The sequence below is a fragment of the Staurois parvus genome, unplaced genomic scaffold (assembly GCF_062004578.1).
Source record: "Staurois parvus isolate SC_StPar_1 unplaced genomic scaffold, SC_StPar_1.0 ptg000444l, whole genome shotgun sequence".
Lineage (NCBI taxonomy): Eukaryota > Metazoa > Chordata > Amphibia > Anura > Ranidae > Staurois > Staurois parvus.
Window position 1 is genome coordinate 2,211,462 of NW_028318240.1, and position 72,089 is coordinate 2,283,550.

Here is a 72,089-nt window from a genome sequence, read left to right on the forward strand (position 1 = left end):
TTCCATGTCAGGGTCACCAAAGTCACTCTTCCTTCCTTGTACACAGAGGGCCCAAAATTTAAGGAGACCCAGCTTTCTTCATGGAATCTCAGAGGCCAGCAATGGCAGCCACCTGCTCTCACACCAAAAATGTTTCTTCAAGGGAATTCAGAGTAATTTCACTTCGAGGAACTTTCATTAAACCTGGGCTAGCTGTCCTCCTCGCCTTCCCCATCTCCTGAGGACATTGTCCAAAGATACACTATTAAAATACAAAGAGCGCTTAATAACAGACCCTTCTGCTACCTTACTAAAGGATCAGTCCACCCATAAGTGATATATTAATCATTGGTGGAGAATGGCGGGCTGAGTCAGCCCCTGGTTTCTTATAGGTCTTTCGATACTCCATTAGTGAACTATCCCGTCATAATTTCCGGTTCTGTTGAAGTCCACCTTGAAATGTTGGGTGTTCCTGTCCACCTTTGTGTGTTCTGCAACCTCCTGTTACATTTTCTATACTATAAATTAAAAACAAACAAGTAGGGATGGTGGGAGACCCTCATAAAGGGCACAGCAGGTGTGCAAATCCCAGAAATTAGAGCAGGGAAGATGGGAGTCCCTCATAATGGGCATAGCAGGGGTGCAGACCCAGGAACTCAGTTCAGAGAAGATGGGAGACTGTCATAAAGGGCACAGCAGGTGTGAAGACCCCAGAAATCAGAGCAGGGAAGGTGGGAGACCCTCATATTAGGCATAACAGAGGTGCCAATCTGGGAACTCAGTTCAGAGAAGATGAGAGACCCTCATAAAGGGCACAGCAGGTATGAAGACCCCAGAAATCAGAGCAGGGAAGGTGGGAGACCCTCATAAATGGCACAGGAGGTGTGCAGATTCAGGAACTCAATGCAGGGATGGTGGGAACCCCTCATAAAGGGCACAGCAGGTATGCAGACCATGGAACTCAGGGTAGGGAAGGTGGGAGACCTTCATAATAGGCACAGCAGATGTGCAGATCTCGAACCTCAGGGTAGGGAATGTGGGAGACCCTCATAATAGGTACAGCAGATGTGCAGATCTCGAAACTCAGGGTGGGGAATGTGGGAGACCCTCATAATAGGCACAGCAGATGTGTAGATCTTGAAACTCAGGGTAGGGAATGTGGGAGACCCTCATAAAAGGCACAGCATATGTGCAGACCTCGAAACTCAGGGTAGGTAAGGTGGGAGACCCTCATAATAGGCACAGCGAATGTGCAGACCCTGGAACTCAGGGTAGGAAAGGTGGGAGACCCTCATAAAAGGCACCGTGGATGTGCAGACCCTGGAACTCAAGGTGGGGAAGGTGGGAGATGCACAGCATGGGCACAGTGGGTGTGTGGGAACTCAGGGTAGGGAACCTTCATAATGGGTACAACGGGAGTGCAGGTGTTCAAGAACTCAGCACAGAGATCTCACCAGTATCTGGTCTTAGAGAGTTGTATCTGAGTCTTAGGAAGATAGATATGACTGTCTAGCTTCTCCCAAACAATGAAATAATAGTTTTTGGTGGACTGATCCTTTAACCTACTAAGTGGACCATCACCTTTTTTTTTAATATATCACACTAGAATGCATGCCACATGGTTTGTGGTGTGCTCAGGGGCGGACTGACCATTTGGAAACTCAGGCACTGCCCGAGGGCCTGAGGTCAGTAGGGGGCCCCATGAGATGCCCCTGCTACCTTTTTCATAGGCTTTATTGATTTTGGGCAAGGGCACAGGGGCCCCATGATCCCCTATTGCCCAGGGTCCCCATGTGTTTTCAGTCTGCCCTTGGGTGTGCTGCTACTATGCACACTACTGTACTTACTACAATTAGTTGTGCTTTTCATGTCCTTGTGAGTTACTTATTTATTTCAGGTACTTCCATATTGCTGTCAATTTATTCAGTGCTTTACATATACATTGTACATTCACATCAGTCCCTAACCCTCAAGTCTAATGTCCCTAACTCACATTCACACATACACATACTAGGGACAATTTAGACAGGATCCAATTAACATACCAGCATGTCTTTATTGTGGGAGGAAATCAGAGTATCTGGAGGAAACCCATGCAGACCTAATACTGCTAGGCACAGGGAGAACATGCAAACTCAAGACAGGTGGTGCTGTGGTTGGGATTTGAACCAACAACCCTAATACTGCCAGGCAGAAATGCTAACCATTTAGCCACTGTGCTGCCCTACTTACAATGAACGCCGCAAGAGAATGAAAAACGCCAGTGATTGACCCTGTACAATCAATTTTATTCCACCACAACCGATTGGCCCATCCAGGGGCGGACTGACCATTTGGAAACTCGGGCACTGCCCGAGGGCCCGGGGTCAGTAGGGGGCCCCATGAGATGCCCCTGGTACCTTTTTTCATAGGCTTTTTTGAGTTTGGGCAAGGACACAGGGGCCCCATGATCCCCTATTGCCCGGGGACCGCATGAGTTGTCTGTCTGCCCCTGGGCCCATCCTTCACTATCTGTTGCTCATTGTCCCAGGCTATTTTTGTCTCGCTCACATGATGTCCGATTTGATCGACATGTCGAATCAGACATTGATCACTCAGTTTTAGCACAGCATGTATAGCGAACATTATCCTTCTGTAAGGACTCAGCCAGTCCAGTCATGGCCCCCCATTATGTCCGAGGTCCCACAACACATCAGAGACCCCTTTCACATCGGAGCCACCCTTTGGTATCAGAGTTGCAGTAAAGCATGCATTGCTACAAAGCGCTAACCTGCATTACAGGCATTGCAATTTATTTTAAACGGCACTCCAATGCACTAATGCGGGTCGAATTCCAAACGAATCTTCTTTAGAAAATCAAAAATTTTGTGCATTTTGTAACCCAATGGCGCCACTATTGATTTCGAAATTCAATCAACCAAGCCTTCGATTTCATCTCATGTTGCTATAGAAAAGAATTTCTGTGGCCAAGAATTTTCTTTTCTTTCCAGGTCACAGCTCATGCTTGTTTCTTTTTCCTTTGTATTTCCTGCACGATTCTCCCATCATTGATTCGAAATTCGTTCTTTTTTAAAAAAATTTCTAACATGCCCCATCACTGTTGTTAATAGCCTTGTACCATGTGATCTCTGTGATCATTCACAGATTTCACACATAGTAAGCAATGATGTCAGAAGTGACATCTTGCTTACACCTATTCATGTGATCACTGATTGGCCAATCAGTGATCACATGATCGGGACCTCACACAGAGGTCCCGTACAGTGATCGGTATTCGGGTACCGGATCGTGGTGCCGCGCAATCTCAGGGAGCGCACACAATCCAAAATGGTGGGCGCCATTTATGAACGGCAACCCGCCCCTGCACTGCCACCATCCTGCCATTTTTATATACAGTGGCCGGACGGGAAGTGGTTAATGGTGAGAAATTTTAACAAAAATTCTTAGAAAAGATTTTAGAAAGAAAATTCTTTAGGAAGTTGACCCGTGTATGGTCGGCTTAAGGCAATGCAGCTCCAATGTGTAGGTGTTGCAGCATAGCACAACTCATGGCAAGGTGCTACTGTGCATCGTGGAAGGCTGTGTTGCCTAAAATGACTGGTTTTGGATATTTTGGTGCCTTGCCAGCCTATTAATTTGAAAGTGCATTAAATCAAGGCAATGGGAACGTGTGCACCCAGCCTTGGAGAGCTGTCAGCCGACCATATACCCCAGTTGGAAGGCTTTCCCTCTATTCCTGATCTGGTGACAATTCAAAATTTTGGACTTTCCTTTAACTTTCAATTCAGGTGACAATGGTCACCAGGACAAATAGAGAGAATAAATCTCAGTAGTGGTTCATAGACAGCAATAAAATGGGTGCCAGGGGCTCTAACCCTTTGCCACTCTTTCCAAAACAGGTCCTCATCTCCCAGCAGAACAATGCTGTTCACCTAATGCCATCATGTGGTAGTCAGTGGTAATGCATCACCAGCATATCGAAAAATGCAGCTGTTGTCTAAGGCAGTGTTTCTCAACATTTTTTCAGTCAAGACACCCTTTAAAATTACGGACAGTCCCGAGGCACCCTTTAAAATCATGGACAGTCCCGAGACACCCTTTAAAGTCATGGACAGTCCTGAGACACCCTTTAAAATCATGGACAGTCCCGAGGCACCCTTTAAAATCATGGACAGTCCCGAGGCACCCTTTAAAATTATGGACAGTTCCGAGGCACTCTTTAAAATTATGAACAGTCCTGAGGCACCCTTTAAAATTATGGATTGTCCCGAGGCACCCTTTAAAGTCATGGACAGTCCCGTGGCACCCTTTAAAATTATGGACAGTCCCGAGGCACCCTTTAAAATTATGGACAGTCACGATGCACCCTTTAAAATTATGGACAGTCCCGAGGTACCCTTTAAAATCACAGACAGTCCCGAGGCACCCTTTAAAATTATGGACACTTCCGAGGCACCCTTTAAAATCATGGACAGTCCCGAGGCACCCTTTAAAATCATGGACAGTTCCGAGGCACCCTTTAAAATTATGGACAGTCCCGAGACACCCTTTAAAGTCATGGACAGTCCCGAGGCACCCTTTAAAATCATGGACAGTCCCGAGGCACCCTTTAAAATTATGAACAGTCCTGAGGCACCCCTTAAAATTATGGATTGTCCCGAGGCACCCTTTAAAATCATGGACAGTCCCAAGACACCCTTTAAAATTATGGACAGTCCCGAGGCACCCTTTAAAATCATGAACAGTCCCGAGGCACCCTTTAAAATCATGGACAGTCCCAAGGCACCCTTTAAAATTATGGACAGTCTTGAGGCACCCTTTAAAATTATGGACAGTCTTGAGGCACCTATTCTAAAATGTGAAAACTATTCTAATAGTTTTATATAACGCAGCAACATCCACACATGTAGGACCCCCAACATTAGAGGGGATTTATTCTTCCAAAGCAAATACACTTTTGCACACTGGTGCTGACTAGTATTCCAATGTTTCTCTTCTCCATCAGTTGTTCTCCATCACTGAGCTAATGTGACCCCAGCACTGATGGAGAGGGGCGGGGGAGGGTCAAACTAGGATGCTGTGCAGGCAGCTGACATCCTCCTTATCAACTGATGATGTCACTGGTAGTCAGGACAGCGGTGGCTAGAAGGTTGTAATGGTGCACAATGAAAACCTGTGGCTTTATATAACTAAAAGGCAGCCACTGGCTTCTATACAAGTTTTGGGCAGTTTTTAGACATTTTGCCAATGCACCCCTGAAGAAACCTCAAGGCACCCCAGGGTGCCTGGGCACCCCGGTTGAGAAAGACTGGTCTAAGGTGCATACGTTACTTGCATATACAGTATTCCCAGCTACACCTACTTATGGCTTATCCCCCGTGACATTTTTTGGTTGCACCCGCAGCAAATACCTTATATGGGAAAAAGGTTGTGCACACCTACTCATCACACCAGGGGCATAACTACAGATCATGGGGCCCCACAGCAAAATGTTGATTGGGCCCCGACTGACCTTCCTACTGTCATTGAAGTATGTCTCAATCAAGGACAGGTAGCAGGACGGCTGTCGACAGTCTACTATGGACCGGTACTATGGATAAAATTTGTCAGGGAAAAGGCAACAGAGCAGGGCATTAACTTTTTGGCCTTGTTCCCATGTGCTTTGGTCTCTAAATTGCGGTCTGCATTTGGATCACTCTTCAGAGAGCATTTAACAAGTGGTGAGCAGGCATTGTAGGCTCCACACCCCCTGCTTTAACCCCTTGGTCTCAGAACTAGTGCTCCACAGCCAGGTGCATTGATTGCGATTGCAGGGCACCCCATTCTCTTAAATATCAGTGGGTGGTAGCTCCCAATTAAATTATAATTCCTGCCCCAGTTGCAAAGCTAAGAATTGCGACAGAAGCAAGTGTACACCCCTGGCCGCCTCCTCCGAAAGGGGAGAGGTTGGGGGAACTAAAAACATATGGCTCAACTGCAGGATTTTACTGCCCCCCAACTGCTAGTGTGAACGAGCCCTTAAGATTAATTGTCCCGCTAACCCCCTTTAGATTCATTTTTCATTTACCTGCTCTGTCCTCAGATTCTTAGATCATAGGGCCTCATTATAAATTAGTAGCAATAATAATGACCATCACAATATTGTATATTATGATATAACTGTTAGTAATCCTGCATACAATTGCTCTATAACCTTGATACAATATTCTTTAAACTGTTGGTTTTTAATTACAGAGAAAATGTGTAATTTTACAGCCTGAGGAAGACCGAGTTAGACATACAGGATTAATTTCAGTGCTGGTCAGGATGGCCAGAGGGCAATGAACTCACACTAATAAAACAGGTAAAAAAGAGATTATTATTATTATACAGGATTTATATAGCGCCGACAGTTTGTTCAGCACTTTACATTATGGTGGGAGACAGTACAGTAACAATATGATTCAATACATGAGGAGTTCGAGGGCCCTGCTCCTTGGAGCTTACAATCTAGGAGGGAGGGGATAGTGGGACAGGAGGAAATAGCTGTGGGGGATGGAGTGGTAGGAGGAGTAGAGGAGTTCAATACATAGCTGAGGGCGGGGTAGGCTTCCCTGAAGAGATAGGTTTTCAGAGTGCGCCTAAAGGTGAGCAGAGTAGGAGATAGTCTGATGGATTGGGGTAAGGAGTTCCAGAGGATGGGGGCAGCCCTGGAGAAGTCCTGGAGATGAGCATGGGAGGAGGAGACCAGGGAGCTAGAGAGTAGGAGGTCTTGTGAGGAGCGGAGAGTACGTTTTGGGTGGTATTTGGATACCACATTGGTGATGTAGTTTGGGGCAGTATTATGAACAGCTTTGTACGTCAGTGTTAGCGTTTAAAATTTTATCCGTTGGGCAATCAGGAGCCAGCGGAGGGATTGGCAGAGAGGGGTGGCAGACACGGAGCCGTTAGTAAGGTGGATGAGTCTGGCCACAGCATTCAAGTAGACTGAAGCTGGGATAGCCTGCGGTGAGGTAAGCCGATGAGGAGGGAGTTACAGTAGTCGAGGCGTGATATAATGAGGGAGTGAATGAGTTTCTTAGTGGTTTCCGGGGTTAGGAACGGGCGTATCTTGGAGATGTTGCGGAGGGGAAGTCTACATGAGTTTGTCAGCGATTGGACCTGGGGCTGGAAGGACAGATTGGAGTCTAGGAGATCGCTTTACCGCACAGCCTACAATGACTATTTGTGACCAATGATTCTGAAGTCTTCTCCTGTCCTCTGACATCAACTCTTCTTGATTGGAAGCGTCACAGGTTTAATTTGCCTCAATGACCCCTTTAGTGGGTCCCCCTTCCACCCCCAGGCCCCATAGTAGTTATGTGCGCTGCTTTAGCTATTGTTATGCCTCTGCATCACATCTTTAGAAGCTCATTTAAGTTCCCATTCCAAAACCATGGGCATTAACATGGAGTTTCCTCCTCTATGTATATATAACAGGCTCCACTCCACTTGAGAAGGATTTTCACAAGATTTTTGAGATTTTCTGTGGGAATTTGTGCCCATTCATCCCAAAGAAAATTTGTGAGGTCAGGAGCTGATGTTGGATGAGAAGACCTGGCTCACAATCGGTGTTCCAATTCATCCAAAATGTGTTCAGTAGAGTTGCGCTCAGGGCTGTGTACAGATCACTCAAGTTCCTCCACCCCAAACTCATCAAGCTACGTCTTTATGGAATTACCCTCTGTGTGTCTGTTGGGATTTGTCCTTTTTCAGCCACTAGAGCCTTTGTGAGGTCAGGTACTCATGTTGGTTGAGAAGACTTAGCTAGCCATTGGTGTTCCAATTCATGCAAAAGCTGTTCAGTAGGGTTCAGTAGGGTTGAGGTCAGGGCTCTGTGTAGGCCACTTAAAGTGGAGCTCCACCCAAATGGTGAAGTTCTGCTCCCACTTCCACTGCAATCGCCTAGGCGATCGGAAACAAACATTGTCCTCCCCCCTCCCTCCCTGTAGTCTTCTGGGACATGTGACAGGTCCCAGAAGAGTACGGGACCATTCACAAGGTGCAGCGCTACTCGTGCATGTGCATTGGGCACACGGCTGTGAAGCTGCAAGCTGTCACAGCCAGATGCCCACACTTAAGATGCCGCCACTGGGGAGAGAGGACGGCCGGTGAAACTGGCTGTGGTGAGGACACCACTGGATCAAGGGACATGCGAGTGACTTTTTTTAAAAGTCAGCAGCTACAGTTTTTGTAGCCGCTAGCTTTTGCTTTCTTTACATTTTGACTGGAGCTCCGCTTTAAGTTCCTCTACACCAAAATCATAACACCATGTTTTTACGGAGCTGGCTTTGTGCACAGAGGCAGACTCTGACCATGTTTCATTTTACACCCTAAGAAATGAGTGCAACATGAAAGATTGTCAAAAAAATGGACTTCTCTTTTGGGCTCCCAATACGATACATCAGTAGGTAAGAGCTGTGTAAGTGTGATTGATTTTTACAGTGGTTGGTCACGGTTTAAAGGCATCAATGGGACAGAGCTTTGTTGATAGTAATGGATTTTTACACTAGCTGGTCAGAGAGTAAGAGGCAACAGTTGGATGATGTTGCTTCTCTCAAATGCTAGGTCCACTTTAAATTGGTAGCATATCATGCATGGTCAATCTCCTTATGCACCTCAGTGAAAAGATTTTCAAATTAAAGTTGAAGTTTAGGTATGGTATTATATTAGTATAGACCAGTACAAGTATGTATCTGCCATACCTGTGAGAATCTGGAGATCACTGTAAAAGACACCTCTACTCCAGTGACATCCACTAGCTTCCAGGTCAGGTACAGTGGTTGCCCTACTGCATTGTGAGCATAAGAGGTTGCCCGCATGGGCGCCATTCAAGGAACATTTTGCTGTTTTTCAATGGATACAAAGCATTCTCTGTTTGGATGAGGTAGAAATGAAGGGTGGTGATGTCGCAAACTCCCCCACACCTCACCTCACCTCACCTCCAATTACCAAACCTGAAACTCAACTTTAAGTAACTGATGGTAACCTCATGGTGGCCATATACAGGGCAATTTTCTATCAAACGCAACCTGACAGATGCAGAAAGTTAAAGGCAGAAAAGTAGGTTTAATACATGTCCCAATTATTGGTGAAGGAATTAAAAGCCCACACTCCCCATAGAAAACCAGCATATACTGTGTATAAGGCCACTCTAATTTTTATTGTTTTCCAGCAGCCTTGAAGTTATACCATGTTCCAAGAGGGTGAGACTGAGGAATGCTGGTATTGTCTGCTATGGCATGTTTAAATCTTTATTATAAGTACCCAGATAAGATGTTCTTATAGGTTCAAGTGAATGTTTTTTTGTCTTTTTATCATTTGTATATTGTTTGTTTCCTTACAAGACAAATTTGATAAGACATGTGGCCACCAGGGGCGGACTGACAACTCATGGGGCCCCTGGGCAATAGGGGATCATGGGGCCCCTGTGTCCTTGCCCAAACTCAAAAAAGCCTATGAAAAAGGTACCAGGGGCATCTCATGGGGCCCCCTACTGACTCCGGGCCCTTGGGCAGTGTCCGAGTTTCCAAATGGTCAGTCCGCCCCTGGTGGCCACATAACCTACTTATGTGCGATGGAGAACAGCTGGACTGGAAATGTTTTTCTGTCCTCTATTAGGTAACAGGGAAAAACACTAGAGGCATTCACAGGGCAGTTTAATAGATAACGGCATAGGAAATCATTGTAGGCCTCCAGTACACTTTGTGACCTTCACATCCCAACTACAGGGAAACCAGGATGCCGTGTCACATATAAGAAAAGTACTAAGGTCAACCTTAAGCAGCAAACACAGAAAGTCATACAAGAGAGGAGGAATGGCGAAGGAGGGGGGCAGAGAACACAGAAACGTACATGATCTATATTACAACTTTCCTAGGCATGCCGCAGCTCAGGACTTCAAGAAGGTGGAAACGCTAGTGGATGACAATTAGCTTTTTTTTTTCATGCACTGTATATCAACATCAACAATCGCTATTTTGACCCGTTAAATATACTTTTCACTTTTTATTCTATCGTTTAAAACTTACAAAACCCACAAATGGTCTACTAGTGGCTAAAAGCAATGGACACTATACTGTACTCCTACTCCCGGACCTATCTGCTGCCTTTGACACGGTGGACCACTCCTTCTTCCTCCTCAAAAAATCCCTTTGACTTCTTTGACTGTATTCTTTGCTGGTTCTCATCCTACCTATCCCACCCCACCTTCAGTGTCACAATTCTACTTCCTCTTCTCCTCTTGCTTTCTTCATCGGGGTCCCCCAAGGTTCTGTTCTTGGACCTCTCCTATCCTCACTCTATACTTCTTCCCTGGGTCATCTAATAGCCTCCCACAGCTTCCAATACCATTTCTACACTGATGACACCAAAATCTATCTACCCCTCAGATCACTCCATCAGTCTCCTCATGCATCACTAATATACTAATAGACATATCAGTCTGGATATCACATCACTTCCTCAAACTCAATCTACACAAAATCGAGCTCCTAGTATTTCCTCCCCAATGTGCTCCTTCACCTGACTTGTCAGGATCGACGGTTCAACTATCAACCTGTCCCCACAGGCCAGGGTGTTCGTTGTAATCTTGTACTCTGAACTATCCTTTCGGCCCCACATCCAACCAATGTCCAAAGCCTGCCACCTCAACATCTGCAACATCTCCAAAATATGCCCCTCCCTAACCAATGACACCACCAAGCTCCTAGTCCACTCCCTGGTTATCTCTCGCCTCAACTACTGCAACTCCCTCTTCATCAGATTACCTTTACATAGGCTATCCCCCCTCCAGTCCATCATGAATGCTGCTGCCAGACTCAGTGTCTGCTACCCCTCTCTGCCGATCCTTCTTCTGGCTTCCGCTCACCCAACAAATTCAATTCAAAATACTAACAACAACTTACAAAGCCATCCGCAACTTGGCCCCCAGCTGCATCCACTGGCACTAATGTTGGGGGTTATTAAACCACATGAATAAAAGCTGACTGTTTACAGAAGTCAATGGATAGGTGGTGTCAGTCATGCCACTGTCTTTTGTTTAGCTACTCAACCACTTCCACTCTTAAATCTACACAACATAAAGACTCTGTAGTCCAAGACTAGGAGGGTTCTTAGAGACAACACAGGACAGCTCTGAATCTCTGACACGATCAAGAGGTTTTTTTTGCACTTATCAAACAGATATAACATAATGCTTCCAATCGTATATTGACCACTTGCCAACCGCGCTACTGCCAAATGATGGCTACAGCTCGGTTGTCCAGTTCTGGAAGGGTGTCATATGAAGTCCTTCCAGAAAGCGTTCTCCTGCGCACCCCCAGTGGCGCGTAACCCAGCGATCTCCATTATCGCTGTGTCCTACGAACACAGCTGATCAGATATTGAGGTGAAAGGCCAATCACAGCGGCCTTTTACCACGTGATCTGCTGTGTCCAATCAAAACTAGTGTGCCCATTGGAAGATTTCCCCTCTTCTTGTTTTGGAGACAACCTAAAATTTGGGATTTTCTTTTACTTTCTCTCCTATAATGGCAAACAGAACAAATAGAGAGAGTGAATCACCCTAACGGGGACACAGACAACAATAAAAACGTGATAGGTGTTTTAATCCCTCTCCACTCCACCCAAAAAACAGTTTTGACTTTACTTATACTTTAAAGTGGAGGTTCATCCTAGAATTACTTTTTGAACAATAGATAGCCAAGTAACACATGTTCCTTGATAAATGCATAGCACCACGTCTGTCCACACTCCAGTCACCCAGCAATCAGAATTGGAAACTGCCGGCCATTTACCAGTGACATCATGCCACTCCTGGTTTCTCCCAGTCCCCCCAGTGCTGTGTTCATCTTGTAATTGTAAAAACATAGATAGCATGAAGGGAGCTGAGTGACACCATGGATTGCATGCATGACATCATTTGTAAATGGCCAGCAGTTTCTAGTTTCAACTGCTGGACAACCAGAGCATGGACAGATGGCAAACATTGTGTTATGCATTTATCAAGGTATATATGTTATTTATTTATTTATTTCAGGTACTTATACAGCGGCATCAATTTATGCAGCACTTTACATATATATTGTACATTCACATCAGTCCCTAACCCTCAAGGGGTGTACAATCTAAGGTTCCTAACTCACATTCATACATACACATACTAGGGACAATTTAGACAGGAGCCAATTCACCTACCAGCATGTCTTTGGAGTGTGGGAGGAAACCGGAGTACCCGAAGGAAACCCACACAGGCACAGGGAGAACATACAAACTCCAAGCAGCTGGTGCCGTGGTTGGGATTCAAACCAACAACCATAGTGCTCCCAGGCGGAACTGCTAACCATTTAGCCACTGTGCTGCTGTATATGGCTGTTTATTGTTCATAAAATATTTCCAGGATGAACCTCAATATATATATATATATATATACACAGTGGGGATCAAAAGTTTGGGCACCCCAGCTAAAAATTTGTATTAATGTGCATAAAGAAGCCAAGGAAAGATGGAAAAATCTCCAAAAGGCATCAAATTACAGATTAGACATTCTTATAATATGTCAACAAAAGTTAGATTTTATTTCCATCATTTACACTTTCAAAATAACAGAAAACAAAAAAATGGTGTTTGCAAAAGTTTGGGCACCCTGCAGAATTTATAGCATGCACTGCCCCCTTTGCCAAGCTGAGACCTGCCAGTGTCATGGATTGTTCTCAATCATCGTCTGGGAAGACCAGGTTTTGTCAATCTCAAAGGTTTTAAATGCCCAGACTCATCTGACCTTGCCCCAACAATCAGCACCATGGGTTCTTCTAAGCAGTTGTCTAGAAAACTGAAACTGAAAATAGTTGACGCTCACAAAGCTGGAGAAGGCTATAAGAAGATAGCAAAGCGTTTTCAGATGTCAATATCCTCTGTTCGGAATGTAATTAAGAAATGGCAGTCATCAGGAACAGTGGAAGTTAAAGCAACATCTGGAAGACCAAGAAAAATATCAGACAGAACAGCTCGCAGGATTGTGAGAAAAACAATTCAAAACCCACGTTTGACTGCACGATCCCTCCAGAAAGATCTGGCAGACACTGGAGTTGTGGTACACTATTCCACTATAAAGAGATACTTGTACAAATATGGTCTTCATGGAAGAGTCATCAGAAGAAAACCTCTTCTACGTCCTCACCACAAAAATCATCGTTTGAACTTTGCAAATGAACATATAGACAAGCCTGATGTATTTTGGAAACAAGTTCTGTGGACCGATGAGGTTAAAATTGAACTTTTTGGCCGGAATGAGCAAAGGTACATTTGGAGAAGAAGGGGCACAGAATTTAATGAAAAGAACCTCTGTCCAACTGTTAAGCATGGGGTTGGATCAATCATGCTTTGGGGTTGTGTTGCAGCCAGTGGCACAGGGAACATCTCACGAGTAGAAGGAAAAATGGATTCAATAAAATTTCAGCAAATTTTGGATGGTAACTTGATGCCATCTGTGAAAAAGCTGAAGTTAAAAAGAGGATGGCTTCTACAAATGGATAATGATCCTAAACACACCTCAAAATCCACGGGGGATTACATCAAGAGGCGTAAACTGAAGGTTTTGCCATGGCCTTCACAATCTCCTGACCTCAACATAATTGAAAATCTATGGATAGACCTTAAAAGAGCAGTGCGTGACAGACAGCCCAGAAATCTCAAAGAACTGGAAGACTTTTGTAAGGAAGAATGGGCAAAGATACCTCAAACAAGAATTGAAAGACTCTTGGCTGGCTACAAAAAGCGTTTACAAGCTGTGATACTTGCCAAAGGGGGCAGTACAAGATATTAACTCTGCAGGGTGCCCAAACTTTTGCAGACGCCATTTTTTTGTTTTCTGTTATTTTGAAAGTGTAAATGATGGAAATAAAATCTAACTTTTGTTGACATATTATAAGAATGTCTAATCTGTAATTTGATGCCTTTTGGAGATTTTTCCATCTTTCCTTGGCTTCTTTATGCACAATAATACAAATTTTTAGCTGGGGTGCCCAAACTTTCGATCCCCACTGTATATATAATTTTATATTTTTTTTTATTTTATTTTTTTTTAGATGTTTGAGAACATTTTTGAGGATCTGAAGAAAAACATTTCCTGCACACTTGTAGCCTAAAGAGGCTGATGGTAAAGAACAATAACGTTTTTATAGCAGATATAAAATGCAAATATCTTAGATTTTACTCAAATGTGGCAACTTTTACATGCACATATATAGATGCTTTCAGTAGTTCTTTTACATGAAGGCAACCTTATGTAAAAGGTCCAATTGAAGCTTCTCTATCCATTATTATAATGCAGTCAGGCTATGTATACAGTATTATAGCCTGGGTCGGCGGTGGTCTGACACTCTCCCTGCACACCGCTCCAATCAATATTTCATTCATTATCATTCTTATTCTTGAGTAGTGCTGTTGATTGAAGCAGTGCACAGGGGGAGTGTTGGACCACTAAGACCTGGGCCTCTGCATGCATACCGGAGCAGTAGACTGACTCTCCAGCATGCCGCTAGCACAGGGTATTTTAAAGCGTACTGCAGCATTTAATGTGAGTGTATTTATTACTACAGGCGTACCTCGATTTACGAATGCCTCTGTTACCATCATTTTTGGTTTACGAATGAAAATCCATTGAAAATAATGGCTCGGTTTACAAATTTTTTTCATAATACGAACAGATTAATTGGTTCTCAATGCATTTACAATTTTTTTTAATCATGTCCCTGTACAGTACTATGCCTTTAAAGTGAACTCTATAAAGAGTTTTGAACAGATAAAACTTTTTTTGCCTTTTTTCTGACCTCCGGACTGGATTAATTGGTTTTCAATGCATTTACAAAATTTTTTTTAATCATGTTCCTTTATGCCTTTAAAGTGCACTTTATAAAGAGTTTTGAACAGATAAAACTTTTTTTGACTTTTTCTGAGCTCTGGAATGGATTAATTGGTTTTCAATGCATTTACAAATTAATTCCTAATCATGTCCCTGTACTGGTATTGGTTTTCAATGCATTCCTATGGGAAACCACGTTTCGGTTTACGAATTTTTCACAATACAAAAAGTCCAGCACAACTTTCATGCTTTGCTGGTTTTTTTGCCTTCCTCTGGATCAACTGTGGGTATAGGATTATAACTTTTTTGTCTTTTTTCAGCCAGACTAACTATGTAACTATGTGATGAATTAAATTCGAAAACCGAGGTACGCCTGTATATATGCAGCCTGATTGCATTAAATAAATATAGAGGCTTCCACTGCATTTTAACAAACATTCCCAGAAAATGACTTATTGAGGTGCATTACAAACTTTTGTAACAAAATTACAATAAAATATTACATAACTATAAAATACACTGTTAGGGTTCATTTACACTTGTTTCAAAATGTGGCATGTGACATGTTTTTAAAGCGCTCTGAATGGCAGTCAAAGCACATTTCACTAAATAAAATGTTTACCTTACAGTCTTGTTCACACTGTTGCATTTGCCTTGCTTTAAAAATGATACCCCATGTTGCTTTCATGGTGCTTCAAAGTGTCACCAAAGCCTCCATAGAAGTCTATTGAAGTCTGGCTTTTGAGGGGCTTTTAATCAGTTAACTTTGGTTTGTTTTGGAGGTATTGCAGACAGGTGATATCCCAGGAGGCACTGGGAAACCAACAAGTGAACTGGAAAGACATTATCAGCTGTCACTTCTAGTTCATGTTTATATATTCTAGGAGTGTCTGGTGCAGACGTCACATCTGGTGTGCAGCGAGGAGCAGCAAGAAGGTGAGCGGGGTCCAGACTGCAGTGGAGCAATGAGCACACAGCACACATGGTGTGCAATGTGGGAATACTATAGTAGAAGGTGAGCATGGACCGGAGAGAGAGGACTGAATGGCAGAGGATCAACAGAGCTGCCAGACCAGAGCAACAGAAACTAGAAAATGTCACATATGGTGCGTAACATGGGAGCAATATAGCAGGAGGTGATGGTACCAGAGAGAGAGGAGGATCAGATAACCAGATGATCAGCAGAGTTGGAGATTACTACTGAGTGGGGGATCAGCAGAGTTGGGGCTTACCAATGAGCGGGGCATAAGCAGAGCTTGGGATACTACTGAGTGGGGGATCAGCAGAGCTGGGGGTTACTACTGAGCGGGGGATCAGCAGAGCTGGGGGTGACTATTGAGTGGGGGATCAGCAGAGCTGGGGGATACTACTGAGTGGGGGATCAGCAGAGCCGGGGGTTACTGTAGCAATCGTGCACACAGAGATGGATGTGAACCTCCATTTTGGCAAAGGCCTCCATCTTCTCTCATTTTCTACTCCCCAATCAGCTTCCTTCATCCCCCCTCCCTCTCTGTTGAGTGACACGTGGTCTCTGGATGCTGAGTTCAAAAAGGCATCAAGGCCCAGCGGGAGAGCTCATGGCTATAAACCCCAATTAGCCTGGCTCCCATATGTCTGCAAAACTCTTGCTTGGAAGGGGATCGTAAAACCATAAACCAGTCCCTCACTGAGCTTCAAAGACATTCCAGATAAACCATAAACCAGACCTCACATTCAACATCCATTTTTAAAAACCAGGCATATATTCAGACCGGTCAGTTTAATACAAGTCGTCTGATATATTACACCCCCTAGCTGACAGCTACAGGAGAGCAGAACATGATATCTCCTGAACCATCCAAGCAGGTATGTCATATTTCATATCTAAACATTCAGCAGATGCTTCTGCATATTAATCTACTAGTGGCTAGGCTGTTAAATGCACCGAGGGTAAGTTATGGGTCATGATATCAACTTGCGAGGGATTTTGGTTCTAGCTGGGGCCTCTGCCCACAACTCCCTCCCCAAATTTGGCGATTGGTTCTCTGCTTCAGGGAGACACCCTGCTGAGTTCCTAGAAAAAGCTGTTATGTTTAGAGCAGAAAGTTAAGCTATGCTGAGCTGAGTTGAGATAAGTTGAAGAATGCTCCCTTTTAACATCAGGAACCAACTTTGGGAGATAAGGCGCCCTTCTGCTCTGAAACTTGATCTGCTTAAACCAGGATGTTTGGCAAGTACATTACCTCCCTAAATTTCTTTCTGTTATCTCTTTGCTGTGTTATTGCTCTCTCTATATTTATACATATATATTGGCTACATCTTTTTCTGTAAATATTTTTATTTCATCCTTTTGACCTTTTAGTAATAAATCTTACTTTCTGAAAGTGTTGAACTGTTTCTAATGCAAACTAAGAACCCCTGTCTCTGAAGAGCACTACTGTGTGTGTTGAAGCCTCTCTATAACCTGCCTGCAGTGACAGTGTTATACAGACGATTATTCAACCATCATAGTGTTATTGCTGATATTGCCGAGTTTCCTCTTTCTCTGTACAAAAAGGAGGTGGTGGCAGTGTGAAGGGTTAATTGCGTAATTAACCTGACCCAGTAACAATCGCTCCCAGGCTGCCGGCACACATATCGTGGTCCATTAGCTAGAAAATCTTTGTGCAGGGTGCAGCTGGGCGTGGCATTGTTACGCACGTGACAGCGCAGTTTTAGATTGGCTAGTCCTTCGGTCACGAGTTTGGTGAGAAGGGCTGGGGTCTGAGGCCGTGATCGTCACAGTTACTACTGAGTGGGGGATCAGCAGAGCTGGGTACTACCACTGAGGGATCTACTGAATGAGGGTACTAATCCGCTGGGGATCTGCTAACAAGGGGTTACTAATTATCTGGGGACCTGCTGAACATAGGTATTACCGAGCTGGGGGTACTAATGAGCCAGGTTTCTACTGAGCCCCTTTAAAACAAACTGAAAATAAACACACACAGGGCATTTTCCAAGCTTCATTAAAGCTTCAAAAGAGCATCACAGAAGCCTGAAAAACACATCAAAAATGCATATTGAAGTGGTGGGCACTTTAATGTGTGTTAAAATCAAAGTAAGTGTAAATGAGCCCCTTGTGATAATTACGACATGTTTCAAGCTAAAAGAAAACCTTAAACATAAAATATTACATATATTAGAAGGTGGGTTAATAAAGAGTTTATTTTATACAAATGTTTGCCAAAACATAAGAGCACAAACTGTAGTGAGCTCAGCATTACAAATCCCGTTTATCTCCGTTACGTTAATTAAATAAGTGAGCTGTAGACACCAACAACTGGAGGCCACACAAAGTCCAAAGTTATTGTAAAAAGTTGTACAACCCCATCATGTGATCACCTGAAATGCCACCTGTTGCTGTCCCCTGTATATAATCCCCTTGTTTTACCTTTTTAAAAGAACAATGTGAAAACAATCTGCTTTAAAAATCAGCATTTTTGAGTGATTTCTCCAGTTATCTTTTGCCTTGTTGTAATAAACTACTTGAAGAAGTGTTGGTCTTGAACTTTTTGGTGCTTCTTCCTTTTCAGGTATGATCAAACCTAGGACCTATTGGTTTTAAGGCCATATACATTGTTTATACTGCTATCATACTGTATGGCTAGTGGCCTGTAGTTACATAGAGGATGTCCACCTAGACATGTTGTCCTTTTAGATAAATAACAGTTTAGAGTCTTTAAATGTCGCCTTGTCTTAAAAGTCTAGGACAGATTCAATTCTTTCGTTTCTAAAGTCTCAGCACTAGTGAAATCGAGGATAGATGTTGTCCCAGTCTCCATCTCCTTTGGCTGGTCTCTTTTTTTCCACTTTCCCAATTTGTTCTCTGTCTTTCCTGCCCCATATTCCTCGCCCACAGGGTTCCTTAGTCAGAAAGTATAGAAGAGCATTAAGAAAGGAGTTGGCACTTGCCAGAGGTCTGGTGACCTTGTAACAAACAGCCACCACCCCTAAGGCACGGCATCCACCTAGGGCAGCTCCTCTTGCCCGCATGGTCAAGAAAATTGTGCGGGTTATGTGGAAAGGAAGGAAGCAGAGGGCGAACAGTAGGGTGATGGTGACGATGGTTCGAATTGACTTGCGCCGTTGGGCTACGCCAGGAACGGGCCCTGGTACACCACCCCCACGTAAAGTTTGCCAGATGGTGCGTACCACTCTTGAGTAGCACCAGGCAGTTAATGAAAAGGGTAAGAAGAAGCCAGCTATGTGCAAAAAAAGTCCATAAGGCATGTAACGTTCAAGGTCCTCGTCAAGGGCGTCATCCCAGCAGGTTACTATGTTTGCATCCTCCAGTGGCCCCGTCCGAGCAAAGAGCAGTATTGGAAAGGTCATGGCAAATACCAAGGTCCACACAAGTAGACAGGTGGCTCTCACCCAACGCATAGCTTCCAACCTCATTGAACGCATAGGGTGGCAGATACCAAGGTAGCGATGGAAGGAGATGCAGGTTAAGAAGAAGATGCTGCAGTAGAGATTGAAGTAGAACAGGAAACGAACCAAGCGACACATGGGATCTCCAAAGAGCCAGCGGTCTTGGAATATATAGTTTGTGATGAGGAATGGCAGGGACAAGCTGTACATGAGGTCGCTCAGTGCCAAATTGAACATGTAGATCAGTGATGGGTTCCATGGTCGGCGTAGGCACCGAGAGAGAACAATGGAGTTTAGAGCGAGGCTCAGTAGGAAGGTGAGGATGTAGCAAGTTGGTAGGTATATATGCTTGTAGGACTCGTCCAGTTGGCACGACAAACCTGTTAAGGGTGAGGTGGGGATTGAGGAGTTAAGGCTAGGGGTAGGGGAAAAAGAAGGCATGCTGGAATGTGTGGGTTGATGAATTAAGGAAGGTCCTGCATCACAGGGTGGTAGAGATGGGAAAGGTCTGGAAGAGACAAAGTGGCTGGTATGAAAAGAGAAAAACAGAAAAAAGACAGATTAGTTTGGTGCTCAAAATAATCACATAATTATCATTACATTATAACAGAACGTTGCACCCAGATCACATATTTAAGCAGAAGATGGATAACTAAACCACCCATTGCTTTTTCAATATTTCTCAGGGGCTCTAGAGATTACCACACTTAAGTTCCTATGTCTTCACAGCCTCCAGCCCTCCATAGTGCTTCAGCCTTCAACAGTGTCCCACAGTGCCTCCAGTCCCCTTAAGAGACCCCAGCCTCCATAGTACCACCCAACCTCCTACAGTGCTGCCCCCAGCCTGTCACAGAACCTCCAGCCCTCCATAGTGTCCCAACCTCCAGCAGTGTCCTACAGTGCCCCCAGCCCCCTTGAGAGTCTCCAACCTCTCACAGTGCTGCCCAGCTTCTCACAGTGTCTCCCAGCTTGAGAAAGAGCCTCCAGCTCTCTATAGCACCCCCAACCTACAATAGTGTCCCATAGTGCTCACAGGCCCCTTGAGAACTCTCAGCCTCCACATTGCCCCCCAGCCTCCCACAGTGCTGCCCCCTAACCCACTGCATAGCCCAAAGTCCTCCATAGTGCCCCCCAACCTCCAACAGTGTCCCACAGTATCCTCCAGCTTACTCCAGAATGCTCATGTGCTAACAGGGCCACCAGGTCTGCTTACAGTAGATCTCCTAACCCACTCCACAACCCCATCTTCCCCACAGTGACACCCAGCCCCATCCACAGCCTTCTAGCATTTCAGCACATGTTTTTCATTACCATACTTTTATTGTGTAAGTATAAACGTCATTCTTTACTGTTGGGACATCCAAGTTTTTGAAATGAATTTACCAGGTCCTGTACTCAAAAAGGTTGAGAACCCCATGTTCTAGTATATTGCACATAATATGTTCTATTATATCCACTATAACCTCATGGTCTCATGTACTTAGAATGTACTTAGAAAATCTACATACAAAATTAAAGGAACACTTTTAAAACCCATCAGATCTCAATGGGGAAATATATCATGCTGGATATCTATAATGACATGGACGGGGTAATGAGTTAGGAACGTAAGGATGTCCCATATTTGATGGAAATGAAAATTATCAACCTACAGAGGACTGAATTCAAAGACACCCGAAAATCAGAGTGAAAAAATGATGCAGCAGGCGAGTCCATTTTGCTGACATTCATTGCAGCAACTCAGAATGGTCCTCAGTAGTTTGTATGGCCCCCACATGCTTGTATATATGCCTGACAATGTCGGGGGAGGCTCCTAATGAGACGACGGATGGTGTTTTGGGGTATTTTCTCCCAGATCTGGACCAGGGCATCACTGAGCTCCTGGACAGTCTGAGGTGCAACCTGCTGGCGTCAGATGGAACGAAACATGACATCCCAGAGGTGTTCTAATGGATTTAGGTCAGGCAAGCGTGGGGGCCATTCAATGGTATCAATTCCTTCATCCTCCAGGAACTGCCTGCATACTCTTGCCACGTGATGTCAGGCATTGAGGTGCACCAAGAGGAACCCAGGACCCATTGCCAGGGCCACCAATAATGGGGTAGCTCCAACCCTCCTGTAGGGGGCCTGGGTCCTTCTCTTTGCTAGGGGGGCCCAGCCAGCCCACAGCTTATAAAGCACTAGTAATAGGGCCTTTTTTTTGGCCAGAAACTTCTGCACTGGCCAGTTTCATTGCCGCTCACTACAGTCACTTATAAACACAGAAGCGCGACTTGTGTTTTTTTTATAAGTGACAGCAATCCTGGCGATACAATCAAGCTCTCCCTGCCGGGGGCGGAGTGGAACGAGAAGGGAGGGAGACGGGACTGTACTGAGTGGGGCACACAACTCTAGGCTCACACCCACAGCATCATCAGAAGCCTGTTCGTGACCTACTGTAAGTTTCAGTATATTATTTTCGGTGGAGGAGAGGAGCACTGTACTGAGACAGAGGAGAGGAAAGGTCTAGAAGAGGAGGAGAGGGGTGGGCAGGGAGGAGAGAAGAGCCCTGCACTGAAGGGGAAGGGGAAAGAAATTTGGGGGAGAGCTCTCTAATGGGGGGGGGGGGGATTGTAAAACAGCTCTGAGATATGCACACGATGCACACCTGCACTCTGTACATGCGCAATCTTCAACCCTGCATTCTGAATGTAACACACTCCTTACCCCTGCACTGTGTTTGCAGCGCACTCCTGAATCCTGCACTCTGAATGTAACGCACTCCTGAACACTGCACTCTGTATGTAACGCACTTCTGAACACTGCACTCTGTATGTAACGCACTTCTGAACGCTGCATTCTGTACGTAGCGCACTTCTGAACTCTGCACTCTGTATGTAGCGCATTCCTGAACACTGCACTCTGTATGTAGCGCATTCCTGAACTCTGCACTCTGTATGTAGCGCATTCCTGAACTCTGCACTCTGTATGTAGCGCATTCCTGAACACTGCACTCTGTATGTAGCGCACTCCTGAACTCTGCACTCTGTATGTAGCGCATTCCTGAACACTGCACTCTGTATGTAGCGCACTCCTGAACACTGCACTCTGTATGTAGCGCACTCCTGAACTCTGCACTCTGTATGTAGCGCATTCCTGAACACTGCACTCTGTATGTAACGCACTTCTGAACGCTGCATTCTGTACGTAGCGCACTTCTGAACTCTTCACTCTGAATGTAACTCACTCCTGAACTCTACACTCTGTATGTAGCGCACTCCTGAACTCTGCACTCTGTATGTAGCGCATTCCTGAACACTGCACTCTGTATGTAGCGCACTCCTGAACACTGCACTCTGTATGTAGCGCACTCCTGAACTCTGCACTCTGTATGTAGCGCATTCCTGAACACTGCACTCTGTATGTAACGCACTTCTGAACGCTGCATTCTGTACGTAGCGCACTTCTGAACTCTTCACTCTGAATGTAACTCACTCCTGAACTCTACACTCTGTATGTAGCGCATTCCTGAATACTGCACTCTGTATGTAGTGCACTTCTGAACTCTGCACTCTGAATGTAACTCACTCCTGAACTCTGCACTGTATATGTAGTGCACTCCTGAACCTTGCACTCTATGCATAGCGCACACCTGAATCCTGCACTCTGAATGTAACCATTCCTGAACCCTGCACTCTGTAGGTAGCACAATTCTGAACCCTGCACTGTGTATGCAGCGCACTCCTGAACCCTGCACTCTGCACACTGTGTAAAATGTACACAGCACACTCCTGAACCCTGCACTCTGTACACTGCACACTCTATACATAGCGCACTACTGAACTCTGCACTCTGTGCATAGTACACTGCTCAACCCTGTACATAGTATACTCCTCGACTCTGCACTCTGTACATAGCACACTAATGAACCCTGAACTCTGTACGTAGCACACTGCTGAATTCTGAAATTTGTATGTAGCACACTCCTCAACTCTGCACTCTGTTTGCAGAACACTGCTCACACCCTGCACTTCATCTATAACACACTTCTCAACTCTGCACTCTGTTCAAAGAGCACTGCTGAATTCTGAACTTTTCTGCGTAATACACTGCTGAACTCTGCATTCTGTATGTCACGCACTCCTGAACTCTGCATTCTGTATGTATCACTCTGGGGGGTGTTGTTGGTGATGTTGATGGTGGGCGTAATAGAGTTTCTGCCCCTATTTTCTTAGAAGAAAGCCCTGTAGCCTTAGGTCTTATTTACACTTATATTTGTAACTGCATTTGTAACTGCTCCCTCTTCTACTGGATGCACTTGAAGATAAAGTTGCATTTTGTTTGGCGATGGAGTCAGGGGAGGGACCAGGGGTGTGGTCAAGGGCAGGGCCAGGAGGGTCGAGGGTGGGGTCAAAGGGGGCACCATCAGGTAGGCTGTACAGGGCCCCATGATTTCTAACAGCGGCCCTGCCCACTACACCAGCGTAGAGTCTGACACGGGGTCCAAGGATTTCATCCTGATACATAATGGCAGTCAGGGTGCCATTGTCTAGCCTGTAGAGGTCTGTGTGTCCATCCGTGGATATGCCTCCCCAGACCATCACTGACCCACCACCAAAACGGTCTTGCTGAACGATATTACAGGTAGCATAACGTCCTCCAGACCCTGGCTTCTCCAGACCCTTTCCCATCTGTCACATGCGCTCAGGGTGAACCTGCTCTCATCTGTGAAAAGCACAGGGCACCAGTGGCGGACCTGCCAATTCTGCTGTTCAATGGCAAATGCCAATCGAGCTCTATGGTGCCGGGAAGTGAGCACAGGGCCCACTAGAGGACGTCAGGCCCTCAGCCCACCCTCATGAAGTCTGTTTCTGATTGGTCAGAGACATTCACACCACTGGCCTGCTGGAGGTCATTTTGTAGAGCTCTGGCAGTGCTCATCCTGTTCCTCCTTGCACAAAGGAGCAGATACCGGTCCTGCTGATGGGTTAAGGACCTTCTACAGCCCTGTCCAGCTCTCCTAGAGTAACTGCCTGTCTCCTGGAATCTCCTCCATGCTCTTGAAACTGTGCTGGGAGACACAGCAAACCTTCTGGCAATGGCACGTATTGATGTGCCATCCTAGAGAAGTTGGACTGCCTGTGCCACCTCTGTAGGGTCCAGGCATCGCCTCATGCTACCAGTAGTAACACTGACCCTAGCCAAATGCAAACTAGTGAAAAACAGTCAGAAAAGAGGAGTAGGGAAAAAAAATGTCAGTGGCCTCCACCTGTAAAACCATTCCTGTTTTGGGGGTCGTCTATTGCACCTGTTAATTTCATAAACACCAAAGCAGCTGGAACTGATTAACAACCCCTCTGCTACTTACCTGACCAGATCAATATCCCAGGAGTTTAATTGACTTGATGCTAGACTCGGATTAAAAAGTGTTCCTTTAATTTTTTTGAGCAGTGTACAAATATCCTATATTTTTGTTAATGGAAACAAATTTTCCTTTATTCTTTCAGTGATTTCATTAAAAACCATAAAACAATAAAAACCAAACTTTAAAATTCAAAACATTTGCATGGTAGGTGAACTAAATTTTTTAGAGCTTTAATGGAAATTGTTGGGTCAATGATAACATCAATTGCAGCAAAACTGAGGTTTAGGATGAATGGCACCCACAAGTGCATTGGGTGTTTCAATGTGATTTGGAATTGCGGGAAGAATTGTGGCGATTCTTCCCGCAACTCCAAATTACCCATATGTCTTAAAGGGTATTTCCACTTTTGTAGTCAAAACCCCACTATACAGTTGTGCTCAAATGTTTGCATCCCCTGGCAGAAATTGTGAAATTTTGGCATTGATATTGAAAATATGACTGATCATGCCAGAAAATTCTCGTTTATTGAAGGATGGTGATCATATGAAGCCATTTATTATCACATAGTTGTTTGGCTCCTTTTTAAATCATAATGATAACAGAAATCACCCAAATGGCCCGGATCAATAGTTTCCCCCCCCTGGAATGTTTGGCCTTGGTACAGACACACAAGGTGACACACACGGGTTAAAATGCCAATTAGAGGTTAATATCCCACATCTGTGGCTTTTTAAATTGCAATCACTGTCAGTGTATAAATAGTCAATGAGTTTGTTAGCTCTTACATGGAAGCACTGACTAGGCTAGATACTGAGCCATGGGGATCAGAAAAGAACTGTCAAAAGACCTGCGTAACAAGGTAATGGAACTTTATAAAGATGGAAAAGGACATATAAAGATGTCCAAAGCCTTGAATATGCCAATCAGTACTGTTAAATCACCTATTAAGAAGTGAAAAGTTCGGGGATCTCTTGATACCAAGCCAAGGTCAGGTAGACCAAGAAAGATTGCAGCCACTTCTGACTTTTGACAGGTCTTTTCTAATCCCTATGGCTCAGTATCTAGCCTAGGTGTCATGGAAGAATCTAGGAATTTCTGTACAGTCCCACAGTGTCTTTGTCCCCACAGAGACTAAACTATATCTCATTAAAATACAATGCAGGAGGGCGGTTTCTAAATGTTTAACCCTTTGTTAGGACAGACAGAGTACAAATCCAGTTTACAGCTAATAATGAAGAATTGAGAACACACACTGAGTACAGACAGGGTTAATTATGTTAAACATTACTCCATGACCCCTCCTAAACATTACAAAGCAGGGAGAGCAAGTAAAGATTTCTAAGCAGGTAAAAATCAACTATAAAGGTAACCATTCATTTTTTAATATTTTCAGTTATGCTATGTTCATGGGAACATGTAACAAATATAAAGTAGGTGTTATCCCATATTGGCTGCCAAAGTAGAAATACACTGTAATAAAATTTCTCCTTCCTTCCTGTCCCTGTGACACCATAACTAGATAAGCGGCAAGCAGGGGTCACTGGGACAGAAGGCATAATTAAAAACCTCATTAAATCACATTAGTAAAAGTGGCACTTTATTCATTGGATTTCAGTGCGTTCAATCATGGAGGCTCAGTATCACATGGCGTTTCCTAGGGTGGTCTACATGCACATACAGCCTGCCTAGGAATGCCCACCCTTCCAGACTGACATCCACCCATCAAGGCATTTTAATATTTGCATAACCCCTCCTAAGAGCCAGCCAACTGCTTTAATCAGATCTGAGGGCTCTTGAGGGGAGTACTGGGGCAGGGTGCTGGTCCTGATAGCCCTTCCCATCAGTCACAACCAGGGGCGAACTGACAACTCATGGGGCCCCCGGGCAATAGGGGATCATGAGGCCCCTGTGTCCTTGCCCAAACTCAAAAAAGCCTATGAAAAAGGTACCAGGGGCATCTCATGGGGCCCCCTACTGACCCCGGGCCCTCGGGCAGTGCCCGAGTTTCCAAATGGTCAGTCCGCCCCTGGTCACAACCTGCTTGTATTGCATAGAGAATCACAGAGACTCAGTGATAATGCCACTGGTCATTCATTGAAACCAAATGTTTATTAGAACTCCTACAGTAGGTTTACCTGTAATAATCCAATCGCCTTTAGCACCAGTGTTGTTTTTGTTTGGCTCAGAACTATTTTTCATCCTTAAGTCTATGGGAATATAACAGCTTCTTGAAGCAGGTTGATGAAGCTTAGAAGCAAGTCAGAGGCAGGTCATATGCACCTGCCATGAATTCTGAACAATCTCAGAAGAATGTCAAAACTAATGTCAAAAGCAGGCTCATTGACACCCCAAAGTCCATGTACACTAGCCCTTCACGTAGATGTAAATTCCTACTTGATGAAATTTTGTTTGCCTCATATCATAAACATTGCCATTGTAATTTTTTTCCCCATAAAGCACAGTTTTTATCTCTAATCTTCCTTTTTTGTATCTTAGTGCTGAACATTTTCTGCAGCCATTTTCAGACACTTCGGGGTTTATTTACTAAACCTGGTTGACTCAGAATCTTGTCCACTTCTGCATAAAAACCAATCAGCTTCCAGGTTTTATTGCTGAAGCTTAACTGAACATGCTGAGGTTAGAAGCTGATTGGCTACCATGCACAGGTGCCCAAGATTCTGAGTCAACCAGTTTTAGTAAATCTCCTATTTCCTGTCTACATGCAATTACTGCAGCATTGGATGCACATTATTGCTCTGCAGTGGCTTCCTGTTAGTGACAACAGTGGGCCATATGTGTTGGCATGGCCACTTGTATTCTCCAACAGGGGTGCATGTGAAAGGGTGACAATGCAGGAGAAAGGCTGGGAGAGGTTGTCACCCCATAACAGGAAGTACCTGAACAAAGACTTACATGGCAGAATTACAAGGTAATCTTTTAGGCCCCTTTAGATCTACGTGTGTGCGTAGAGGTGTGGGTTTTTGTAGCAATCAGGTGTTTCCTTTATACAAGCATTATTGCTGCATGTTGATACATGTTATCGATTTTCACTTTGGGTTTAGGAGTGGATAGAGTTAAAATAGTGCTGGATTTGAAATAAAAAAACATAGCCGTGCTCTTGAGTGTTTATGGCGTAAGACTAAGTCCCAGCAAGACTTCAACCAATATAAATCTGCCCTTCAAAAATACAATTCTTGTCTCCATACTGCCAAACAGACCTATCATCTAATAGCTTACAGCCTGCATCCCATCATACTACTGTAATATGTCCCAGCTGAAAGGTGAGGAGTTACCACAGCTCACCACTAAAGATATGCAGTGAGGCTAAGGATCAAGATACACTCTGTCAATTTACAATAAGAGCCCTCATGGAGAAGCAACCTGACCTACTTTGGGTGGAAGATCCCCCTGATGCCAAGGATATCCATAGGAAGTGGGATAGATTGGAACTGAGGAACAGGGTGCTCTACTGAAGGGGCCCCTCAAACCAAACTAATGATCTATGGAAACTCTTCTTGCCCACCCAGTTCAGAAGGATGGCATTGAGGTCACTGCATGATGAACATAGGTACCTAGGACAGGAGAGGAACTGGAGGAGTTCTGGTGCACCTGCCTAAGCTGCATACAGACAAAGACCCTACCTAAACAAGCTGCTTCCGTGTGCCGCCTTCAAAGCCAGGTACCAATGGAGCTGGTGTGTATTGATTTTGTGTGTCTGAAACCAGATTCTAGTGGACGGGGGAATGTCTTAGTAGTGACAGATCATTTCACTCAATATGCTCAGGCATTCCTTGCAAAGAACCAGCAGGTGTCCACAGTAGCCAAATTCCTAATAGAAACTTTTTTTGTTCACTACGGACTTCCACAGAGAGAATTCTCTCATATAAGGGCAGAGACTTTGAAAGCAAGCTGATCAAGGAACTCTTTGCTTTGTTAGTAATAAAGAAGTCTTCAACTATTCCTTATTACCCTCAAGGTGATCCTCAACCAGATTGGTTCAATAGAACACTCAGGAACATGCTTGGCACCCTAACTTCTAATGTTTGAACGGGAGACTAAGTTACCTATGGATTTAGCCTTTGGTTCAGCTCCTGATCACCTTATCCCCACATCACATCAGGGGTATGTAGAAAGACTGAAACATTAATTAGAGACTGCTTATAAGAAAGCTAAACAGGCTTCTCAATCCACAGGGGAGAGGAACAACTGGCGTCATTATTCCAAGGTGAAACTGCAGGATTTGCAGCCAAGGGACCTAGCGCTGTTAATGAAACCTCAGAGTTCCAGGGAAACATAAAATCGCAATCTGCTGGAAGTGTCAACCATCCTCCTAGATTGTAAGCTCCAAAGAGCAGGGCCCTCAATCCCCTCATATTTTGCATTGTATTGGTATTGTTCTGTCACATGTTCTGTCCCCCTTTGTAATGTACAGCGCTGAGCAAACTATTGGCGCTTTATAAATACTATATAATAATAATAATAATAATAATTTTATCACTCTCATTAACACTCCCCGTCAACTCTTTTCTACCTTTAACTCTCTACTTCGGCCTTTTCTATCTCCACCCACTAACTGCCCAGGAAATCGCTAATCACTTCAAAAATAAGATTGATACAATTCGTGACGAGATCTCCACTGTACAGACATCTCCCTCATCCTACACTCCTTGTCCACCTGCACAGTCTATACTTCCCTTGTTTAACCCAGCTACTAAAGATGAGGTTGGTAAACTTTTTTCTAAAGCCCTCCTAACCACAGGTCCCCACGACCCTGTTCCCTTGCAAATACTATGGTCACCCTCTGGCTCTGTCCTTCATTTTTTTAACTCATATCTTCAATCTCTCCCTTTCTACTGGCATCTTCCTCAACATTCTAAAACATGCGCTAGTCACCACAATACTTAAAAAGGCCTCACTGGACCCCACCAATCTTAGCAATCTAAGACCCATCTCTTTACTCCCTTTTGCCTCCAAACTCTTTGAACATCTAGTCTACAACTGGCTGAGCTGCCACCTTATTGAGAATAACTTTCTTGATCCCCTTCAGCTTGGATTTCACCCACAACACTCCACAGAAACAGCTCTCCTAAAACTGACAAGCGACGTACTAACTACTAAAACCAATGGTCCCTATTCCGTACTTTTACTCTTGGACCTCTCAGCTGCCTTTGACACAGTTGACCACCCGCTCCTCCTCAAAAAACTCTATTGACTTGGTCTCCGTAACTGTACTCTCCATTCGTTCAAATCTTACCTAACTCACCGCACCTTCAGTGTCACTTACAACTTCCTCCTCTCCTACTCCTCTTACTGTCGGGGGCCCCCAAGGTTCTGTCCTTGGACCTTTCCTATTCTCGATCTACACGTCTTCTTTGGGTCAGCTGATAGCTTCCCATATTTTCCAATACCATTTCTATGCTGATGACGCACAAATATATCTCTACTCTTCAGCTCACCCCATCAGTTTGCTCATGTATCACCAATTTACTAACAGACATATCAGACTGGATGTCACACCACTTCCTAAAACTCAATCTATCCAAAACTGAGCTCATAATATTTCCTCCTCCGCATGCCTCTTCCCCTGATTTCCCGGTCAGGATCAATAGCACCACTATCAACCCCAGGGGCGAACTGACCATTTGGAAACTCGGGCACTGCCCGAGGGCCTGGGGTCAGTAGGGGGCCCCATGAGATGCCCCTGGTACCTTTTTCATAGGCTTTTTTGAGTTTGGGCAAGGACACAGGGGCCCCATGATCCTCTATTGCCCGGTGGCCCCATGAGTTGTCAGTCCGCCCCTGATCAACCCATCCCTGCATGCCAGGGTGCTAGGGGTAACCCTGGATTCTGAACTATCCTTTCAGGCCCACATCCAATTCCTATCCAAATCATACCGCCTCAACCTCTGCCACATCTCCAGAATACGCCCCTTTTTAACCAATGATATCACAAAGCTCCTAGTTCACTCCCTGGTTATCTCTCGTCTCCACTACTGCAACTCCCTCCTCATTGACTTACCTTTACATTGGCTATCCCCCCTTACCAGTGTCTGCTACCTCTCTCTACCACCAGTGCACAAAGCAAGGTCCATAAAGACATAGATGAGCAAGTTTGGGGTGGAGGAACTCAATTGGCCTGAGGAGAATCCTGACCTCAACCTAATAGAACACCTTTGGGATGAATTAGAGCAGAGACTGCGAGCCAGGCCTTCTCGTCCAACATCAATGCCTGACCTCACAAATGTGCTTCTGGAAGAATGGTCCAACCTTCCCATAGACACACTCCTAAACCTTGTGGACGGCCTTCCCAGAAGAGTTGAAGCTGTTATAGCTGCAAAGGGCGCAGCCAACTCAATATTGAACCCTACGGATTAAGACTGGGATGCCATTAAAGTTAATGTGGGTGTAAAGGCAGGCCGACCAATACTTTTGACAATAGTGTATGTGGATGCAGCATTGTTCTGATGCTGCATCTGTTCCCCCCCACCTCTACACTGAGTAATCGCTTGGTTCTCAGTTTTCAGTGAGCAGAGAGTCCGTAACTGTCAGTCACCAGTGTGCTGGACTGTGGAGAGGGCTGCTGCACACTGAAGATATAAAAACCTTCAGCCTTTACAACCACTTTAGCAGCCATTGGCCAAAACTTGTTAATAACTGTTGCCAATGTTTCAAATGCATGTAACATGCCGTTTGATGTGTTGCCTTTGACTTTTAGGAGCCGTTCAGTGCAGAAAATAACACATTTCATATTTTTCAAAACGCACAACAATGCAGTGCTGAGATAAGAACAGATACTATATTTATTATGGGGAACCTTTATACATTCATTTTAGTGCATTACAACAGTGTAAATGGGCCCTATAGCTTATAACAGATTTTATTGATTAGGCTTTTATCTACTTTAACCACCATTATACATTATAAGTAGCATGGCAGACAAGTGGTTAAATTAAGCTCAGTTTTCATTCCACCGGGGAGACTGAGACCACAAGGAACATGTTCCCCGATGAAAGCAGGAGGAACTCATGGAAGATCCGTTCCCCGATCCCTCCTGTGACTAATGACCCCAGAAGCGACATGTATTATGTCATTTCCTAGGTCACCGCTGTCATTCCTTGGCTACTGTAGCCAGTGATCAGGACTGGGACAAGGGGTGGGCAGGAGGGTCGGCTTCCCTGAGCACTGTGGTATCATGTCAGGTGGGGGGCACCGCAAAGAGATTGGGGAGAGGGGATTTGTGTTGGGAGGGGGATTTTGGGACATGGTAGGGTCACGGTGTAAGAATTGTTCTAGGACGGGAAATTTATGTGTGCGTGTGTGTGCTAGAAGTGGTTATTTGGGGGGATTTATGTTGGGGGGGGGGGAGAGGATTTTTGATAGGAGGGGAGATTTGGGGGGTTTGTCCTAAAAGAGGTCATATTGTAGAGGGGTATGGGATTTGTGCTAGGAGGGGACATTTTGGCGGGAGTATTTGTGCTACGTAGAGTGGTAGGGGAGGGGATTTGTGCTGAAAGGAGGCTTTGGAGTGGGGAGGAAAAGATTTGTGCTCAGGGAGGAAATGTGAGGGGTAGAGAATTTGTGCTAAGTTGGGTGTTTTTTTTGTGAAGGGGGGTTGCTGGGGGGGGTTTGGGGAGAGAGATTGGAACTGGGAGGGGGGATGAGGAGACAAAGACTTCTGCTGGGAGGAGGGATTGCAGCAGGGGGGCTGATGTGTACTGGGAGGAGGGGGAATTTATGCAGATTAGTGCTATTTTGTTTTGGGGGGGGGGGTTGCTGACACATAATGCTCATACATCTTGGGGGGGGGGGTGCAGTTTGGCATGTTTGCCCAGCACTCTAGATGACCTGGTCCTGGCATTGCTGAGGATGCAGCTATTCAAACATGTGTTTGAAAGGCTGCTTACGAGGGCAAGGGAGACATTGGGGGTCTAATAGACCTTGTGATATAAAAAAAAACGTAAAACAGAAGAAATATGTAAATTAAATAAAAACAATTATTTATTTACCCCTGCACACACCCCATTTAAAAAACGCAACATACAACGAGCACGTGTACATAAAAATCGATTGCACCACACATCGTTGGAGTGAAAGCAATAATTCGGGTGCCTAATTCATGGTAACTCTAAATTGATGACCTTGAAAGGCTTTTACAGCATCACCTATAGTGACACTTTTGAAATTCTGCAGGCATACGCAGACCTGACATGTTTGATATTTATTAACTTGATGCAACCCAATCTTTTATGTTTTACAAGTAAAAATTGGAAATGATATAATGAGTAATGCTAGAATCTGGATAGGAGCATTAAGGGCGAATTTCTACGGCAAGAGCAGTGTCCAGAAAAGTTGTGTATAAGCCTGGACTTTGCATGAAATATGGAAGCTAGTCCAGTGATTAGAGTGCTATTACTGCTTATACTCAAGTCTGGCTTAAAGGTACTTTTTTGGGTATCCTGTGCCCTTACCCTCTCTTACCCAGAGTTTATTGGTCTGAATAATTCTCCAAAAGTGACTGGCACCCATCTGTTTACATCCTCACTACTCAAGAATCCAACCTTGAGACCACCTGATCTCTGGGGGTCCTTAATATCCTATTAGGCAGCCTTTCTCAACCAGGGTTCCATGGAATCCTGGGGTTCCTCCTGAATTTGCTAGGGAATCCTTCAGCAATGAGGAGATCCTTCTGCCCCTCAGACAAGTTACTACTAATACCATATTTTTTTTAGCTATCTGTAAGGGGGGGGTCCTTCCTACTGATCCAAAATGTAAGGAACATTCTTCCTTTTGACCAGCACGCTAATGTACCATGAGCTGTAGTCAGGGGCGTCCCTAGGGTTGACGTCACCGGGTGCGATAACACTTGGTGACACCCCCTCCGACAATCCCTGCAGAATGGATCGGATCTGCAGAGTGAGCATAATGGATCAGATCCATCCTGCAGGGATCGTCGGCTTTCTTTACAACTTACCTTTTTGTGGACTGGCTCTGGTGTCACCCATTTTAGGTTGCATGCCAACAATGCCCGCAGGATGGTTCGGATCTGTGGATTGAGCATAATGGATCGGAGTCCGATCCATTATGCTCCCCAATCCGCAGATCGGATCCATCCTGCGGGGATCGTCTGCTTTCTTTACAACATACCTTTTCGTGGAGCGGGTCCGGTGTCACCCCGTATAGGTTGCATGCTGACGATCCCTGCAGGATGGTTCGGATCTGTGGATGGAGCATAATGGATCGGAGTCCGATCCATTATGCTCCCCAATCCGCAGATCGGATCCATCCTGCGGGGATCGTCGGCTTTCATTACAACTTACCTTTTCGTGGAGCGGCTCCGGTGTTACCCCGTGCGGTAGGTGTCACCTGGTGCGGCACGCACCCCCCACACCTGCCTCTGGACACCACTGGCTGTAGTTACTGTATAGTAATTATTAGCAGGGGTTCTCTAAACACCAGCAAGGTATTTCAAGGGTTCAGGTTTAAACCATTGGGAACACCATTTTTTTTTCAATTCTTGTTGCAACGTGTGGACAAGAGAAGCTCTCATTAAGGACAGAATACCAATAGCTGGGATATTTTTTTAAACTGCGATGGTGATCAATGCTCTTGGAGTTGGCACACGGTAGGCTACCATTGGACATTTGAGATAACATGGATTTATTATCTGCTGGCCATTTCATTTATTAATATAATGGTGTTGATCCTGAAGAAACGAGAATATCGTGAAACGTGTTGATCTACTACACCATCTTGGAACCACAAACATGTCTGTCTCATCAATCTTGATATGTTTCCTGATTTTTTTTATTTTGTGATTTCAATGATGTTTTAACCGTGTAATAAAATGTAAGTTTTAGTATGTGCATAGTATATGTCCTCTTTATGGCACATTTAAAATCCCATTCCACTCTCTCCATCACTATCCTATGTGGTTTTGGAGAAAAGTTGCTACAATGTATTTCAAGGTTTCCCCCATGCTAAAAGGGTTGCAAATGGCTGCTCGGGGGGTAAGGGTGTGCTATGCGTGGGTGAGCAGATTCCAATTTGCTTCAATGGTAGATGACAATTCTGAGGCAGCGTTTGACCTGCTTTGTGTTGTCTTTCTTTGGACACAGCAGGTCCTATAGTGATATGTTGGCATTGCAGTAAAGTGGGTCAAAAGTGGCTCTTTGCTTAAACATGCGTTTAGGCAGCGCTTTGTTCAAATGCAAACGGCATGGTTTGATACCAAGTCTTCTCTCAATGGGGCCTTCCAGAAAGGTGTACAGGAGATCCGAAAGAGGAATATTTATGGAGGTAAAAATTGCCAAAAACAGCCTGTGCCCAATAAACAATACATTCTGGAAACATATATACAAAACTGTTACAATAAGTTGCAGATTGAGACAAATTATCTATTAGGTAGCAGTGACCATAGTATATAAGGAATCCTGTGCCACCTACTGCTTGGTGCACTAATGAGCTTATCTATGCACCCAAATATATGCAATCTTTTTAAGGCCTTCCTCTGAGCTCTGAGGAAGAAGGCATGACCTTCGAAACGCGTCAGTTGGACTGAGTACCTACACCCATGATGGGATTCGCGCTGGCCTCTTACCTTTGAAGTTCCTGGGTGGACTTACATGCCTGTTTTTATTCGCTGTTTGTGAGTACCTTTCCTTCATTTAATAAATTTTGGTTATTGAGGTAATGCACAAGGTTGGTGCGCTTCTTGTTGTTTCACTGGGGAGTACTGTGTGCCAGGGCATCGGGGATCAGGTAAGTTAAAGTGCTTTTACTCTCCCCTAGACTAAACAAGCAGCTACCCTTGCAGGGGAGTGCAATGGGTCTGCACCCACACTGTAGCATTTAATTGCTCGTTTAGGTCTAGGGGGCATAGAAAAGATCTACTTACCAGATCCTCCTCTCTGGAGGTCCCTGGAGTGTCTACTCCCCCATGCTCCAGAGGTCTAAGGTCCTGACATCATCAAGACCATTGCAGGCTTCATAGTCCTGGATTGATGTAATGACGCCAAGGGACAAGCCACCACCAGAGAATGGGGGAGTACTGTGTGCCAGGGCATCAGGGATCAGGTAAGTTAAAGTGCTTTTACTCTCCCCTAAACTAAACAAGCAGCTACCCTTGCAGTGCAGGTGTAAGGGAGGACTCTCAGATTTCCTGGGGTTGGGTTTTAATTAAATGCTGTACATTGCAACATTCATGAGATGTCACAAATACAGATTTTCCCATTACTGATGCACATGGCACTCAAAAGTAACATACGTTGCAATTAACTGTTTATTTGCTGCTATCCTGTGCTATGGTATTGGTGCACCACCGATACGTTTATCGGACCCCTGATATTCCAGATGAGGGCCAGTGTGGTGCTATACCCTGACACATCAATATATATCAGAATACACAAAGAGTTGACCTTTACATGGTAAGAGTTCGCCTGACACACAGGACCAAAACACATATTTGTCTCCCTTAAACACCGTGTGGCTCTTCCTGACTCAGCGGTTCCACCTCATTAAATCTTCTTAATAAATAACGAAGCCGCAGTCTGTGTGACCCCTCTGTATTCCAGTAACCATTTCCCAGGGCAGCTCCAGCTGCCAGCTGCCCAAAAACCTGCACATGGCCTTGCTGTATAATTACATGCAGTCTGGAGTAAAAGAAAAAGCCTGAAAGGAGCATCTTCTGGGCATGCCATATGTAAACCTTAAAGTGTATCTCCAGCCAAAACATTTCTTTTTAAATTCTGGATAGAGTAGGGTGGGGGTACAACCTCTGTCAGTTTTAACAACTTCATGTGACCTCATTAGGGATATTTTCCTTCACATCCTGTTCTAGGGACAATGTGTCATCTGTACAGGAAGTAGGTAGGAATACCCAAGAGAGATGAAGGCAACAATGGAAGCTTCATTTTTTAAAGCTGACAAGCAAATTTTGTCTAAATAAGGGGTTCTCAACCTTTTTTGAGACCAGGGCCTGCTAAATTCTTCCAAAACCTTCCTTGCCCCAATAGTAGGGAATACAATTTATACTCACACAATATAAGTGTGGGAATGCAACACATTTACTGAAATGATGTAAACTCTGGAAGGGCTTGGGTATCATTGTGAGGGTAATGGGAGTTCTGTAGGTGGGTGGTAGACTCTGCAGAAGACTTGGTGGTCCTGTAGGGGACGAGGTTTTTGGAGAGGGTTGGAGAACACTGTGGGAGGTTGGGGGGCACTTCAGGACACTGTTGAAGGTTGGGGGCACTATGGAGGGCTAGAGACTGTGCAACAAACTGGGGGGCACTATGGAAGGCTGGATGGCACTGTGGGAGGTTAGGGGGGCACTGTAGAGGTTGAGGGCCCTCCAGGTGCCTGGGGACATTATGGGCCACTACAAGAGGCAGGAGGCACTGTGGGAGTTTAAAGAATCTGCAGCTGGCTAATGGTCTGGGAGAGGGAAGTCCTCAGCCTAGAAGTAGACCATGGCGTGGTGTTTGAGAACCACTGGTCTAAATACAAAAGCCATGTGTATTCTTACTCAAATATTGGTGTAAGTTGTGTATTTTTATGCAGTAATCCAGTGTGACTGGTCACTGCTTCTCTCTCCTCTTGTGCAGGATGACTAATCTTGTCTCTTACCCCCTCCTGTAGTTTTAAGTAGTCGATGGGACCCTCTGTGTCCCTTCCACAGCTCTGCTCTCTGCATAGGCTATGTACAGCACAGAGATGATGTCACTGCTATTTTACAAGATAATATCTGAGTTTGCAAAGGCATTTGGTGCAAAGTGTATATATATATCCTTTGTGCATATCGAGGAATATATTTCAACCGAAAGTTTTTTTTGCCCAGAGGTCATCTTTAACAGAAAAATGGCATGTTACGGGGTTAGTGGGAACAGGAATTGGACATGTATATATCTAGTGGTGTTTGTGGATATTGCTCTGTGCCCTCTTCTTTCAGTAATGGTGGTCTCTGGGGTGCCACAGCAACATGGAGAAGTCTCATGCCATGTGATACTCTCCCTGAATGCTGTTTGGCCTCTAACACTCTTCATTCCTGACTTTAGAGACTAAACATACAGTAAACGTGAGTTTTCAAAGCTCTGGCTAGACTGAATTCCCATACATGGACTAAAGGCATCAAAAATCCTTCATGAAATAGTTAAATATCCTACTGGGGGGGGCTTTCAAAAGGCAGCTCTCTGGAATACAAGGACTACAAGTAAATTCTAGGACCTAAAACACCAGAAAGAGTGCCTGGCAGAGGTAACCAGTGACTGGAACATGCTTCTTTGTTCCAACAGTAATAGATGGTATGCTCCAGATATACATCTTCTGTTGACCAGTGGCTCCCTTGCCCAACAGTGGTCAGCTCTTAAGAAGGAGGTGGGGATGGGTGTCTTTCAGTACCCCGTACCCCTGTGTAAGCTCTATGTTGGTCAGTGTTGGAGCTTACACAGGGATATTGGCCTTCTCAACTTGCTCAGGCAACAGTGTTGGGGCTTGGTGATTGGTTGATTAAGCCAGAATACTACATCCTGAAAAAGATCACACAAACGTGGATACTGAGATGTACCAGGTATCTCCAAGGACCTAATCAGACAATCAGAGCAGCAGTGAAGCTTGGTGTGTAATGGAAGGGAAGGGGGCCTTTGTTCTGAATGGTCAACATGACAGATTCTCACCAAAAGTCGAAGTTCCTAGCCTGTTACTCTTGCCCTAGTTTCACTAGTATGATTGGAACTCCAGCCAGGGGCGGACTGACCATTCGGGAACTTGGGCACTGCCCAAGGGCCTGAGGTCAGTAGGGGGCCCCATGAGATGCCCCTGGTACCTTTCTTAGGCTTTTTTGGGTGTGGTTTGAGTGTGGGCGTGGACACAGGGGCCCCCTGATCCCCTATTGCCCGGGGGCCCCATGAGTTGTCAGTCTGCCCTGACTCCAGCCCAAACCTTTTTTTGTGAAATATTGAGTAAGAGAAAAGGATAAGAAGCTCTGTCTGTGAAGGTCCTCATTTATCCAGGTCATGATATATCTGGTAGTAGTTAGTCTCATTCAACTCAACTTGTTCTGTAATGCCGAAGATGTTTTCTAGCTTTTTCAAGTCACTTTCTTATTTCTAATGAGCGTCAGAAACATACACCAGCATTTATATCCACACAGGTAGAACAGACTTCTCCTAATGCAATCACCATCTTGTTCTTGGAATGTCAACATCTGTCTGGACACTTTCATGGTTACTGGATGAAGATGTTGGTACCATCTGTGTGGATATACATGCTGGGTTATCTTCCTGACACTCATTAGAATGGAAGAAGTGGCTTGGTAAGCTCCGAAACATCTTCAACATTACAGAACAAGTCTAGCTGGATGTGACCAACTACTACTAGAATCCATTTCATTCATTCATTTCAGGTACTTATATAGCGCCATCAATTTACACAGCACTTTACATATATATTGTACATTCACATCAGTCCCTAACCCTCAAGGGGTGTACAACCTAAGGTCCCTGACTCACACTCATACTAGGGCCAATTTAGACAAGAGCCAATTAACCTACCAGCATGTCTTTGGAGTGTGGGAGGAAACCGGAGTACCCGGAGGAAACCCACACAGGCACAGGGAGAACATGCAAACTCCAGGCAGGTGGTGCCGTGGTTGTGATTTGAACCAATGACCCTAGTACTGCCAGGTGGAAGTGCTAACCATTTTGCCATCTGTGTCGCCATGTCCCACAAAAGAAGTAACAGCAATCCCCCAATGGTATCAAAGACAGCACTTAAAAAAAACTTTAACTTGGATCAAAAATTCCAATAAAAAGGTTTTATTAGTCACCTGGCTATATCAAGCTGCAGTAGTTCATTGACTTGAAACAGGCAGGAAGATCAGGGAAGTTGCAGTGAAGTCATAACTCCTGATCTGGCATCATTGTTTCCAGCCAGCACTGAAGCTATGGAACCGTCATGACATCCAAGGAACTATAATTTTCAAATGAAGAAGTCAGCAAAGGGATCCTTCCTACAGCCTTAGGGCTCATACACACGATAAAAAAGGAGCGATCGTCCAATAATCTGATCATTACTACACAGCTTTTGAGAGCCAATCAGGACAGTTCATTCGTTTAATCAGTACAGCAGTCTTCTGAAAAATTGGAAGACCAAGACCAAAACCATGCAAGCTCCGAAATGAAAGAACACATTACAATGCAATACAATACATTACATTACATCACTTCCAAAGTTGAATTCTGACGTACGAGAATTTTCGTAACTTTAGTATCCCGCTCATTTTCAATATGAGGCTAGCATGCAAAAAAAATTGGATGATCATTCCTCCGATATTCTCATCGTGTGTATGAGACTTTAATACAGTTGTCTGTTCAGGGCCTACATTACAAACTTTGTGACATGAACATTTTTCGGGACAATTTGGTGTGTAAGCAGCCCATCATTTTCAACTGGCTGCCCTAACGCAACGCATGTTAACAGACGTGGATTTACGCACAGCAAAAAGTTAATTGGTCCTTAACCGCTTCACACCGGCCGCACACAAATGCGTGGCCTCTTGGTCTCTGGGCCTAGACACCGAGCGGCCGCACATTTGCGTTCTATTAAAAAAGATCATTTGTGCTGAGAGCGCGTGCCCTGCGTGCTCCCAGCACACATGTCCGGTATTCACGGAAAGGTCCTGATCTCCTCTTTCGATCGGGACCTTTCCCGATCATGTGACCGCCGTCACAGCGGTCACATGTCCCTAAACCCCGCCCCGCCTCCCGGCATCTGGAACCCCTTAAAGGGCCGGGAGGTCCCGGCATGACGGGGTTAATGTTTAGAACATACAGCCCATGTAGGTTACTAAATCTTCACAAAGGGAGCGCCAAACTGGTGTTGCAACCAGTAACAACCAATCAGCTTTCACATTTCATTTTCTGACCATGTTAACCATTTGCCGCCCGGCCAATGGCCGTTTGGCGGCTTGAAAAGCGCTGCAGCTTTCCGGGTGCACGCCATTTGGCGTGCTCCCGCACATGCGCGGTTTGCGCGGTTGCAGAGCGACGCAGCAGTGTGATCTGTCACCGCCCGTGCACCTCGGACACGGCCGATGACAGATCCGAGTACCAGCTCCCGTTGCCGGTACCATGTGACCTGCTGTGACCAATCACAGCAGGTCACATGACAGTTGTATACAATGGATGGCTTCATTCATGATGCCATCCATTGTATACTAGTGCCTAGCTGTGAATGGTCACAGCTAATCACATGCACATGTCATGTGATTAGCTGTGACCAAATCACAGCTAAGCACAAAAAAAAAAAAAAAAAAAAAAAAGCTGAATGAATCGATTTCATTCAGGTAAATGCTTGCTTATAGCAAAGTAATTCTTTGCTATAAGCAAATTGTGTAAAAAAAAAAAAAAAAAAAAATACTGATCACTTCCCCAAAGTAGTACAGTGTTACTATGGTAATAAAAAAATAAAAAAAAAAATAATAAAAAAAAAAATATTTTTTTTCATACTGTCACCAGTCAGTGTCGCTGTTCACCGCCATGCCAGTTATATGATGATGCTGTACTGCACTGGTGACAGTATGTAAAAAAAAAATAGTGAAAATAATTTTTTTAATTTTTTCATTTTCCGAAAAATTATGACAAAAAAATACAACTTCAAAAAAACTTCAAAAAACTCGCCATGCCTCTTATGAAGTACGTCGGACTGTCTACTCTGCAAAAAGGGGTCATTTGGGGATATCTGTACTGTTCTGACATTTGGGGGATATCTGTACTGTTCTGACATTTGGGGGATATCTGTACTATTCTGACATTCTTGGACCTCAAGATATTAGATTGGCTGTCAGTACTTCAGGATTGATCAATATTCAGATCTATACCATAGTTTGTGAACTCTATAACTTTCCTTCAAACTAAATAATACATCCTAATTTGGGTTATTTTCACCAAAGACATGTAGCAGAATACATCTCGGCCTAAATTTATGAAGAACAATTATTTATTTGTAAACTTTTATAACAGAAATAAAGAAAAATGATGTTTTTTTTCAAAATTTTTGGTCTTTTTTTGTTAATTTAGCAAAAAATAAAAACCCCAGCGGTGATTAAATACCACCAAAAGAAAGCTCTAGTTGTGTGAAGAAAATGATCAAATTTTAGTTTGGGTACAATGTTGCATGACCGCGCAATTGTCATTCAAAGTGTGAGAGTGCTGAAACCTGAAAACTGGCCTGGGCAGGAAGGTGTAAAATTGCACGGTATTGAAACGGTTAAACAAGAATTCTGATTGGTCTATACAAGTACCATCTCCAATATTTTTCTTATCTTCTTTAAGGACAGTTTGTGAGAATACATTGGGGGTTATTATTTACTAAAACTGGAGATGCAAAATGTTGTGCATTTCAGCATAGAAACCAATCAGTTTCCAGGTTTTTTTCGGCAAAGCTTAACCTCTTTCCCACCGCCCTATAGCAGAAATACTGCTACAGGGCGGCAGGGCTGTGCAAAATCACGTATACAGGGGTGGACTGACCATTTGGGCACCTGGGCACTGCCCGAGGGCCTGGGGTCAGCAGGGGGCCCCATGAGATGCCCCTGGTACCTTTCATAGGCTTTTTTGGGTGTGGTTTGAGTGTGGGCAAAGCCCCATGATTTCCTATTGCCCGGGGGCCCCATGAGTTGTCAGTCCACCCCTGTATGTATATTAGGGGCGGACTGACCATTTGGAAACTCGGGCACTGCCCAAGGGCCCGGGGTCAGTAGGGGGCCCCTGGTACATTTTTCATAGGCTTTTTTGAGTTTGGGCAAGGACACAGGGACCCTATGATCCCCTATTGCCCGGGGGCCCCATGAGTTGTCAGCCCGCCCCTTACGTATATATACATGATTTTGCATTTCCGGGTAGGGGGGCACGCATGTGCCACGCACGCCCTCCCCGTGCCGCAATTGGTGACCTCAGCTGTCAATAACCGGGTCCTGGCCGATGATTCCCAGCCAGCACTCGGCGATCGCCGAGTACATATATAAACAATACCAATTTTTCCCCTGTCAGCTCCTGTACACTACTTTGTATAGCAGAGCCATACAAAGCAGTGTGCTTACAGTATAAAGCACACACAGTAAAAAAAAGCACACAGTTAACTCTTTGATCGCCCCAGATGTTAACCCCTTCCTGCCCAGTGTCATTAGTACAGTGTCAGTGTTTTTTATTAGCCCTGACCACTGTATTGGTGTCACTGGGGATGTCAGTGGCAGTTAGTCAGTTCCCCCCCAGTGTCAGAATGCAAGCTGCAGTCCCGCCATAAGTTGCTGATCGCCGTCATTACTAGTATAACAAAAAAAAAAATCCAGTATCTATACCGCCATTTGTAGACGCTATAACTTTCACATAAACCAATTAATTTACACGTATGGAGATTTTTTTTTAGCAAAGACATGGAGCAGAATACATTTTGCCCTAAATTTATGACAAAATTAGATTTTTTTTATTTTTTTACTGGATATGTTTAATAGCAAAAAGTCCAAAATATTGTTTTTTTTCCTCAAAATTGTCGGTTGTTTTTTGTTTATAGCGCAAAAAAAAAAATGCACAGGCGATCAAATGTTACTGAGAGAAAGCTCAATTTGTGGGAAAAAGGACATACATTTCATTTGGGTGCAATGTTGCATGACCGCGCAATTGTCTATCTAATATCTATCTATCTATCATCTATTATTATTATTATTATACAGTATTTATATAGCGCCAAAAGGTTTGCTCAGCGCTGTACATTATAGTGGGGGACAGAACATGTGACAATACAGTAACAATACACGAGGGGTTCGAGGGCCCTGCTCTTTCGAGCTTACAATCTATCTATCTATCTATCTATCTATCTATCTATCTATCTATCTATCTATCTATCTATCTATCTATCTATCTATCTATCTATCTATCTATCTATCTATCTCTATCTATCTATCTATCTATCATCTATAGTCTATCTATCTATCTATCTATCTATCTATCTATCTATCTATCTATCTATCTATCTATCTATCTATCTATCTATCCCTAATTAATGAAACTAAATCAATCTGCATGACCAACCCCAAAAAAACCCTTTAAAAAAAAGAAAATAGAAGTTTTGTTTTTTTTTAAACAAATTTCCCCAAAGCAGCTCAATGTGCAAAAATCAGAGTTTTGTTCTTCAACAAAATTTGTAATTTCTACTACTAGTTTCATCCTAACTTTGCTTCCTTCAACTAAACTTGTGCAACACTGCCTTGTATAGAGGTGCCATACTGCAGGGAACTACAGACAGGGAAGGGACAGTAAAAAAAAAAGAAAAGAAAAAAAGTACAATAAAAAAGTAAAGCACCAGTACAACTAGTACACATAAAATGATCAATGCGCAAAATACAAAAAAAAAAAAAAAATACAAACTAAAATAAAATAAGATAAATTGCTCTTAATAAATCCCCCCCCCCCCAAAAAAAAAGATCTAATTTTTATTTTACATTTTCCCCAAGCAGCAAAAGTTTTGCTTCAACAAAATTAGTCATTGATTCCTCTTGTACCAAACTGTATTGTAACTATAATGTCTGCCTTAATTTTGTAAAGCGCTGAGCAAACTGTTGGCGCTATATAAATCCTGTATAATAATAATAATATATAAATACTGTATAATAATAATAATAATATATAAATCCTGTATAATAATAATAATAATATATAAATCCTGTATAATAATAATACATAAATCCTGTATAATAATAATAATATAAATCCTGTATAATAATAATAATATATAAATCCTGTATAATAATAATAGTATATAAATCCTGTATAATAATAATAATAATTTCTACTACTAATCTCATTTGTACTTTGCATCCTTCAACCCAACCTGTGCAACAATGCCCGGTATAGAGGTGTCGCATTGCAGGGAACGAGGCTTTGCAGTTTGCGCTCTCCATTGCTATTGCTGAACGCATCTGATTATGCCCTCCCTCCCCCCCCAAGGCACAGAAGATGCGATTGAATTTTTTTTTTATCTGACACATTTTGCCTCCTTTTAATGTGCAGAACATTCAGAACTTTACGACAAATATGTTCATACCAGTGCTTCCAATATATATGTGTTTTAGTTATTTTTTTTCAGCAGACTTGTCATAAAATAATATATTTACAATATAACTCAATGACAAGTCTCCCCTAAAGAAATGAAAAAAATAAAAAATGTAACATGGGAGGGTTTGAATTTTGGAAGATTTTTGTCCCCAGGACCTGTCCATGGTCTTACCTGCATGGCGTCCACCGTGGCGCACAGCTGGACTATGTCACCAGCATCAGTAGCAGCATCCCTCCTGTCTGCGCTCCTCCTGTGGTCTCCTGTGCAGATCTCCCGTGTCAGCACCTGTCTCCTGTGTGTTTGTCCAGCACCCCCTCCTCCTATCCCTGCGCCGCGTCCATCCGTTCCTCTGTCACTTTTTCTTCATCTCCTCTTCTTGTACTTCGCTCTTTCAGGATCACTGCATGTCAACGCATTTCATTACCTGCTGAGAAACCGATTGGATGAGCGATCTCCCCTTCTGCTCCTCCCGGCGTAAACTCCATACTCCTAGGAAAACCCAAAGCCCTGATCCCCGAACCCGTTCACACGGCGGCCATGGGAACATGGAGGATGCCCATTTATTTACAGGCAGAGAGAGTTAAAGCAGAACTCGGGGATAAAGAATCACTTTCAGAACCATGCAAGTTCTTACCTGGATCTTGGGGTGCTTCGTGCATTTCATTCCGATCCAGAGAGGGAACTTCCTGTTATAAAGACCGCTCACTCTGGCTCTCTCCTTGTGCAGGGTGACTGGTCTTGTCTCTGCCCCCTCCTGTAGTTTTATGTGGTGGGTGGGGTCTGCTGGTCCCTCCCACAGATCTGCTCCCTGCGCAGGCTATGTACAGCACACTGATAGCATCCCTGCTGCTTTTACAAGCTAATATCTGGGTTTTCAAGTGTAATTGGTGCACACAAAGTAGGTTTATACCTGAGGCTGCTGAGGAATATATTTCAATGAAAATTCTTGTGCTGAACCCCAGGTAACCTGCTAAATACACATTTGATATGCATATATGGGAGCTTATTATTATTGTTATTATTATACACTATTATTTTTACACATTATTATTATTACACATTATTAGTATTATACACAAGTATATATTGTTATTGTTATTATTATACACTATTATTACTACACATTATTATTATTATTATTACACATTATTAGTATTATTACACATTATTATTATTATTATTATTATTACACATTATTATTATTATACATTATTATTATTATTATTACACATTATTATTATTATTATTATTATTATTATTACACATTATTATTATTATACATTATTATTATTATTATTACACATTATTATTATTATTATTATTATTATTATTACACATTATTATTATTTCACATTATTATTATTATTATTACACATTATTATTATTATTGTTATTATTATACACTATTATTATTATTACACATTATTAGTATTATACACAAGTATATATTGTTATTATTATACACTATTATTATTACACATTATTATTATTATTATTATTATTATTATTATTATTACACATTATTAGTATTATTACACATTATTATTATTATTATTATTATTATTACACATTATTATTATTATACATTATTACACATTATTATTATTATTATTATTATTATTACTACACATTATTATTATTATACATTATTATTACTACACATTATTATTATTATACATTATTATTATTACACATTATTATTATTATTATTACACATTATTAGTATTTCACATTATTATTATTATTATTACACATTATTATTATTATTGTTATTATTATACACTATTATTATTATTACACATTATTAGTATTATACACAAGTATATATTGTTATTATTATACACTATTATTATTACACATTATTATTATTATTATTACACATTATTAGTATTATTACACATTATTATTGTTATTATTATTACACATTATTATTATTTCACATTATTATTATTATTATTATTACACATTATTATTATTATTTCACATTATTATTATTATTACACATTATTATTATTATTATTACACATTATTAGTATTATACACAAGTATATATCGTTATTGTTATTATTATACACTAATATTATTATACATTATTATTACACATTGTTATTGTACATTATTATTATTATTATATCCATGCATTTCTGAGATATACTCCGCTCTGCTAGATGGTGGCCTGACCTTTCTCTGCTGCAATTAAGCAACCCAGCCTTGGTCACCCAGCCACCTGCCCTCCCTGTTACTGGACAGTGAAGGAGCAGCAGCAGACAGAAGTCATCTCTCTGCTCTCTTCTTCTGTCAGCATGTTTCTTGTCAGCACATGGTAATGCAGGACATTAGTTGGCTCCTAGCGCTGCCCCCCTTTTTTCCATTTGAGGCTGACAGCAGGCATTTATACTAGTGTCTCCTAACCCTCTTGTATTGAACTGTATTGTTGCTGTATTGTCTCCCGTTATATTGTAAAGCACTGAGCAAACTGTTGGTGCTATATTAAAAATGAAATTTAATTTACCTATATTTTGCATTCCCCAGTTCCTTCCTCATTTCCTCATCAATCAAAATAAAAGAAATAATATCATAATAAAATGTTATTATTATTAATAATAATAATAATAATAACCAGCATCGTCATCGTAGTAATAATTAGATTAAAAGTAATAATAATAATAACCAGCATCGTCATCGTAGTAAAAATGAAAAATAATATTAAATAATCAACATCATAGCAATAATTATATTGCATAAAAATAAGTAAATAAATAAACCAATAATAGTAATTAAAACAATAATAATAATAATAATAATAATAAAAATATCAAAATAAAAGACCTTAATACATGGTTTCATGGGGAAAAAAATCATCATTATCATCATCATCGTAGTAATAATTATATTAAATAAAAATAAATAAATAAATAATAATAAATAAACAATAATAATAATAACAATAATAATAAAAATATCAAAATAAAAGACCTTAATAAATGTTCTTATGGGGGAAAAAATCATCATCATCATCATTGTAGTAAAAATTATATTGCATAAAAATAAGTAAATAAATAAACAAATAATAATTAAAACAATAATAATAACAATAATAATAAAAATATCAAAATAAAAGACCTTAATAAATGTTTTTATGGGGAAAAAAAATCATCATCATCATCATCATCGTAGTAATAATTATATTGCATAACAATAAGTAAATAAATAAACAAATAATAATAATAATTAAAATAATAATAATAATAATAATAATAATAAAATATCAAAATAAAAGACCTTAATACATGGTTTTATATATATATATATATAATTATATTGCATAAAAATAAGTAAATAAACAAATAATAATAATTAAAACAATAGTAATAATAATAATAATAATACTAAAAATATAAAAAAAAGACCTTAATACATGGTTTCATGGGGAAAAAAAATCATCATCATCATCGTAGTAATACTTATATTAAATAAACATAAATAAATAAATAATAATAATTAAAAAAACAATAATAACAATAATAATAAAAATATCAAAATAAAAGACCTTAATAAATGTTTTTATGGGGGGGAAAAAATCATCATCATCATTATTGTAGTAAAAATTATATTGCATAAAAATAAGTAAATAAACAAATAATAATTAAAACAATAATAATAACAATAATAATAATAAAAATATCAAAATAAAAGACTTTAATAAATGTTTTTATGGGGGAAAAAATCATCATCATCATCACTGTAGTAATAATTATATTGCATAAAAATAAGTAAATAACTAAACAAATATTAATAATTAAAATAATAATAATAATAAAAATATCAAAAATATCAAAATAAAAGACCTTAATACATGGTTTTATGGGAAAAAATAATCACTATCATCATCATCATCGTAGTAATAATTATATTGCATAAACAATAAGTAAATAAGTAATAATTTTATTAATATTATTAATAATAATAATAATAATAATAATAATTAAAACAATAACAATAATAATAACAATATCAAAATAAAAGACCTTAATACATGGTTTTATGGGAAAAAAATCATCATCATCATCGTAGTAATAATTATATTAAATAAAAATAAATAAATAAACAAATAATAATAATTAAAACAACAACAACAACAATAATAAAAATATCAAAATAAAAGAAAAAAAAACATTTCTGTTTTCATACCTTATTTTATATCCAGTGACATCATCGCTGGGTCTTGCATCGCTGGGTCTCTGTGCTTCTCTATGCATGCAGGCAGATGATGGCTGGACATTCATGTCAGTCACAATGACAGTGAATAGAGGAACTGCCATAATAATCAGCAGGCTGTGCAGACTACTACTACTAATGCAGATGACACATTCATGTCAAACCTGGTTTCTGTGCAGTTCTTGGCTGTGTTCACAAATGTCTGACACAGATCAGCCCCTGCTGCCCCTCCTGTTGTTACCCAATGGGAGACTCATACTGGCCCCACACCCTACAATCGTTGTATGATCTGCCTTGTACAGTCAGATTGTTATATGTATGAGACAAAGACAGATGGGCGATGAGCAGGGGCGGACTGACAACTCATGGGGCCCCCGGGCAATAGGTAATCATGGGGTGGACTGACAACTCATGGCGCCCCCGGACAACAGGTAATCATGGGGCGTACTGACAACTGATGGGACCCCCGGGCAATAGGTAATCATGGGGCGGACTGACAACTCATGGGGCCCCCGGGCAATAGGTAATCATGGGGTGGACTGACAACTCATGGGGCCCCCGGGCAATAGTTAATCATGGGGCGGACTGACAACTAATGGGGCCCCCGGGCAATAGGTACTCATGGGGCGGACTGACAACTCATGGGGCCCCCGGGCAATAGGTAATCATGGGGCGGACTGACAACTCATGGGGCACCCGGGCAATAGGTAATCATGGGGTGGACTGACAACTCATGGGGCACCCGGGCAATAGGTAATCATGGGGCGGACTGACAACTCATGGGGCCCCTGGACAATAGGATATCATGGGGTGGACTGACAACTCATGGGGCCCCCGGGCAATAGGTAATCATGGGGCGGACTGACAACTCATGGGGCCCCCGGGCAATAGGTAATCATGGAGCGAACTGACAACTCATGGGGCCCCCGAGCAATAGGTACTCATGGGGCGGACTGACAACTCATGGGGCCCCCCGGGCAATAGGTAATCATGGGACGGATTGACAACTCATGGGGCCCCCCGGGCAATAGGTAATCATGGGGCCCCTGTGTCCTTGCCCACACTCAAACTACACCCAAAAAAACCTATGACAGGTACCAGGGGCATCTCATTGACCCCGGGCCCTTGGGCCTAAATGGTCAGACCGCCCCTGGTGAGGATACATTTCCCTATGTGTTGGAAATGCTCACTGCTGCCTCCTAGGGGGGGTATTCCTGAAAAGCAAACTCTAATCTTCTATTGGGGACAAAGGTTCTGATGACAACGGGAATTCCTCTCACTTTTGGGAGATTTGTTCTCACTTCCTGTTGGGTCTCTAGAACAGGAAGTGAATGGAAATCTCCCCTGCAGGGCACAAATCTGCAAAAAAAAACTTTAAAACAATGGCTACACTTGAATACACGACAAAGGACTCCCAGAGCACTATGGGTTTTCTAAAGAAAGTTATTTCCTTTCAGAGGGGTGATAATAAGGAATAAATGCTCCTTAATTTGCAGCAGAGCTGTAAAGAAAGTTTAAAAGGTCAGTCCACTCGAAACCACTTCAGTGATTTTCATTTGTCTACCGAGGTTTATAAACGGAATGGTGGACAAGGGGTTAAAGCACGCTCATGGCTGCTGCTGCTCCTCTAGGACTGGGAGAGACTGCTGGTACAGTTAGAGCTGGAGGTTCCCCAATCGATCCCCCCCTGTGAATGACATCACATCCGGGGTCACGGCGGTCGTAGTATAGCCGAGGATGCAGCTAATCACAATGTGCGCTTGATTAGCCGCGTTGGAGGACAGGGGAGACAATGGGGGTCTAATAGACCCCTAATGGATCCATAAAGAGGACCTGTCACCTGCCCAGTGCTATCACATAGGAGTAAAAAAGATAGCAATAAAAAAAGATATAAATAAAAAAGCAATATAAATAAAAAAAGATATAAATACAAAAAAAAAAATAAAAAAACGATATAAATAAAAAAAAGATATAAATAAAAAAAGATATAAATAAAAAAGATATAAATAAAACAAAATATAAATAAAAAAAATATAAATTAAAAAAAAGACATAAATAAAAAAAGATATAAATAAAAAATAGATAAATAAAAAATAGATATAAATAAAAAAATATAAATTAAAAAAGATATAAATTAAAAAATGACCCAAAAATTAAATTTTAAAGCACCCCCCCCCCTTACACACCCCATATAACAATCTCAGCGAAGGACGAGCACATGTATGTAAACTTCAGTCATATCACACATGAGGTGTCATGGCAAACGTCGAGAATGAGCCAGAGCAGAAATTCTAGGGCCATAATTTATGGTTTACACTAAACCAGTGATATCCAAACTGTGGGCCTGGGGCCAGATGCGGCCCTTTGCTTGCTTTTATCCGGCCCTTGGGGCACTAATTCATCCACTGATACCAAAAATGGGGCATAATTCCCCACCTCCTCTAACCTCCAATGATGATGCAGAATCCCTCCCAATGACACCAACAATTGGGCCCAATGACACCAATGATGATGCACAGTTCCTCCCACTGACACCAACAATTGGGCCCAATGACACCAATGACAGGGCACAATTCCTCCCACTGACACCAACAATTGGGCCCAATGACACCAATGATAATGCACAATTCCTCCCACTGACACCAACAATTGGGCCCAATGACACAGCTTCATAGCTTCACGTGTTCATCTTGATCCTACAAACTAGATGGGTGCTGGGGCCCAGGAGCCCACTCTTGCTCCAAGCTGCACTGAAACTGAAAGGAAAATGGCAGCACACCCATGATGTCTTCCAGTTACAGTCAGGTCCATAAATATTGGGACATCGACACAATTCTAACATTTTGGCTCTATACACCACCACAATGGATTTGAAATGAAACAAACAAGATGTGCTTTAACTGCAGACTGCCAGCTTTAATTTGAGGGTATTTACATCCAAATCAGGTGAACGGTGTAGGAATTACAACAGTTTGTGTATGTGCCTCCCACTTGTTAAGGGACCAAAAGTAATGGGACAATTGGCTTCTCAGCTGTTCCATGGCCAGGTGTGTGTTCTTCCCTCATTATCCCAATTACAATGAGCAGATAAAAGGTCCAGAGTTCATTTCAAGTGTGTTATTTGCATTTGGAATCTGTTGCTGTCAACTCTCAAGATGAGATCCAAAGAGCTGTCACTATCAGTGAAGCAAGCCATCATTAGGCTGAAAAAACAAAACAAACCCATCAGAGAGATAGCAAAAACATTAGGCGTGGCCAAAACAACTGTTTGGAACATTCTTGAAAAGAAGGAACGCACCGGAGAGCTCAGCAACACCAAAAGACCCAGAAGACCACGGAAAACAACTGTGGTGGATGACCGAACAATTCTTTCCCTGGTGAAGAAAACACCCTTCACAACAGTTGGCCAGATCAAGAACACTCTCCAGGAGGTAGGTGTATGTGTGTCAAAGTCAACAATCAAGAGAAGACTTCACCAGAGTGAATACAGAGGGTTCACCACAAGATGTAAACCATTGGTGAGCCTCAAAAACAGGAAGGCCAGATTAGAGTTTGCCAAACGACATCTAAAAAAGCCTTCACAGTTCTGGAACAACATCCTATGGACAGATGAGACCGAGATCAACTTGTAGCAGAGTGATGGGAAGAGAAGAGTATGGAGAAGGAAAGGAGCTGCTCATGATCCTAAGCATACCACCTCATCAGTGAAGCATGGTGGTGGTAGTGTCATGGCGTGGGCATGTATGGCTGCCAATGGAACTGGTTCTCTTGTATTTATTGATGATGTGACTGCTGACAAAAGCAGCCGGATGAATTCTGAAGTGTTTCGGGAATATTATCTGCTCATATTCAGCCAAATGCTTCACAACTCATTGGACGCTTCACAGTGCAGATGGACAATGACCCAAAGCAGACTGCAAAAGCAACCAAAGAGTTTTTTAAGGGAAAGAAGTGGAATGTTATGCAATGGCCAAGTCAATCACCTGACCTGAATCCGATTGAGCATGCATTTCACTTGCTGAAGACAAAACTGAAGGGAAAATGCCCCAAGAACAAGCAGGAACTGAAGACAGTTGCAGTAGAGGCCTGGCAGAGCATCACCAGGGATGAAACCCAGCGTCTGGTGATGTCTATGCGTTCCAGACTTCAGGCTGTAATTGACTGCAAAGGATTTGCAACCAAGTATTAAAAAGTGAAAGTTTGATTTATGATTATTATTCTGTCCCATTACTTTTGGTCCCTTAACAAGTGGGAGGCACGTATGCAAACTGTTGTAATTCCTACACCGTTCACCTGATTTGGATGTAAATACCCTCAAATTAAAGCTGACAGTCTGCAGTTAAAGCACATCTTGTTCGTTTCATTTCAAATCCATTGTGGTGGTGTATAGAGCCAAAAATGTTAGAATTGTGTCCATGTCCCAATATTTATGGACCTGACTGTAGCTTTACTGATCAAGCCGGATGCATACAGCACAGACTGGTTACTTTCCGCCTGAGGACACACACCTAACGCGTTTCATCCATCGAAGGGCTTATTCACAGGGAAAGGGGCAGTCAAGGGAAAAGCAGTTTAACCCCTTGACACCAACGTCACAGAAATATGTGGCCTCACCAGCACAAAGGCCGCGGTGTCAATCAGAGCCCCAGGTCCTGTTCTGACGATCGGGACCTGGGACTCCACATGATCGCTGTGATAGCCTCTGATTGGCTGTCACAGTGATCAGTCACTGTACAGCCTGGCCCCCTTGGTTTTTTTTCTCTCTCTCTATAAATGGAGGAGAGAGATACATTGTATCTCTCTAACTCCTGGCATATGCTGGCCATACATGGGTCAAAATTCGACCGATTTTTTTGTCCAAAAATCGGACCCAAGAATAATTGGATGATTTTTCGCTCTGTGAGTGGGTCAATGGCACCGGCCGATTTTCGTGGTTCCTCCCCTTATCGGTGATCGGGCATGTTGGAAAATCCGTGAAAAACAACTGATTTTCGACTCAACGATGATCAAATCGTACGATCGTGTTTCCGAAAAGAATATGAGCATGAGCCATAACCTGGAAGGAACAGAAGTTTCGCCTGTTATATGGGGTCAACTTTATGACTTGGTCGGCCCATTTTCAAAAATCATGGATGGCACCATTGCATTACCGAGCGAATGACGTCTTCGATTTTCGGATGAAAAATCGTTTGGAATTCTAACCATGTATGGCCTGCATTAGAGGATGTAAAAAAAATGTTTAAAAAACAAAACAAAAAAAAAAGAGATAAATAAATAAATATTAAAAAGAAAAAAAAAATAAAGAAAAAATACCTAGGTTTGATCTAGTTCAGTGCCAGGGTCAAGTTCAGGATCAAAGGTCAAGGTCAAAAGGTCGGGGTCAAAGGTCAGGATTTTTTTTTTTTTTTGGTGTCAGTGTGTTTTAGGTAAAAAAAAAAACAAAAACCCAAAATGCGCACTATTGTTTCTGGGCTGTACTTCGGGTATAAACAACAAATAACACATATATATGGTATCGCTGCGACCGTCAAGAACTGGAGAATTTATTTTCGGTTGTTCTTTGGTGGTAGGTTATGGTAGTAACAAGAAACACACAGCTAAATTAAAAAAAAATATTTTTTTTTTTACTATTCTGGGCCAGTTTTCCTTTGATAATAAAAAAAAAATCAGGAGAAATCCATTACCATTTACCGCCAAATGAAACCCAATTTGTCCTGAAAAAAATGCGGTATAATTCACATGGATGTACGATGTAGTTGTGATGATATGGACGGTTTTACTAACACATGTCAACGTTGCTATCACGTACCTGGTGATGGAGGCCAATGGAGAGAGGGCTTCCCTTGCGGCTAAGTTCCGGACTCCCCTCAGAGTGGGACAGCAGGAGTCTGGTCCAAAGTGGCACAGGTCGCCTGTAGGAGTTCTGGTTGGTGGTCCACTCAGAAGCACAGCTGGTGCACAGAGATAGGTCTGCAGACAGGAGGCGCCTGTGCGTGGTATGCAAGCCCTTCCGGGATTTAGATGTTTACTGGGTAGTCGGTTTAAGCCAAGGTCAGGTACCGGGTGGGAATCAGAGCGGACGTAGTCAGATGGGATAGCCGAGGTCATACACAGAGGAGCGAGAGAGAGAGTATCCGTAAGCCAGGCCGAGGTCAGATCAGGGGTAAAGCAGAATAGACAGGTCCATCGGCAAGCCGAGTCGGTAACAGAAAATCACAGGTCAGAATCACAGGAAACAGGAACAGGGCACGGGCAGCTAGAGATCATCCAGCAACTTAAGGAAGTGATGAGCCTCCTTATAAAGGCCGTGTGGCACCAAACTGAGGCTGATGTGTACTTCTGCGGCCATGCAGAGTACTGGCAGAAATCCCAGATCTTCCAGAACTTCTGCCGTGGACAGGACCCTGACAGTTGCAAAATTGTGCTTAGGCATTAAGATTTGTTTTACCCTTAGGCGTGAAGGGGTTAAATCCGCTAACAGAGATACTGCTCCTATCTCTATGATTAAGCCCTGCCCTGGACAAAACGCGTTAGAGGCGTGGCCTCAGGCAGAAAATCAGCAGTGTGTGCTGTATGCTGCTCACTTGTTCAGTAAAGCTAAAAGGCCCTTTTGTATAGAGTTTTAGTGGAGCAAGAATCTGCTCTTGTACCTGACTAGTTCACAGGATCAGGGAGTACTGGGACATGAGTAGCTGGGACACACAAACATGGGAAGGAACACCCAAAACTCCCAGGACAGGGATTGGGAATTATGAGATTTCACTGGCGAAGTATCCAAGGCCCAAGGGCTTTTGGTAGTGTCAGATGGGTTTGGCATTCACATATGAATCTATGGAAATATCAAGAGAGCAGGCCAGAAGGTGGTCAATGAATTCTGAGGCATCTCAGTCTGATGTCATCCAGACAAGCCCAAAGCCCACTGACAAAGGTCCTAAGAAGCCAGGGGATGAATTAGCCCACCAGGCTCCACCTGTATCTAAGGTGGACTGACCCTTTAAGAATTCACAGAATCCCATCAAGGAGAACAAGAAAGCTGGAGTTACTTACTTTTCAAGTTCTGGTTCCATCCATCCACCCCTATTCTGGGTCATAGAGCACAGGAGAGGTCGTTTCTGGTTCTATTGACAGGTCCTAAGAAGCCAGGGGCTGAATTAGCCCACCAGGCTCCACCTGTATCTAAGGTGGACTGACCCTTTAAGAATTCACACAATCCCATCGAGAAGAACAAGAAAGCTGGAGTTACTTACGTTGACGTTTCTCAACAGATGAGGAATGCTGAGAAGAATTAGGCCCCGATCCAGGAGTCCATGGCTGGGAATATCTCCTTTCGAGAACAGGTGGCCACGACGCTTGAGCTGCCCAAGAACAAATTCACAAGTTTTCTGGAGAGCACACAAGGGGTCCGCACACTTTGTGACACTTGTCTTAGCTAGAGCACAAGAAGTACTCTTCTTCTACAATCCAATAGGAAGTTCTAATGGTGATTCATGAGCCCAACTTCCTATTCCAATTCCAGTGTGTACTATGGAAATGAAGGGACTAGAGTGGAGATACAGAAGTGTCCACCTGGACTGGCCATTGAGACCTTCAAAGCCTGCCTACCTTCATTTGCCTCTTAACCCCTCGCCTACCGGGCACTTATACCCCCTTCCTACCCAGGACAATTTTTAGCTTTCAGCGCTGTCGCACTTTGAATGATAATTGCGCGGTCATGCAACGTTGTACCCATATGAAATTTTATCATTTTTTTCACACAAATAGAGCTTTCTTTTGGTGGTATTTACTCACCGCTGGGTCTTTTATTTTTTGCGCTATAAACAAAAAAGAGTCAAAAAATTTGAAAAGAAAAAAGTTTCTTTGTTTCTATTATAACATTTTGTAAACAGGTGTTTTTTCTCTTTCACTGATGTGCGTTGATAAGGCTGCACTGATAGGCAGCACTGATGGGTACTGATAGGCACTGATAGGTGGCACTGATAGGCAGCACTGATAGGCACTGATAGGTGGCACTGATGGGCAGTGATAGGCAGCACTGATAGGTGGCACTGATAGGTGGCACTGATGGGCATTGATAGGCGGCACTGATAGGTGGCACTGATAGGTGGAATTGGTGAGTTGGCACTGATGATGGGTACTGATAGTCGGCACTGATAAACAGCACTGATAGGCGGCACTGATGAGCTGGCACTGATGATGGGTACTGATAGTCGGCTCTGATAGGCGTCACTGACTGGCGGCATTGCTGGGCACTGACTGGAAGCACTGACTGGCGGCACTGCTGGGCTGCACTGATGGGCACTACTGGACACAGGTGGGTGGCACTGCTGGGCACTTGTGGGTGGCATTTCTGGGCACTTGTGGGCGGAACTGGTGGGTGGCACTGCTGGGCACCGATCATCAGGGCACGATGATCCCTGCTATGACAACTGCCGGTTCTCGACAGTACTTTCTTCATGCTCTGACAGCGTGAGGAAAGTGCAACCGACACACTTCCTGGTGATCAGCTTGTCATTGGACACGGGTGATCATGTGGTAAAAGGCCACTGTGATTGGCCTTTTACCACATTATGTGATCATGTAGGAGACCGCTTTCTGGGAGGACTTCATATGACGGCCTCCCAGAACTGGCTGGCCGCAGTGCAGCCGTCATTTGGCTACCTGCAGTTGGCAACTGGTTAATCCCAATAGCTGAGGTTGCCAACGACCTGTCATTATGATGAATGGGGCTAGCAGCTGCACCTAGCCGTTCTCATCCACAGCTGGAAGCAAAAAATTCCTGCAGCTACAAAAGCCTAGCCTGTATCCTAAAAGTCCAACTCCAGCTAACACCTTTTAATCAGTTACAGCAACAGGTTTTTTTTAAATAAAATGAATACATTTTAACCATTGTATGTACCTCAAAAATGATAAATGCTTTGTCTCAAGCTTCTAACTGCTACTTCTACTGGACAGCCAGGAAGTTGCAAAATAACTGAATGGATCACCAAGTAAAAATAAATGAGAAAAAAGCCTAATAAAAGAAAACTAAGGCAGCTACCACAAATAACTGACTGGTAAGCTGTGTTATTTTACATCTTTGCTTTTGGCTTTAGATAAGCTTTAAAGGAGAAGCATGGCCAAAGCTTTTTTTGGCCGTACTTCTATTCGGGGTCACAGAAGTGCACATACACTATATTTTCAAAAAGTATTGATACGCCCCTCCCAATCATTGGATTCAGGTGTTCCAATCCCCTCCATGGCCACATGTGTATATAATCATCCCCTAGACATGCAGACTGCTTCTACAAACATTTGTGAAAAAATGGGTCGCTCTCAGGATCTCAGTGACTCCAAGAGTGGTCCCGTGATAGGTTGTCACCTGGGCAATAAATCCATCCGTGACATTTCCTGGCTACTAAATATTCCACGCTCAACTGTTAGTGGTATTATAACAAAGTGGAAGCAACTGGGAACAACAGCCACTCAGTCACCAAGTGGTAGGCCACGTCACATGACAGAGTGGGGCCAGCGCATGCTGAAGTGCACAGTGTGCAGAAGTCGCCAACTGTCTGCAGAGTCAATAGCTAAAGACCTCCAAACATCATGTGGCCTTCAGATCAGCACAACAACAGTGTGTAGAGACCTTCATGGAATGGGTTTCCTTGGCTGAGCAGCTGCATCCAAGCCTTACATCACCAAGTGCAATGCAAAGTGTCGGGTGCAGTGGTGTAAAGCACGTCGCCACTGGACTCTAGAGCATGGAGACGTGTTCTCTGGAGTGATGAATCACGCTTCTCTGTCTGGCAGTCCGATGGACATGTCTGGGTTTGGCGGTTACCAGGAGAACGGTACTTGCATGACTGCATTGTGCCAAGTGTAAGGTATGATGGAGGGAGGATTATGGTGTGGGATTGTTTTTTAGTGGTTGGCCCCGGCCCCCTAGTTCCAGTGAAGGGAACTCTTAAGGCATCAGCATACCAAGACATTTTGTACAATTTCATGCTCCCAACTTTGTGTGAACAGTTTGGGGATGGCCCCTTCCTGTTCCAACATGACTGCACACTAATGCACAAAGCAAGGTCCATAAAGTCATGGACAGCGGTGAACTGACCATTTGGAAACTCGGGCACTGCCCGAGGGCCCGGGGTCAGTAGGGGGCCCCATGAGATGCCCCTGGTACCTTTTTCATAGGCTTTTTTGAGTTTGAAGAAGTACACAGGGGCCCCATGATCCCCTATTGCCCGGGGGCCCCATGAGTTGTCAGTCCACCCCTGGTCATGGATGAGCAAGTTTGGGGTGGAGAAACTTTATTGCCTACAGATCAAAACTGTCTACAGGTAAAGTATGTGGCTGGCTACTGATTGGCTACAGATCAAAACTGTCTACAGGTAAAGTATGTGGCTGGCTACTGATTGGCTACAGATCAAAACTGTCTACAGGTAAAGTATGTGGCTGGCTACTGATTGGCTACAGATCAAAACTGTCTACAGGTAAAGTATGTGACCGGCTAATGATTGGCTGCAGATTAAAACTGTCTACAGGTAAAGTATGTGACTGCCTACTGATTGGCTACAGATCTAAACTGTCTACAGGTAAAGTATGTGACTGGCTTCTGATTGGCTACAGATCAAAACTGTCTACAGGTAAAGTATGTGACTGGCTACTGATTGGCTACAGATCAAAACTGTCTGCAGGTAAAGTCCATGACTGATTACAGACCAAAACTGTATGCAGGTAAAGTCTGTGATTGGCTACAGACCCAAGTCCTTTGTGCTCCTTGTTTCCAGATTTCGGTTGCCTTCCTTTATATTTATGAACCCTCTGTGATTGGCTACAGATCAAAACAGTCTACAGGTAAATTATGTGAATGGCTGATTGGCTACAGATCAAAACTGTCTACAGGTAAAGTATGTGACTGGTTAATGACTAAAACTGTCTGCATGTAAAGTCTGTGATCGGCTACAGATCAAAAATGTCTCCAGGGAAAGTATATGACTGGCTACTGATTGGCTACACATCAAAACTGTCTACAGGTAAATTATGTGACCGGCTAATGATTGGCTACAGATTAAAACTGTCTACAGGGAAAGTATATGACTGGCTACTGATTCGCTACAGATCAAAACTGTCTATAGGTAAAGTATATGACTGGCTACTGATTGGCTACAGATCAAAACTGTCTATAGGTAAAGTATGTGACCGGCTAATGATTGGCTGCAGATCAAAACTGTCTACAGGTAAAGTATGTGACTGGCTTCTGATTGGCTACAGATCAAACCTGTCTACAGGTAAAGTATGTAAATGGCTAATGATTGGCTAAGTCTTTTGTGCTCCTTGTTTGCAGATTTCGGTTGCCTTCCTTTATGTTTCTGAACCCTCTCTGAACATATATTGTATCCAGCTAAGAACGAGGCCCCGAGTGACATATTGGACATGGGCAATTTGATTGATGGAGGCCGCTAAGCAGCATGAGGCGTACATGTACATAGGACCTATACAGACCACATAAGAGGCCATCTGTACAGAGCAGCTGGATGCAGCCAATGAGGAGGGCTCAGACACTCGGGGATGTGCGGCACAAGCCAGACAAAAGCCTCTCCATAGCCGGGAGTCACCGACAACTTTCCAGCTGCCATAGACTATGTAAGACATCAGGAGGAGGTCACTGAGCCCTTCAATCCAACCCTCTCCCTCTGATCCTGCCAGCCTCCTAATCCTCCTGTTTGCTGATACACTCCAGGAATTGGTGTCGACACTTTCAGGGAATTTGTGAACTGTCCGAATCGCTGGCTTCACTCTTTCGAGAAGGTTGGCTCCCTGGCTATCCTGTAGATGCTGAATTTGACTCGGTGTGCAGTCGCTGTACAGACTGGGCAGCAGAATAAGTCAATGGGATTTGTTGCAGTGCAATCAGCATGATGATAGGAGGAGAGAGCAGAGCGACAGAGAAAGGAACACATCATTAAGCTGCTTTTTCTTTCACTGTCCAGTCACAGGCTGGGTTGGGGACACGACCTATAGGTGTTTCTAAACTGCAGCAGAGTAAACTCGGGTCCTTATCAGCCAGGGTTGGACTGTGTGGCAGAGTCAGTGGTGTATTTAGGTTTCGTGCTGCCCTAGGCAACACAAAAATTGCCCCCCTCCCTCCCACGGAGAGATCCTGGCACTGACCAGCACCCCCTCCCCCACGAAGAGAGCCTGACATTGACCAACAACACCCCAGCCCCCACCCAAGAGAGACTTCCACTACCACCTTCCCCCATACACTGGCAACCCCCCACCCTGCGAGAGAGAAGACACTCACCTTCACAGATCTGGCCATCCCCGGGAACAAGAGTCAGGCTCTGCATACACCATCAAGCTGCCCGCCACCTCTCTTAGATCTCACCTGGTTCGCATGCTTCATGTGTCCCTCCTTTCATCCCTTCTTTTGGGGGCAGCATGGCCCCCCTGAAAAATGCCTCTGCCCTCTGAAAGATGCTGGTGCTCCCCCTGAAAAATGCTGCCCTAGGCAAATGCCTTGTTTGCCTGGTGGTAAATATGCCCCTGGGCAGAGCCGCGTAACTCCCAAGCCTGGATGGAAAGGCATACAAATCCTTTGGCAGGTTAAACTGCTCCATTCTATGTATTCAGCTGGTTTTCTGGCTTTAAAGAAATATGAAAGCCTTGATTGTTGACCAGCTATTGGAAATGCTACTTGCCTGGCTGCTACTCACGTCAGAGATCCATAAAGTCGAATTCCAGAAAAAAAAAAAAGTCCTAGAAGTGAGGCTCCCACCGCACTGCAAGGGTTAATTGCTTGTTTTGTTAGGAGGGGCAAAATAGCTGCCGGCAGTGATTGCATGCAGAAAAAATCGGACAGGCTGGTTGTACAGAAGTCGATCAGAGGATAGATCGAATTTTGACCAATCCCTGCTGAACTGGACGTGATTCAGTCCATCTACAGCCAGCTTAACCCATAGGGCTTGTTCACACTAGCAACTGAGGAGCGGTAAATCCGCACCCCCTTTAGCTGCAGAGGCAGTGGCTGGGGGGGGGGGGGTGTACACATGCTGCAGCCACAATGCTTTGCTTCACAGCAGGGATTTTACACCCTCTTGCTTTCCTCCTACCAAGCGCCACCCATTCCAGTGGATGGGGCCCCTCTGCAAGCACCTTCCAAATGTGTGCAGTGCCCGCGGTTGCAGCATGCTAATGCTGGGTTCAAGGATACAACGTCTCCTCACTGCCTGTCAAATGCCATCTGAAGAGCGATCCGAACATGAATCGCTCTTCAATGACCATAGCAAACGTGAACATGCCCATGCTTAGGGAATCCCACTGCAACAGTCATTTTTTTCTCCTGAAGTTCAGCTTTAACTTCATACATGTTTGGAACATTCTAGATTGTAAGCTCCCAGAATCAGGGCCTTCCTAACCCTCTTGCATTGAACTGTATTGTTGCTGTATTGTCTCCCGTTATATTGTAAAGCGCTGAGCAAACTGTTGGTGCTATATAAATCCTGTATAATAATAATAATATATAAATCCTGTATAATAATAATAATATATAAATCCTGTATAATAATAATAATAATAATATATAAATCCTGTATAATAATAATAATATATAAATCCTGTATAATAATAATATATAAATCCTGTATAATAATAATAATATATAAATCCTGTATAATATTAATAATATATAAATCCTGTATAATAATAATAATAATAATAATAATAATATATAAATCCTGTATAATAATAATAATAATATAAATCCTATATAATAATAATATTAATATATAAATCCTATATAATAATAATATTAATATATAAATCCTATATAATAATAATATATAAATCCTGTATAATAATAATAATAATATAAATCCTATATAATAATAATAATAATATATAAATCCTGTATTAAAATAATAATGATATATAAATCCTGTATAATAATAATAATAATATATAAATCCTGTATCATAATAATAATATATAAATCCTGTATAATAATAATAATTTAAATCCTGTATAATAATAATGATATATAAATCCTGTATAATAATAATATAAATCCTATATAATAATAATATTAATATATAAATCCTATATAATAATAATATTAATATATAAATCCTATATAATAATAATATATAAATCCTGTATTATAATAATAATGATATATAAATCCTGTATAATAATAATAATAATATATAAATCCTGTATCATAATAATAATATATAAATCCTGTATAATAATAATAATAATATATAAATCCTGTATAATAATAATATTAATATATAAATCCTGTATAATAATAATAATATAAATCCTGTATAATAATAATATTAATATATAAATCCTATATAATAATAATAATAATATATAAATCCTGTATTATAATAATAATATCATTGATAATAAATATTAAAGCAAAAAGGATGAGCATGACAGCTGGGAAAGTAGCATTTTCAGACGGGTGGGTCGGCAGTGGCTGTCTTTGTTCGGCTTGTCATGATTCATGTAGAACTCTGTATAGATATAGAAGAATGTATATGGATTTAGATGTTATCACTGAAAGAACTCTGAAAGTTGTGATCGGGCGACTGGCCAGCGTGCGGGATTAATAATTAATGCAGGACAGGACTTTGAGCTTCCCGGGAAAACGGCACATTAAAGTCACTCGACACTTTCAGATTATAATTGCTTTCCTCCCGGCCCGTGTAAGGAAATCGGGAGAAGATTGCTGGTGGGATGCCAGAGCCCGTTCAGGCTGCCAGACCTCTCTGTGTGGAAAGCATTGCAAAGCTAGGAGAGATACAGAGGGCGGAAGAGCTTACAATCTATTATAGTGTCAGGGAGGATACAGGAGGGGGAAGAGCTTACAATCTATTATAGTGTCAGGGAGGATACAGAAGGAGGAAGAGCTTACAATCTATTATAGTGTAAGGGAGGATACAGGAGGGGGAAGAGCTTACAATCTATTATAGTGTACAGGAGGATACAGAAGGAGGAAGAGCTTACAATCTATTATAGTGTCAGGGAGGATACAGGAGGGGGAAGAGCTTACAATCTATTATAGTGTCAGGGAGGATACAGAAGGGGGAAGAGCTTACAATCTATTATAGTGTAAGGGAGGATACAGGAGGGGGAAGAGCTTACAATCTATTATAGTGTCAGGGAGGATACAGAAGGAGGAAGAGCTTACAATCTATTATAGTGTAAGGGAGGATACAGAAGGAGGAAGAGCTTACAATCTATTATAGTGTAAGGGAGGATACAGAAGGCGGAAGAGCTTACAATCTATTATAGTGTACGGGAGGATACAGAAGGAGGAAGAGCTTACAATCTATTATAGTGTAAGGGAGGATACAGAAGGCGGAAGAGCTTACAATCTATTATAGTGTAAGGGAGGATACAGAAGGCGGAAGAGCTTACAATCTATTATAGTGTAAGGGAGGATACAGAAGGCGGAAGAGCTTACAATCTATTATAGTGTAATGGAGGATACAGAAGGTGGAAGAGCTTACAATCTATTATAGTATAAGTAGAGATACAGAAGGGGAAGAGCTTACAATCTATTAGGGTATAGGGAGAGATACAAATGCGGGAAAAGCTTACGATCTATTAGGGTATACAAGGAGCAAACAATCTATCAGGGTATAAGGAGAGATACAAAGGTGGAAGAGCTTACAATCTATTAGAGCAGTAGTCTCCAAACTGTGGCCCAGGGGCAGTATGTGACCCTTTGCATGTCTATATCTGGCCCTTGGAGCACTATTCCACCAACTGACACCAATGATGAGGCACCATTCCCCCTACTGACACCATCAATGGGGCACTAGTCTTCTCATTGTTATCAACAATGGGGCACTATTTTTCCCATTAAAACCAAGGATGTCACTGATTCCGGGGCATTGGCTAATGGAGGATACAGGAGGACGCGATCTGAGGTTGCTACAAGAATTTGTGAATTTTCTTAGTGTGAATGTTTACAATTTGTACTTCACATTGACATTCTTCCATTCTTGGACCTATGCCTACTGGGGGATAGAACTGCTACTCCTCTATTTCGGAAGTCTACCGCCAGTAATGCATGCATTGCACAGAGTGTACATCCTCAACATGTAGTTAGGGGCATTCCGGTTGGACAATATGCTTGGATCCGTAGAAATTGCTCGGATTCTGAAGTATTATTTGAGGAGGTGGCTATCAAACTTTGAACTTTTTGAAGCAAGTTTATCAAAGGGCAAAAGCTAGCCCTATGGACCTGCTTCTCTTTCAAGAAAAGACTGAGACGGCCCCACATAAAACAAGATTTATCACTATATTTAACAACTAGAAAACATTAGAAAAATAATGAAGAAACATTGGCACATTTTGGCGGATGATGAAATATTGAGTGAGTTTGTGCTTGAGGTCCCAGAATCACTTTTCAGAAGAATAGAGTTAATAAAGACATGGTTGTTAAAAGTCACTATGAGACAGGCCGTGGGGGGAATCCATGCACGGGACTTCCAATGTGGAAACTGTGGTTTTTGTAAATTTGTGGAGAAAGGCTCGGAATGCATTTTACCAAATGGTAGACGATGAAAAAGTAGACATTTTGTATTTTCCCAGACTATTGGGATCATGTATCTGTTAAGATGCCCATGTAATGCCTTCTATATAGGAAAAAATAACAGAACATTTGGGAAGGTATGTATTATCACGTCAATGATATCCATGGGGGGGGCAACTGGTTGGCCTTGTGACGAAACATTTTGCCAAAGAGCATGACTATAATCCCAAGGGCATGCGCTTTGTAGCTTTAGAGAGGATGCATCCCCACCCTAGAAGGGGGATTCTGATAACATAATTCTGCAGAAAGGATGCAGAAAGATGTATACCTTACAGGCATGCAGGAAACCGGGTTTAAATGAGAAGTTAAGTTATGCCCCCTTTCTGTAATGTGACATGATTTACAGCCAGTTTCTTGAGGTATGTTTTGGTTCTGAAGTTTGTTATGGAAAAAGCTGTTTGAAAATTTACATTGAATTCTATATTTTTTTCTCTTTATGTTACAGTCATGGCCAAGAGCAGAATGCAAGTCACTCTCTAAGCTATCACTTGCAAATGACAACAACTCAATGGACCACCGAATGTGCAAACGCCCCACTCAGCCCCCCTCCTTTATACTGTGCAAGGTGTTCAGTACTGCCCTGGCCCCCTGTCCCCCATCCCGCCTAAATCCCATGTTATTAGATGCAGGGTGAATGATGGAGTGCTCCACATATCCACCAATAGAAATGCAGATGACACAATGTCATCAGCATCACTTCCGGTGATGTCATATCTGTGATGGACCGAAAGTCCCAAAGATGCCATATTGAGGGTTAGGGACTACATATCCCATGGTACCTTGCTGCAGTGATCCCTGAGTTGACTCTGCCTCCTGAAACCCCTACTCTCTGTACTTCTGTAGGTCAGAAGGCAGGTTCTGTGAAATGTGTGACGCAGGGCATACATTTTGCAGAATTCAAGGAAATACACTGATCAGCCATAACATTAAGATCACTGACAGGTAAATTGAATAACATTGATTATCTCATTGCAATGGCATCTGAAACTTGGTGGGATATATTAGGCAGCAAGTAAACATGTCCCTGAAGCGGATGTGTTGAAAGCAGAAAAAAATTGGGTGTCGTAATTTGTTGTGTACGGACCTGTGTAGTCCCAGACTGGTTAGAGTGCCTGTGCTGACCCATGTCCACAGCCAAAAGTGTCCACAATGGGCACATGAGCATCAAAAATGGACCACAAACCGATGGAAGAAGGTGGTCTGGTCCCATGAATCAAGTTTTCTTTTACATCATGTGTATGGCTGGGTGCGTGTGCATCACTTACCTGGGGAAGAAATGGCACCAGGATGCAGTCTGAGAAGAGGGCAAGCCAGTGGAGGCAATTATCTGATGGGAAACCTTGGACCTGTATTCATGTAGATGTTACTTGACATGTACCACCTACCTAAACATGGTTGATGACCAAGTACTCCCCTTCATGAAAACTGTATTCCCGGATGGCAGTGGACTCTTTCAGAAGGATAATGCGCCCTGGCACACTGCAAAAATGGTTCAAGAATGGTTTGAGGAACACAACAATAGGCTTGAGGTGTGGACTTGGCCTCCAAATTTTCCAGATCTCAGTCCAATTGAGCATGTGTGGCATGTGCTGGAAAAACAACTCTGATCCATGGAGGCCCCCACCTTGCAACTTATAGGACCTAAAGGATTTGCTTATAATGGCTTGGTGCCAGATACCACAGTATACCTTCAGATGTCTAGTGGAGTCCATGCCTCAATGGGTCAGGGCTGTTTTGGTGGCAAGCTGTATGTGGTCATGTTCTTGGTGGTAAAAGCAAACATTTCTTTGCGTTTTAAACTTTCCCATTCAGAAGATACATTGGGTGTGCATGTACAGGTTAACACTAATGCAAAGAAGCAAAGTCCTGTACAGCAATTAACTTGTATGGAAGGCCATACACGACATGTGTGCATTTCCAATTGCGGGTATTACACCAGGCATAAAATGCCTATTAAAGCCCCATGTGTTGGCGTCATTCTTGACTCGAACCTCTCCTTCCTGCCTCATGTCAAATCACTTACAAACACCTGCAGGCTCCATCTCCGCAATATTGCCAAGATACGTGCCTTCCTCACCCCAGACACCACCAAACTTCTTGTACACTCCCTCATCATCTCACGCCTTGACTATTGCAACTCTCTTCTCACTGGCCTACCCAAGTGCAGGCTCTCCCCGCTCCAGACCATCCTGAACTCAGCGGCTAGACTCATCCACCTCACCACCCGCTCCACCTCTGCCACCCCCCTCTGCCTCTCCCTCCACTGGCTCCTGATTGCCCAACGCATCAAATTTAAACTTCTAATCTTGACCTACAAAGCCGTTCATAACACTGCCCCTGACTACCTCACCAACCTGATCCCCAAGTACCACCCTACCCGTACCCTTCGCTCCTCACAGTACCTCCTTCTATCCTGCTCCCTGGTCTCCTTCTCCCATGCACGATTGCAGGACTTATCCAGGTCCTCCCCTATCCTCTGGAACTCACTGCCCCAATCCATCCGACTGTCGCCTTCCCTCCCCACATTCAGGCGCTCCCTCAAAACCCATCTCTTCAGGGAAGCCTACCCCACCCTCACCTAACGGCCATTCTCCCTCATTCCTCCCACCACTTCATCCCCCTCAGCCACTTCCTATTGTTCCACTACCCCCTCCCTCCTAGATTGTAAGCTTGAAAGAGTAGGGCCCTCTTACCCCTCGTACGCTGTCTGTTTTTGTGGTACTGTGCCATGTATTGTCCCCCCTATTGTACAGCGCTGAGCAAACCCTTTGGCGCTATATAAACTCGATGTAATAATAATAATAATGTGCATGAACCCTTCACTTCACAGCTAACTACTCTGTCCTCAATAAATTTTTCAGCATCTTGGATCTTAAGGCCCTGGTGCCCAACCTGTGGTCCTTTTGCAGTTTCTGTGCTGCCCTCGGGGGCCCTGCAGACACTAATCTGTGTTTCCCTATTGCCCTGTTATAGTAATGATTTCTAGCAGCCTCAGGTAACATGTCTCCAGTCGATGACTATCTACTGAAGCATATCCCCAGTCTTCCAACATCTCAGCATGTCCCCAGTTTTTGACCATCTCTTTTATCATACTTGCAGTCTATGACCATCTCTTGTCTCATGTCCACCATCTCGGACGATCTCTTGTTTCATGTCAGCAGTCTCTGACCATCGCTTGTGTTACATCCACAGTCTCTGACCATCTCTTGCATCATACCCATAGTCTTTGACTATATCAACCAGATACAAAACGTCAACCAGATCTCAGGAGTCATTATCCTACCTGTAGTAGGCAGTGGATGCCTGGAATCTCACTGGTGGTTATGGGCAACACAGACACTTTACCTTCATTTTTTCCCCCTAATCTTAATTCCATTTCATTTCTCAGAGGAGATAGAAAAGAGTTATTGAGGTAATTGATGGAGAGCAGATTCAGCACATCTATTGCCCAGCAGCCAGTATATGATTACAGCGCCCTTCTGGCAGGGATCTTAGTGCGAGGCTTGATTTGGCTTGCAGCTGTCTTATTCTTGTTAGGAGACATTTTATCCTGTGCCTGCTGGCGTTTGATCTTCTGTTTCAGGATATTATTAAGAATGTCCAGCGACAGAGAAAGAGACAGCGAACCTTGGGCCCAGCTCAGCAGAATCTCTCCTGAAATGCTGATGAATCAGATGAAGATATTGGTAAAAAAAGATTCCAACTTAGCTATTTACTTTAAATGGAACACCAGTCACTGGGCCATATACATATCCAATGGGTGTACATAATAACAGAAACTCTATATTACTATCAAGGGTCTAATAAGAGGGGTTGAACCTTTGGATCTCATAATGTAAAGAAGTCTACTATGGGAAGTACTTACTACCCACAAGTTTGTGGAGACCTGACAAACACATTTGTTGGCCTTCCTATTCCTTAACCATGTAGGTGTTCCCCTCTTTGCAGCTATAATGGCCTGCTCTCTTTTGGGAAGGCTTTGCATGAGATCTTAGAGTGTGTCTGTGGGAATATGTGTCCACTCAGCCAAAAGAGCATTTGTGAGGTCAGGTACTGGTGTTGGATGAGAATTCTTGGTTCCCAATTGGCGTTTCAATTCATCCCAAAGGTGTTCAGTAGGGTTTAGGTCAGTGCTCGCTACAGGCCACTCCACAACATACTCATCAAACCATGTCTTTACGGAGAAGGGTTTGTGCACAGGAGCACGATCAAGCTGGAACAGAAAAGGGCCTTCACCAAACTGTGATGTTGTAGCATTACCAGAACCCATCACTGGAAACATCTGAACTTATTAATTTAGAGGGGTATCTGTATACTTTGGTCATGTAGTAGACTTCGGTTTTCATTATCTACCTTCTTTCCTGTCATGTTGATTCTCTGCCTTCAAAGCTTTCTAATTGACTGACCTGAAACAAGTATGCAGCCTGTGAAATCACCTGATCATCTCCCTGATAAAGTCACTATGTACATAGGCATTTAGTCATGTGACTCAGGGGGTTAATGTTCAGAAAAAGCCATCAAATCAACTATGTGAACTCCGATCAGTCTTTTTAAATTTGGTCACATGACCAATGTGACATCACCTTCTATTTGCTAGTATTGATTCTACCTATGTTGTTGGCCAGCACATACTCAGCAGTATTGATAATAAATTTGCCTTCATCTGCTTCATCAGAAAGTTGACAAATTAACAAAAACACATAAATCTTTCAGTTGCTGGTCTTCGAGCTTCTACAGCAGGGTTTCTCAACCAGGCTTCTATGGAACCATAGAGTTCCCCCAGAGGTTGCTAGCGGTTCCATGAGCAATGAGCAATTTCTGCCTCTCAGATAAGTTCCCACTGACACCATTGATCTATCTTCCCAATGTCCACAAGTGTGAGGAGCATTCTTCCCACTAACCATCACACTAATGTAACATATGTTGTAGATATAGTCCTTCTTAGTAGGGGTTCCCTGAGACTGGAAAGTTATTTCAGTGTCAAAAAGTTTGAGAAAGGCTGTTCTATAGCTTTATGAAATTTTATGCTGCTGGAGAGGGCAGGTGAAGGCTTCTGGAGAGGGCAGGTGAAGGCTAGAGTTGGGGGAGGTAGATATGTAGACAAAGACGAACCCTAGGCTGCAGAAATGTATACTTAGTATGAAATTGTCTAATATCATAGGAATAATTGCAAATTTAGAAAGGTACACTTATCCATCTGCTTAGACCCCCTCCCTTCCCCATGACATAAGTATCTACATAGTTAGTTGAATATGAGAGCTACATCCTGCTTTTGAAATCCTCCTTGACCATAGCTCGAAAAAAGCTGGTATGGGATTCAGTCTACCAGCTTCTATTCAGGATTTTGAAAAGTTTAGAGTGGATTGATCATTTATTTAACAGAAAGCCAATTCCAGCCAAAACCTTTTGTGTATATTTAGGTTTGGAGTTAAAGTTTGAGCCTCTGTTGAATTTTCATTGGTGTCTGTGTTCCCTTTGGGGAGATTCTCCCACACTCCATCCAAAGCTAAAGAAAAAGCTTTGGCTATTGAAAAGAATGCAGTTATCCTCAAAAATACCCATACCACATTTCTTCAAATGTGGTCGCCATGGCTAAAATAGAAGATGACTAGAGACCTAACATTATTCTTGTTTTGAACAGGTTTGTAACTCTTTTATGGCACCAAGTGTTCCCATGTCCCCAACCCTTCTCAGTAACCCCCCTACATGATACCCATAATGCTCCCAATTCCTAAATCCACTAACTCTTCTTCTACGGCTCTATTTTTTTTTTTTCATTATCTATCCCCCTATTCTTATAAACTCTAGAACATCAAATATCCCACTCATAATGTTTAAAAGATTCTACATTAACTTTTGATATCTAAAACTAAATGCATCTTCTGTTATAAACTCCATTGTTTGATTTCTGGTACCTGATAATACTATTGTGCTTTACAATATACATCAGTCTTTCTCAACCTTTCCAATACAAAGAATCCCTTTGAAATACCTTTCTGGTCTCAGGGAACCTCTGCTACAAATTACTATATCTACAACTCATGATACATTTGTGTGATGGTCAGTGGGAAGAATGTCCTTTATACTTGCGGTCATTGGGAAGAATTACACCCTTACAGATAGTTAAAAAGATCAATGGTGTCAGAGGGAACTTATCTGAGAGGCAGAAATGACTCACTGCTCAAGAACCCCTAGCAACCTCTGGAGGAACCCTGGTTGAGAAACCCTGATATACAAGTTCTGTTCTCTGTACAACCACTGTACTTGATATAACACTGGAAAATCTGAAAAAGCCAATAATATACAGGTGAAACTCAAAAAATTAGAATATCGTGCAAAAGTTCATTTATTTCAGTAATGCAACTTAAAAGGTGAAACTAATATATGAGATAGACTCATTACATGCAAAGCAAGAAAGTTCAAGCCGTGATTTGTCATAATTGTGATGATTATGGCTTACAGCTCATGAAAACCCCAAATCCACAATCTCAGAAAATGAGAATATTGTGAAAAGGTGCAATATTCTCGGCTCAAAGTGTCCCACTCTAATCAGCTAATTAAGCCATAACACCTGCAAAG

The 72,089-nt window shown here is 42.8% G+C and overlaps 1 protein-coding gene across 1 annotated transcript; it reads right to left on the reverse strand.

Moving 5' to 3' along the window:
* Positions 1-18,027: 18,027 nt before the first annotated feature.
* LOC149453949 (P2Y purinoceptor 4-like) lies at positions 18,028-45,727 on the reverse strand. The gene is made up of 3 exons (XM_089688002.1): positions 44,873-45,727; positions 39,417-39,559; positions 18,028-19,777 (listed from the first exon to the last, which is right to left on the reverse strand). The coding sequence occupies exon 3, from the start codon at positions 19,690-19,692 to the stop codon at positions 18,625-18,627; it is 1,068 nt and encodes a 355-aa protein (XP_089544128.1). The 5' UTR covers positions 19,693-19,777; positions 39,417-39,559; positions 44,873-45,727; the 3' UTR covers positions 18,028-18,624.
* Between the last annotated feature and the right edge of the window lie 26,362 nt (positions 45,728-72,089).

Coding starts and splice junctions, on each gene's coding strand:
- LOC149453949 (XM_089688002.1), bottom strand. CDS start 19,692: ATGCCTTCTTTTTCCCCTACCCCTAGCCTTAACTCCTCAATCCCCACC.